The sequence below is a fragment of the Carya illinoinensis genome, chromosome 14 (genome assembly GCF_018687715.1).
Source record: "Carya illinoinensis cultivar Pawnee chromosome 14, C.illinoinensisPawnee_v1, whole genome shotgun sequence".
Classification (NCBI taxonomy): Eukaryota; Viridiplantae; Streptophyta; class Magnoliopsida; order Fagales; family Juglandaceae; genus Carya; species Carya illinoinensis.
In genome coordinates, this window is record NC_056765.1 from 4,264,965 (window position 1) to 4,337,053 (window position 72,089).

A 72,089-nucleotide genomic window follows, 5' to 3' on the forward strand; every position below is an offset into this window, starting at 1 on the left:
AAACATGATTGAATGATAATGAAAACTTTGTGATATGAAGAGGTAATTGAGAGAAATAGTCAATATAATCAAACCTGACGTCAGTTAAGAGTTCTAATATCATAATAAAAATGATTAATTAAAATAGAGAAAAGAGATGGAAATAATATCAAATTAAAGTGATTTGATTCGCAGCATTTAACATAAATTCAAATGAAAGGTTTTCTGATCTTTTAGAGATCAGAATTTTCAATCATGATTATGAGAACAATTTGAGTTTTTCCTGATTTTGACGTGCACTATATATGGAGCTTGTGAGATCTGGGATTTCGAACAAATAACAATGCAAGGACTGAAAAATCCAGAGTACGTTGCATCTAAAAAAAAAAAAAAGAACCCTCGTATATCATTTCATGCGTCAAAATTAAAGCTTTGGTGAAAAAAAAATATGTCATTTTGATTAATTACTTCAACACATCACTGAAAATAGAATATATATAATCTGTTTCGGAAACTAGATAAGTAATTACTTACTAATTTCTGCCTCTACCTGCCTACATGTTTGGAAAGTGATATGATATGAGAATTTTATGAATAATAATAAAATAGTTTGTGAATAGTAGTTACATAGTTTGAATTGAATATTTTTTAAGTTTTGAAAAATAAGAGTAAAAGTTGAATAAAAAGTATTATGATGCTAAAATATTATTACAATATAATTTTATAATATTATTTTTATTTAAAATTTTAAAAAAGTATATTTTTTATTTTTTGTTTGAAATATTAAAAAAAATTGTAATATTTAATTTTAAAATATTTATATTTCAATTATATTTAAAAAGAAGATTGGAATCATTGAATGAGATGGAATAAAATGAATATTTTAATATGAGATTAAAATGGGTTGAAATTCCCTCTCAATCCACACCCAGCACCTGATCTCCATATATATTATAAACATCATATGATTCACAAATTCATTGAAGTAAGTCAATATGGATAAGCTACTTGATGGTGTGGGCAACCACACGTTAGCTGTGCGGCCATCATTTCTTCAGGATAGGATTCATCTACAACCCACCCGGTGACTGACTACGACAGCGAGCTAGCGACTGTACTTACGAAAAATATTGATCCCGTTAAGAGCTTTCACATCTCATTTTCTATTGAAAAAAAATTTATAATTTAGTTAAAAAATATAATTTTTAAAATTTTACTCATCTTTAAAAAACTTCAGACATCTCATTGCCTATATTTTATCTATTCTATTAAAATAATATTTTTTTATTCTTTTTTTATTATTTTTTTCTCTCACTTCCATTTACAAACTTAACTACTCAATATATTTTCTTATGTTTTGAACTATTACAAAAAAATTCAAATTATTTTTTTGTGGATATGATAATATTTTTAAAATTAAATTTTTTATATTTTCGTAATTAATTAAATTATTTTTAAAATTATTATTTAAAATTATAATAAATATGAATATGAGAGAAAGTGTAGATGATTGGAAAAATATTTATTTTATATATTAGAATAAAATATTGATAAAAAATGATTTAGGAGATGAACAATTTGGAGACTCACTATAATAAACATTTTCCCTAAAATAAGGATTCGGATGTGGGGAGTATTTGGATCAAAACCTTATAATAAATCTCAAATTATGAAAAATCTGATATTTTGGGATACTGGATGTGAATGCTCTAACAATCTTCAATTTTACTATAGACTAGGTAGAATAAGAATAATTGGGAAATATCTATTTGTAAAGATACTCACATAACAGATTTTTATAATATATTTTATGACAATATTATAAAATGAGAGTATTTTTATAAAATAATATTATTTTTATAAGATATTTTACAAAAATATTTGTCATTTAACATGTTATTATAAAATATATTGTGAAAAATTATTGTGTGTAAATAATTTTCCAGTATCTATTACATATAAAACTCTTTTCTGATAAAGACATATCATCATCGTCTATATATCTCACTTTATTATTATTATTGAATAACAATTAATGTTATTAAGCCACATCGTCTACTCCTCATTTGTGTTATTGAAATTAACACATAGAATCAAGTTATGAAATACAAAATAATATATCCAATCAAATTACTAACTTTTTTTTAATACATAATCTAAATTCTTCAAATTATAGATGTAGTTTTAAAAAGTAAAGTTTTTATATCAAAATTGCATATATATTTGGCTAGGTTTCTACTTTATTTGAAGATAATAGTCTCAGCAAACTTTGCAAGGTTTCAAATTAAAATTGCAATGATCCATGGAAGGAGTTGATTCCACGTAGAAGTATGAATTTATGAGAATTCAACCAAGATTCTGCAAATCAAAATGTCAAATATTTTTTAAAGGGCCTAGCTATCTGTTGTATAATGCCTCAACACACGCCAATTTAGTTACGTGGAGTGTTTTTCGTTTAGTAAGTTGAGTTATGACTAATTGACTTAATATTTGAGAAATTATTAAGTACTCCTAAAGCAATAATAATGTGGTATTTCAATCCTATCACAAAATATTGTACTACCAACATTACTTACATAAGTACTAATTTTTAACTTGTTAAGACACGATTACTTAACTTGTTGATATCGGATCGATCCGTTATGATACATTAAGAAAGTTAAAGTTACAATTATACCCTTAAACTTAAAATAAAATTATTAAAATTTTAATTTCGATATTTTTATTATTTGAATTGTAATTTTGAACTAATAGTTAGTTTTATAATTTTTACAGATATTGTAATTTTAACATTTATATAAAATTATATTAAATTTAATTAGGTTAAAGGGATTAATTTCAGACTTATTCAATTCATTTACATAAATAGTTTGAAATAATTCATATTGTATCGTGTTAACCTATTTCATAATATTTTTAATAATATTTTGTGATACGATATAGTTTTTTAATAATGAGATCAGATGAGATAAATTTAGATAAAAATTACACTACAAGAAATTTAGCTTTTTCTCATGAAAGTTTTATCCCAAGCTTTGCATTCGTGGCAAATACTTAGTTTATGACACCAAAAGTGTCCGTGTGAAAAGAAGAAGTTATTTTCTACTAAATTACGTCCGACGAGCAAGAAGCCGTGGTAAAAAATATTTTTTGGGGCGAAAAAAATCTTTTTGCGGCGACTTCATGTTGCCGCAAATACTTTTAAATATTACATCCCACTTTCCCCTTATTTCTTTTTTCCCCAGCCCGATACCCGCTCGTTCTTCCTTCCCCCTTTTCTTTTCCCCCCGCTTGATACTCCCTCTCTGTTCTCTTTGAGTTTGCTGCCGCCCTTCCTAAGCCGTGCTTGCTGGTGTGCTATCGCCACCTCGCCGAGGAGGTGAGTCTCTAATCCTCCCATATTAATTTCTTTCTCTATCTTCGTTTCTTTGGGTTTGCGTCTCTCTCTCTCTCTCTTTCTCTCTCCGTTTCTCTCACTCTCTATTTCGCCCTAATTATGTCTCTCTCTCTCTCTCTCTCTCTCTCTCTCTCGGTTCCATCGTCGTATGTGGGGGATCTTGACCAGAGCGTGGACGACGGGCTGCTGCTCACCAGAATGGGTCTGTGTTTTTCAAATTTTCCCCCTCCCGATTTAGGTCTATGGATTGGAAGCATTTTATCAGAGCATAGTACTATTTTTTGAATTTTAATGGAGTTCTTGCGTGTTTGGGAAAGTTCACTTATTTTTTATATCCTCCATTATTGATTGTGAATCTGTTACGAATTGCAGTGCTTTTTTTTTTTTTTTTTTTATATCTACATTAGGGACTTTTTTTATGTTGAAGGATGGGTTTGGATCAGTTTTTTAGATATTGATTTAGAATTGATTTGGGGTTTTGGGAGCTTTGTCGAATGTTCTTTTGGGTGATATACATCCGAGAGTTCATGAAAGTGAGTTTTATCTGATTTTTGTTAATATGGGGTTGCTCAACCTCCTCGGGAGGTAGTGAAAGTATCATCATTTGTCATATTTGTGGTGCCCCATGATTTGGGTAGGAAAAGAGGGTGGGTAGTTTTGTTACAAACCTTTGTCTAAGCTATAAAAATTTTCTCAAAGGAAACCTTCTCTAAGTGCTGTGATCTTGGGATTTTGGTAGCTCTAGCTGCTGTGAAATATTTAATTCACATCTAATCAAATAAATGCACACTGAGGAGGGCAGTAATCTCTGCTAGTTTGGAGGAAGGGAAAAGAACTTAGAAATTAACCTGGTAGCATCATTGATGGTACTTATATTTTGCAAAATGGAACCAAATATGTGCATACCCATGTGTGAATAATATCTATCATATACGTTGACAGTTTAGATGGCCTTTATATGGGATTTTTGGCTATTCTGTTTTGCTTTGCAGCCTTAAGTTTTGGTATAATGGCTTTAATTGGAACCTTATTGTAGATGGTTCTTAACTTTGTTATCATTTACTGTTGCTTTCAGTCGTATATGGAGGTTTGATTTTGTTATAGTAGTATGTTCATATTTATGTTGGGTAGCAGATGTAGCTTTCTTTTTGTCAATTTAATAAGCAATAGAATAATATATATATATATATATAATTAATTCGACGGAGAGAAAGGAGAATAGGTAAATGCCATATAAAAAGGCAAACCATAAAACAAATTAAGCATGCAAGCATATTAGATATAGATGGCAGATACCAAGAGAACTCATGAGCAAACCAAGCTCAAGATGGAAGCAACTACCATTCATGTTTCTACCTCAATCTCTATGGATTTGTACCCAAAGTTGCCAAAAGAAGATGGAGTTCTTGTGGTCTGTAATGGTGAAAAATGGAGTCTCTGCTGCTCACCAGTTTTCTGATCATCATCATCAAGTGTTATCGGACAGCATAGATTCTGGTGATCATGATCATGATCTTAAACAACCACGGATTCCTGGTTGATTTGCAGAGCATTGTCCAATTTGGCCAGGTGATCAGTTTCACTTTCATTGGTCATGAAGTTCTGAGAATTTATTATATGCATATATGTGATGATCACACTCAAATTTCTCCCTATGCATTAGCTTTTATATATATATCTTTGTTTTTGGATACATTTAGTTGATCTCTTTCTGACTAATTTGATCAGCCGAATTCAGACAGCTTATTATAAGTTAAAACTTCTTCTTTTCTTAAACACACACACACACACACACACACACACACACACATTATATACAGTTAATCATCAGTTAGACCATTTTCATCGTTAATTTACCTTAACTAGTTCTTTATAGTAGTATCTTTTTTAATGATTTTTCTAATTAATTGCAGCACATTTCTGACTTTGGACATCTCAGGAAAAAGAAATCAATGGACAAACAAATTTAAGAAAACAAAGTATGTTATTATTATTATTTTGGTTGTTCTTTATTTTTGGATTCAGTAAGCATGCACTCATAATTTGGTGAAGATGATGATCTTGACATGTAAATGATCTTGCGCATGCGTGTTGATCTATCATGATCATCTACTCAGTTCAACGCAAAGGTTGCCAAGCTATTAATTCTGCTTTGAATCTTTTTTGTTCCACTACTTGCACTATAATGGACCATAATATATAATATATATATTGTAGGACAAGCACACTTTCTAAAAGTGGAGAAAATTCTGTTTCAAGGATCGTCCAAATACCAAAGTATGATGGTTTTCCAGGTATATATCTTGTATATATATATATATTTATTTTATTGTGAGACACATGTACTAATTTTTGAGTTGATCATTTGTGTAATAATGCAAAAGCAGCATGCATGCATGTGTGCTACTATATATCTTGTATTATAATATCCTCAATAATTATTATTGATCAATGCAGTCATCGGCCTATGGCAAGGTTTTTGTCCTCGATGGAGCACTACAACTTACAGAGAAGGATGAATGTTCTTACCAAGAAATGATGACCCACCTCCCACTTTGCTCTATTCCTAATCCAAACAAGGTACTTGATCAGATAATATTCCTTTTTACTATGAGAAATGCATTTCTTTATCTTAGGTATATTATTTCTAGTCATAAAGGTTTGTGCGATGATGCGGTACTATTTAAATATATATATAAATTTAAGCGATAAACATGTGAAACTAACTTAAATGTGTCGCACGATCAGTTAGTGTGACGGGGATAACAAGATCAAGAAGATCTAAGATAAAGAGTAGTATCGCTTTTCTCTTATATAATTAAGAAGTTCCTACTGATTCAGCATCTTATTTCAAAAGGTTTGGGCTAGTCTATTGCTGCAGTGATGGTCCTTAATAAATTCCAAGTGAGTTACTCTCTAGTCTCTGCTATTGCATTTATTTGTGCCTTATGAGTTGGTTAGTCTTGCATTTTCATTTATATATTTTTAAGTTTTGATTGGTGTGGTTTAATTTTTGTACCTTATTATCTGATTGCAGGAAAGGAAAGTAGAAGACACACGTATAACTTTTCAGCTAATGAAATTTTGTTGACCAAACACCATTCATTTTGCTTGTCATATTTGTGGTAAGATTTTTGCCATTTGCATAGTCGTCATGCACTTCTTTCATCTCTTTTTTTGCCTTTTGGTTGTCATATTAAATTATTTGCATTGAATAAATTTTGCCTTTAACTTTTTTGAGGACTTTCCACAGGTAGTTCAATTGATATGGTGATCCTCTATGATTTGGTTCTTGGTGAGCTAAAAGCTGACAAAGCTCATTCAAGTATTTGAATTTCAGTTAAGGCCAATGTCTTTATGTTGTATGTAATGAACACATTTCAAAAACTCAAGTGTTATTTGAATAAAATATCTACATTTGTGTTGGATTGGATTACATGGGCAGCAAGCATGTTGATATGTCTTGCAATACAAGATTTTGAGTTATATATATGGAAGTGTGAAGTGGAATGATGTGAATTGGTAGTAAATATTGAAGTGATATGTTGGTTGGGATTATTGTTGGTGTGTATGAAGCTTGAAAGAACATTTGTAGATTGATATTATCAGCTGGATAGACTATGTTCAAAGTGGTTTTATTGCATTTCATTGGTGTACATGTTGGTTGTTATGTATTGAATTTTAATGAATGGTGGTTTATTGCATTTCATGGTTACGTTGATTTGTATATAATTTTTTAGCTTATATTAAACAATTTTTTATGATCATTTTTGGCTTAGAATGGGTTTGTTTTTGGTTTTACGGTTTGTATTTTTTTTTTTCTAAATTCTTTTAGCATTTTCCACGAAGACAACTAGCGGCAAATACTATTTTTTTGCCGGTAGAAGTTTTTCCCCACAAATGTTGTAGTGGGTAATACTAATACCCACCAGTACCTCTCGTGGTATTTGCTCCTATTCTCACATAAACGAAAATGGATGCGCTTTTGCGACAAGCTTCATCGGCTCTTGCCACGAGATGTGTCGTGGGAAAACATAGGTATTGCCCATGACTTAAACCTTTCATGGGCAATAATACTTTTTGCGGCGAGTTTTACGCCACGAGCTCCCCACGGGCCAAATTGGTGGAAAAAATATTTTTCCCACAAAAACCTGACTTTTTGCCACGAATCGCCTCCTTGGGGAAAACCAATATATCTTGTAGTGTTAAAAGTTGAATAAAATATTATTAAAATATTATTTTTTTAATAATATTATTATTTTAAGATTTATTAAAATTAAATTATTTATTATATTTTGTATAAAAATTTAGAAATATTATAATAATAAAATGAGATAAATTCGTTTGATTATCCAAATTACGTCTTAATATGCGAATTAGAGGCCGACGTCCTCATTCATGATCAATACATTAGAATCAGGAAGACATGATCAGATAAGGTAGACTCTTTCAGTTTCAGCTGCATCCATGCATTCATTTGCCTATTCGGCCTCGTTCCAAAAGATTACGTACAATCAAAACAAGGGCAATCAATGAGATATATACCGTGTATATAAATATATATATATATATATATATATATATATATATATGATATTTACTGCGTACTCGATCTGATGCATATATACAAAAACATATTATAAATGAAAATCATAAAATGAAACAAAATATTATAAACACCACATGTTCATTGACATAAGTCAATATGGATATGGTACTGAATGTCATGGTAACCACACGTTAGCTGTGCGGCTATCGTTTCTTTGAAAGAACTATCAGTGCTTATAATGATCAATTTAAAAAAAAAAAAAGAAAAAAAGTACGTAGAATTTATATATTTTAAAATTGTATCTGTCATTGTCAAGTCTATATATATGTATATATACAGTGATCAGAGAGGATCCTGTTATGGTAAACATTGGTTAGCTGTGCAGCCATCATTTCTTCATGGAGTACTACCTGTGACTACAACAGCCAAGTGAAACTTAAAGATACCGGCGACAGTTTTGAAAAATATTCCGTCTTCCAGCTAGCTAGCTGCCTCGCAAGTAACTGATTCATGATCTCTTTATCCTTTAATTTGATCAATGATTGAAGTTAAGAAAATCATGCTATTTCTCATCAAGTCAATTTTATTAGTATTAGATTTCACTTTTAAGTTATAATTAATAAAATTAGGACTGTAATGAAAGTTGAAGATTACTATATATGAAATTTGCCTTTGATCTCTTGAACACTTCATCTTTCTCTTCAATTTAATATTTCTACTCACCATATAGATTATAATATATACTGATAGATCATTGGTACTTAAGATGGAAACAAAGATTACTACTGGCTTTTCTGCAGCTATTCCTGTTCCTGAATTGCTTGACAAACATAATTATCCGGAATGGGCGATTCGGGTGTGAACCTACTTGAAGGGTCAAGATCTTTGGAAGGTCATCACTGACAGAGACGAAAATGCGCCAGCTTATGAAAATGATGATGTTGATGATGATGGTGTCGACGATGATGCTGCTGTTGCTACTATTAACGTTCGTAGAAGGAGGAATTTCTTGGCTTTACACGTGATCCAGATTTCATGCGGTCCAGACGCATTTTCCGAGATTAGGACAGTTTTTTCGGCCAAGGCTGCTTGGCAAACTTTGGAAAAGAAGTATCTGATCGTGCTTGGTGAGTTAGTTTCTCTCTTTCTCTCTCTCTCTCTCAACATTGCCACGTCTGCTCAAAAATTGATTCAACTCTGCATAATAAATTACAATTCTTGGTAACCCTATCCAAAATAAATTCAATAGGCTTGGAAGTACTGTTCTAAATAAATACAATTTAAAAGATTTCAGTTTTGAGATGAGGTGGTTTTAGATAAGTTAAATAAAATATTATTATTATTATTTTGAGATTTGAAAAAGTTGAATTGAGATTTGAGATAGTTAAATTATTTATTATATTTTATATGAGAATTTGGGAAAGATTTAATGAAGAGATAAGATGGGTTGAGAAGGTTTTCCAATCCAAAAAATGTTTCCGATAAGAAATATAGTTTATAATTTAATAAATAAATTCTACTATTAAAAATTTATTGACTGTTTGGTAATCATATGTTTAAAACACTTTTAAACATGTTACGTTTGTTTGGAAACAAATTAAAGAAGTATTTTCTAAGTTAGAAATGACGATTATTTAAATTTTTAAAGATTATGATCTATCTTTAAAAATTTGAAAATTGTATGGATATTTTCATCAATTAATCGTATTTTTAAAATTTGAATTACATTTTGTATTATTCGAAAAATCACGTTTGAGGCAAATGTACATTTTAACTTATTTGGGATTAAAAGTACTTTAATATGTAACACGCAAATAACTTAATTTTTTTATTAAATAACTTTTAAGACTATTTTAAAACTTTTGACGACTCTTACTGCAATTCCAAATGAGCCCTTAAGAAAAATAAAATTTAAAAGCTGAAAAAAATAACTTAAGTGGTTTTAGAATTTTTAAAACATAAATCGATTTTTAAATTTTAAAAACCAAATTATTAAAAAATGATAGGATTACAAATATGAGATTTCTATTTAATTAATTTTACATATTCATATATATATATATACTAGTAGTTGGGCAACGTCCAAGGGACGTTCGTCCAGTGTATAGAAATATTATTTTTATTAAGGAAAAAATTTTGAATAATAATGTAATATTTTTAGAAAAAAAATATATAAATTTTAACATCAAATAGTAAGATAGACTTAAATCAGTTTTAAAGCATTTAGAATTTATAAAAAAAAAAAAAAGAATCTTGAAACAAACATGTGCAGCACAGGAGATAAACTGTTAACAGTAAAGGAACGTGCATAGCACGTTTTCTTAATTTAATAAAGCGATTATTTTTAAAAGGTAACATAATTTTTATAAAGAAATAAAATACTAAGGTTTTTATAAGATATTATTATTTGATTTTAATGTTTCATAATGAATTTAAATTGATAAATAAATAATATTTTATTAGGATAATTGTATTCATAAATGTAGTTGGTAAATATATTTAAACTTAATTATTTTACATTTCTCTTTATTTATATAAGGAATGAATAAAAATTTTAAATCACATAAATAAATTGATATATAAATTATAATTTATATAAAAGATCATATATATATATAATAGAATATAGAATATATATTTATATAATTTATATAGATATATATATATATATAGATATCTAATATACCTCATAAATAAATGATCATCAATGCATAGGTTACAGGATTATGCATGCTGCATGAATTTTAATAATTATGAATTTATTCATAAGTGATTGGGGAGAGAGAAATTAAAACATTAAGAACTTTTAATAAGAGAGAGCCACTTTAATTTATTCATGTAACTAACGGCGTTAATTTTAACGGTAAAACAACAAAAACCGTTAAACCAATAAAATTCCGTTAGATAGCCACTTTATATATATAAAGATATATAGTTTTCCCAATTAACTTAACTGACATAATTTTAACTTAATTAAGTCATTAATTGTTAATGAAATCTTTAAAAGATATATTATGGGATGGACTGCCAGTCTGCCACCACCTGCGGCGGCACCAAATTAAATTTACTAGATATGGTGCTGAATGTGGCAAATTCGGCCGAATCCCCCAAATCGGAGTATTTTCTGGCAGCTCCATCTGGCGCCACTCATGGTGGCGGCCGGATTAGTTACTTTTGAGATTAATCCAACCTTTTCTAAATGGCGATCGGAAAAAGGCCGGAGTTAATTGCATTTACGGAAAAAGACCATCTCATGAAAACAAGAAAAAAAATTGCAGATACGGGCAACATTGACAAGAGCTATCTTCAGTATGCCGACTTGTACAGGGCTGTGCATCGTGGTAATTTGACTGCTACAAAGGACTTCCTTGATTATCAACCGGAGGCAGTAAGCAAGGCAATCACAAATAAAGGCCAAACGGCTCTTCACATTGCTGTTGCTACTGGACATGCCCATATAGTCAGGGAGTTGGTGAGTCGAATGTCGACAGAAGACTTGGGAATTGAAGATGGTGATGGTTACACAGCTCTAATAACGGCTCTTGTGTATGAAAGATCCAAACTGGCGCTCTACTTGTATCCTCTCACTTCGTTGAATCATGATGATCTGGTGCTTGTAGAAAAACGCCGCCAAGGAGCTATGCTCCTTAACCGTGCAATATCTTCCAGAAATTTGGGTAGCAACGTACTCTTTGTTTTACTAATACCCAATATATATATTATTGTCCGTTATTTCCGATCGATCATTTGAAATCTTGGCATTATAATTAATTAATTCCTATTTTGCTCATGATTCTTTTGCTGCATGTACGCTTCGCACAACACAACAGATCTTGCTTTGCATTTAATTCGGCTTTACCCAAGTTTGACACATGCTCTTGACGACCGCGGCGAGTCCCCCCTCTTAGCATTGGCTTCTATGCGGAACGCATTTCCGAGTGGAAATCGACTCGTCTTCTGGAAACAATGGATCTATAACTGTTAGTGCTACTCTCTCTCTCTCTCTCTCTCTCCCTCTCTCTCATTACTAGAGTTTGCCACTACTTTCAATTACTATGTTAATAGTTGATGGAGAATCAAGACAAATGTACCAATCAATCGTGAAATATTACAGAGTTATTCTACTTTCAAGTTTTTGTATAGAACACATCATCCACGTTATTTAAATGGTAAGATTTGATTATAGTATCTTCTCACAAATATAATTTTTCAATGCTATATATGTTTCGTTTGAAGGTTTCAATATATCCGGATAGAGCCAATTAAAGAGAGATATATATAATATATATACATGCTATTATATTTTTTGTTGTATTTTTAAAAGATCAAAATTGTTCATCCAAGACCTGGATTGACAGTAGTACTTTTATCCGATATTTTTCACGGACTTAAGATTTGCTGGCCTTTTTTGCTGAAAGGTATATGCATTCATCCATCAGCTCTTGGCACCACCATTGAAACTCGTTTGAACACTCCCAACGTTGAATCAGGTATATCTTTCTGCCCTACTTTCCATGATTTTTGGCGTGTAACATTTGAGAAATATAATTTATTTTGGAAACCTAGGTTTTCATTATGTATACAGTTTATTCTACAGCCTAGCTTGTTATATTCGGTTCAGTTTTGAGGCGTTAATGAGCTGTTTCTTGTTGCTAATTTAAAAGAAAATTGTTCATCCAAGACCTGGATTGACAGTACTTGATCTTTCCGATATTTGCTGGGCATTTTTTGCTGAAAGGTAATCAATCGGCTCCAGCCACCTTTGAAACTCGTTTGAACATTCCCAACGTTGAAAATGGCCGCCAACGCAATCAAGTAATTACAAGGATCAAATCAGGTACTATCTCTCTGCCTTAACTAATTATAACTATTCCCTCATTCTTGGCTTGTAACATTTGAGAAATATCATTTATTCTAATTTGGAAACTTCAGTATATATTCACTACATATGTAGATCTGATCTCCATAAACTGCCATATGATTTTGATTAATATCTTTATCTTAATTACCCAAAAGAAGTTCATCAGTTTTGAGGAGTTAATGAGCTGTTTGGTCAGATTGTTAAGGGGGAATATTCTCCGAGTTAATTGTAAAATACGTCCCTTTATACAAATAGCGGTAAAAGTGTTGCAAGTTTCTAACATTTGATTTATGAATATATCTGCTTAATACAAGATCGATGCTAATTGCATCTGCTTTGAAATATTGCTATTTACAATTGAGACGACTGCCTTTTTTTTTTTATGGAAATGTGCTTCATAGCTTTCATTCATAAAACGAAGTTACAGCTGTGACATATAGTCAACTAACGCAACTGCTCAGGAGCTTCCCCGTCAACAAATTCCTTTGTGACGGACCTTGTCTAAACTTCTATACCCTCTCTCCTGACCGCAGTCAAGAGAGAAAGCGCTCTGTCAACACAGAGCTAAATCAACAACTCTTCCGGAGAAGAGGGGTACACCCACTCTCCACCCTCCCTAGGAGGAGGAGCACAACAACACTCTCTCCTCTTAAAGAGGAAGAGTACCAACACCTACCTCCCCAAAAGAGGAGTAGGACAAAACCCACCTTCCTCCAAAAGGAGGAGTGGGACTCTAACCATACTATATTATTAATAAAACTAAATACAGACTAAAAAACCAAATACAAGCTATAGACTACGAAAACTAAATACCGACTAAAAAAACTAATAAACTAAAAGCAGACTAAAACAGACTACAAAAGGGCTGCAAGCTAAAGGCCCAAGCCCAACGACCCGGCTTGTAGGCACAAGGGGCCCGACCCGTTAGGGTTTCACTCTGTTGCCGCCACCCCTCGTCCCCTGCATCGTCCCTGTCCGTTTCTCGCCCAGCATCACAGAGCTTCCATCAACAGACGGTTCTGAGGACAGCCCACGCCGCATCCACGCCACACCTGAAGAAAACTCCGAACGTCCCCGCACCTGAGGACAGCCAACGAAGCCTCCCCCACGTCCCCGCAGCTAAACAGCCTCCCCAGCGGCCCCCTGCACCACTAAACAGCTCGTATCGCCCCTGCTCAAGCCGAGAAAACAGAGCAAACCGCCGCAAGAGCCATCGTCGGCCACTCACCCCAGAAAGCACTGGGGTTAGCCGAGGACAAGCCTTCCACGGCGATACAGCGCCCTCCACCGGGAGCTTCCAAAAACCAACAACCCGATCCAAAAAAAAAGGAAACAGAAAGAAAACAGAAACAAACTAAAGGCACAGGCACAAACGACATGAAACGAAAAACGGAGAACGGAGAACGGAGGGGGGAAGAGGAGGAAGGAAGGAGCCGAGGACTCGGTTCCCCCTCTCCCCCCCGAACGGGTTCAGAAAGCTGGGTTTCTAGAGAGAAGGCGGACGTTCTCTCTCTAGAGCTCAGATCGATCTTTTAATGTCTATATGTAAACAATATCTTGTATTTTTTGGAGACAAAATTCTTTGATTTAAAAATGAATCGAGACGACTGCCTTAATTATTTGCACTGTCGTAGACTCATTGTAGTACACCAAATCTTAGGAGGCATTCATGTGCACGTAAAGAATCCTTCTCAAAGTAGACAATACTCTATGACTCGACTGACAATGAAAATATCAGTTTTGCCTCAACAAAAATTTAACTCAAAAATTCAGTTAGAAGAAAACTGATTGGCATAGTTACTGAAAATATTTTGTTGATTACTTTGCAGTGACAGCAGTACTGTTGCGCCACCTAATTTCAGTTGTCCTCTACTTGTGGGCCGGTATACCGTCTCCGCTCCATCAAAATCATATCTTGCTAATTTTTATTTGAGATTTTTGTAAGATATTGTGCATGATTAGTTTCAACAAGAAGTTATCTACTAGCTTTGTTTTGGTGGAACTTACGTGATCATGTCTATAAGTACTGAAAAGATCTTTTTGATCACGTTGCAGTGCCAGCAGTACTGTTGCGCCGCCTAATTTCAGTTGTCCTCTACTTGTGGGCCGGTATACCGTCTCCACTCCATCAAAATCATATCTTGATAATTTTTTATTTGATATTTTTGTAAGATATTGTACATGATTAGTTTCAATAAGAAGTTATCTACTTGCTTTGTTTTGGTGGAACTTATATGATCATGTCTATAATGTACTGAAAAGATTTTGTTCACATTGTAGCGCCAGTGTTACGGCGCGATCTATCTTCATCAATTTATGTCAACGACTTGGTAGGTATACCCTCTCCACTCCATCAAAATCATATCTTAGATATATAATAATTTTTGTTTGAATTCTTTCTTAAAATAGACAATACTCTGACTTGACTGCAATGAAAATATCAGTTTTTGCTCAACAAAAAGTCAACTCAAAAGTCAGTTAGAAAAAAACTGATTGGCATATATATCATCGTGGAAAACAACTTTTATAGGATTTATGTGTGGACGAAGTAATTCTTTTCTTTAATTTCTTTTTTCTTTTTAAATATAGACTAATACAGAAGAAATCTCCTTAGTACTTATTAAATAGATTTGATTCAACTAGCTTTCATGTTTTGGTGGAACTTTTATGATGTCTATAAGTACTACTGAGAAGATTTTGTTCATTTTGCAGAGGCATATCTTTTATTAACAGGAAAGATGACTATAGAAGATTTGGGTATACCTTCTCCACTCCATCCAAATCATATCTTGATAATTTTTATTTGAAAATTTTGAAAGATATTATACATTTGTTTGCAAAAGAAGTTATCTACTAGCTTTGTTTTGGTGGAACTTATATGATCATGTCTGTAAGTACTGAAAATATTTTTTTCATCATGTTGCAGTGGTAATAGTAGTAATGTCGCTCCACCTAACTCTAATTTTGTTGGCCGGTATACCGTCTCTACTCCACCAAAATCATATCTTAGATATATATTTTTTGTTTGACATTTTTGTACTCTTTTTACTTCTTCATTTTTGTTATAGTTTCATCCAATTAATTAAATTGGCATTGTTTCAGCAATTGGGAAAGCAATCATGCAATTGTATGAAATGAAGAAGCTCCATATCCAATCCCAGGAACTTCTTTCCTGCATGTGCGAGGAGATATCAACATCATTCATACAAACTGGACAGCTTGAAAACATTGGTGGAGTTTGTGATGCAATCACCCTTGCTGTAAAGAATGGGATTTCCGAGTTTGTTCTTAAGGTAGCGAGGACACATCCGAGCTTTTTGGAAAATAAATATAGAAATTCGAGGAACATACTCATGCTTGCTGTTCTGTATCGCCAATCTGAGATCTTTAGCAATATATATCATGGGTTTGATATGGAGAACACTTTGACATCTTATGGAGATTGCAACGATGACAACATATTACATATGGTAGGGATGATAGAAGATTCTACTATGCTCAATCAAATCTCTGGTGCAGCTTTACAGATGCAAAGAGAATTACAATGGTTTAAGGTCATATCCCTCTTTCTCTCTCTCTATATGTGTGTCTCTGGCATATTTTCTTTTCCCTCACTTTTGATAACTAAATTTTTCTTATTCTAGAAAGGAAACAAGAGACACAACAAACTCAAAACTACCAAACCATAAATGCTCATGACAACCCATTTTTCGAGAACACATCATACCTGAACATATTGATCGAGATGTTCTCCAACTCCCGTCTAACTTGTGAAAAGAAAGACTTATAATAAACGTGTGGAATTCGCATTGTACAATAGTCTCATTCCTGCAACACAGTACCCTATCTCTATCTATATTTATACCCATAGCCGATCCGCTCCTTCAAAGGAGCGACAATCCATTAAAGAGCGAAAAATTATATTTATAAGCTTCTTATTTACGCACCTAATACATCTTTTCCTTATCAACTAGTGCAAAAGGTATTGGTCTTTTAATTTTTTCTCTAATTGTAATGGACCCATAATAAGAAGTACTTTTATACACTCTCTTATGACCCAAGAGACTAAACAAGCAGCCACCTTAGGCAAATGTACGGCTTTCTTCGTATCACTCACCTTGCACAACTTTTTAGAGACAAAATACAACATAGACATGCTAAAAGTAAGATCTGATAATTGATCTGATTTAAATCAAAGTAGTTCGAAAAAGAAAGAACCGAAAATAACCTTAGGCACCAACGCTCTATAAGGGCTATAGCCTTGTATCTTAAACAAACTTTTAGAGGATTTAAAAGGAAAACAGAGATTGAGGGTGTAGATCTTCGACGGTAGAGATATGATCCCGATGTCCATGAACTCCTAACTTGTGATACCCAAATAATAAGGATGAGGGTAAGTGGTGAATGAGATCTCATATTATTTAGGAATGAGAAATTATTGCTCTTTATAAGGTTTCAATGTGGCTCAAATTGTATCATTGACTAATCATTTTGGAGTATAGATCATGTGATTTGGATCTTCCATTAGGGCGTTAAAAATAGTATCAAAGCCTATTCCAATGGTAAAAAATGTGGGACTTGAACCGTACCACCTACGACGGACAGACCCGACCAGGATATCGGGAATTTAAGGGTGATATCCCATATGATAAGGATAAGAGTATGTGGTGAATAAGACCCCACATTGCTTGGAAAGAAGAAGTTCTTACTCTAATCTATAAGGTTTCAATAGAGCTCTAATTGTATTATTGACTAATTCTTTGAGAGTATAAATTATGTGATTTAGGCCTTCCATGATTGGGGCGTTACACAACCTCTCATAGTTAATCCTCATCACAACATCTCTCTTCCCCTTCCTTGTTAGGATTGGTCTTTTAATCATTCCCAGTCTTCTTATTCTTTTCAATTTACACATTTAAAATATAATATATCCGCATACACACAAAAATAATTTAAAGAGAGCTGGCTATTTTACCATAGGTTAGGTAGAATAAAAATAATTGGAAAATATCTGTTACTTATAAAATTTCAAAGAATAAACTCCATTTTCATAAAGCCATATCACCAACTATAACTATCTCAATCTATTATTATTGAATAACAATTTATGTTATTAAGCCACATCGCCTAGTACTCTTTATTTGTGCTATTGATATATAACATATAGCATCAAGTTATGAAATAAAATATATAAAGTATGTAGTTTAAAAAGTATGTTTTTATATCAAAACGGCATGTATATTTGGCTAGGTTTCTACTTTATTTGAAGTTAATAGTCATTTAATTTTCCTAAAACGTGCTTTTTTATTCGTCTTTTTTCCTTGGGCATAATTTGCTCGTCTTTTTTGTTCTCTTTTTTGATTCACTTAAGCAAAGTTTGCAAGGTTTGAGAATTAAGCATGTTTGGACACTTGGAGTATTTTAAAATTTTATAAATAATAATGAAATAGTTCGAGTGAATTTGTTTTATTGAATTTTTTAAAATGAGAGAAAAAATTTGAATAAAAATATTATAAAGTGAAAAAATTGTTTGACTATCATCTTTTAATATGCTTTTTGTTTTGAAGTTTGTAAAAGTTGTATTAATTTTTATATTTGAATAATGATCATTATGTAATGATTACATAAAAATGTTAAAAATTTTCTAACATTACCCCTAGTTATGCAGTTGATTTTGATAGCATTCTTTTAACAAATGCAGCTTGTGGAGAGAATTGTCAATCCCAAGATTAAAGAAAGTACTAACAAAAATGGTTTAACTCCCCGACAACTATTTACAAAGAACCACGGGAACATGAAGGAGAAGGGAGAGAAATGGAAATGGATGAAGGGTACAGCATCGTCAAGTATAGTGGTGGCTACTTTGGTTGTTACCATTACATTCGCTAGTGCTTTTACCGTTCCAGGTGGTTACGACCAAACAAAAGGCTTTCCAATACTCCATAAGAAAATAGAGTTTAAGATCTTTATAGTACTCGATGCAATGTCCCTTTTTTTGTCCTCAACCTCGGTCTTGAAATTTTTGGAAGTCCTCACAACACGTTATACAGAAGAAGATTTTCTTGAGGTTTTATTGAAAAAGATGATTGTAGGTTTTTCTACCCTAATGCTATCTTTTTTAACCATGATGATGGCCTTTTTTGTTGCTCTTGTAGTCATGCTAGGTGACGAATCACCGTTTGCAAGTCTAGGTCGCACAATATCTAAGTTTGCAATGTCAGGTGACGAATTAATACTGATGTCAATTTTTTTGACTATTTACTTTAGTGTTCCAGTCATCTACTTCATATGGACTCAGTTCTGCATTCTTAGAAATATGATCAAGTCGACCTATTCCCGAGACATCTTCAATAGGAAGATGAAGCTTGGTTTTAGCTAATCCATTGTGCGATATGGTGTTTTGCAATATAAACTTAAGATCTCTTCGGTGGCAACGCAAGAGATTGCATGCTTGAAGGCTTCATGTTTGTGCCACTCAAAAGAACAGAGAGGTTCATAACTTTCTTCATTATCTCACAAGTTTAAGGGCTTGAGATCATCAAAAAATTGACAAATTTCTTGTTTGATTGAAATTTGTGTTTAGTGTGTTTGTAATTGACAGATTTCTCGTTTGGTTGAAATTTGTGTTTAGTGTATTTGTAAGGCTTGGATGAATTAAGATTTTAGGTTTTAGTGTTTTTTGTTATCACTACTACTCTTTTTAACTCCATTTTTTTAGTCAGTATATTTCTTCCTATTCGTCTTCACTAGTGGGGTGGAGCTAATTTTCAAGCCTAACCATATTGATCTTAGTTTTCATATTATTACTTATTAACTCTTTGCAACATCAACACCAATCCATTCCTTCGTATTCAACGCCATAAATGAAAAAAAGATCCAAATGAAAAATAGGAGAGAATGGGAGCGGGGAAGATGCGTGAGAAATACCTGATCATTCATCCCTTTGAGTGCCTCCTCTGTAGTGGACTCATGATCATCTACGAATGCATAAGCTTTGGACCTTTCAGAAATACTTTCCATTATAAATTTAAAAAATACACAAATTTACTAATAATCATTTTCTTAATAATTAAGTAAACAAAAAAATTAAAAAATAAAAGGAGTGGTAAAAGGGTCGTAGGAGGATAGTTATTCCTATGATTATTCTAGCATATTTCTCTCTTTTTTTCCTCGATCCTTTCAGATTCTCCCGACAATGTTAGGGTGCACAAGGATTGTTTGGAGACATGTTTCTTTTTATCTCATCTCATTTCATTACATCTCATCTTATTTACTTTCCAAATAATGTTTAAAGATAAACACATTCAAATTAATTATTACAACTTTATCAAATTTCTAAATAAAAATAAAAAATAACTTAATTTTTTCAAATCTCAAAACAAAAATATAATATTATAATAATATTTTAACTTTATAATATTTTTATTCATTTTTCTCTCATTTTCTAAAATCCAATAAATATTTAACTCAAACTATTCACTACTATTCACAAATCATCCTATTACTATTCACAAAATTATCATCTCATCTAATTCCCATGTACTCCAAATATGAACACACCAATACAAATGGATTTTGTCCTTTTTTTTTTTTTGTCTTTTTTTAAACGTCCATTTTCTTAATCATTAAGAAAAAAAAAATATTAGTGGCCACATTTGATGAACATACTTGGAAGTCATACTATCATATTACTTTTTCCCAACACTTCTAGATTTGGCATTCGTGACATTTCATTTTATCGATACTGATTTGATGAGACATTTTTTCTGGACGGTTTCACTCATTTATTATTGTTCAATAACTTAATGTAATGTTCATACATAGTATCAAGAATCCAATCATTTTAAAATATTTGACGTACAAGTTAACGTTTAAATATATACTGATATTGTTGAGAAATTAAGCAATCCACCGTTATATACCAATGCTAAGGAATGAAAATGATTTAGTTTATGAGCATTAAGCCACAAACTACCTTCAACAAGCTAGCCAAAGGCTTCAAATAGGGATGTAATAACACCCATATACTCATATACTTATAAGCTACATCTAACTCATCTGCGTACATAAAAATAAATACATAGTTTACACATGAGCACAATAAATTATCTATGTTTACTCTATTCATTTACAAAAAATTACTAATGAATTCAAACTTCTAATCATAATAGTGTGCATGAAGGTTCAATAAATAGAGGACTCACATTCTCAATTAGTGAGAAGGGTTTAACCGGTCATCAAGTTTTGGAACAGATATTCAATATGTGCATATATTTGACAATAAAAATTCAATATATGCATCCACATATTTAATTGGAATCTATATAAATATTCATGTAACTCAAATAAATTAGATTGACATTAGCACACATACCACACTTGAACAAAGAAGGACATTGGAATCCCTCACATGCACCACCACACGCCTTCTATGAGTGTGGGTGTCGTTTTGGCTTAAGAGGCTGTCTTGCCTCTGTGTTACGCACTCTCTAAAGTCTAGAGTGGAACTGGTCAAGAATATAACCTGCAACGTTTTCTTCCTCAACCCATTTTTGTTTCAATTTCGACCACTTGATTTCAGTTGTCCATACCTTACACATTTTGGAACTGTTTACCGAAACGGCTTCTTGGCTGTTGTAATAACGGGTACGATCGAACTAGGAGAAATGATCAATCCCCCCTTGCACGGCTAATGCCTAAGAAATCTTGTATTTGTAACGCCTGTCTTTATGGTGGTCCTTTTCATAACGATTTTGATAAAAATCGACGGGAATTACGATTCATTGAAATTTCTTTTCCATTCATGCCAGAATAGAAAAGACTCCATGTCATAAATAAAATTCATTTTCTTAATTAAAAGATTACAATGGAAAACATTAAACTTTCATAATTAAAGTTTCTTGTATAAAAGATCTTGCCTAGGCCTTCGTGCTCCTTCCCTTGGGCTGTACCTATCCTAACCTGTCATGCTTATCTTGTGCTTGGGAGGGCACACATAAAAACTAAAATGAGTCGATGACTCGTAAGCATTACTTCATACAGTTAAAATATAATAACTTAGATTTTCAGTCATGCATTTATCATTCCATACATACATATCGTACTTAGCATGCATACGTCTCTCTTTTCATTTTAAAAACATTGCGAGGTGAAGTTTTTTTCTTTAAAACATGCTTCTTTGAAACAGTTCCCCACGCATCGCTGCCTTCATTTTTTAAAGAATCTTTTCATGCATTCATTCTTTTACATACGTTCATGCATACATACATACATACATACATGCATTCCTCTTTTCTTACTTACGTACATTCATGCATTCCGTTCATCCATACATCCATACATTCATTCTTAACATGCATCCATTATTTCTTTTCACTTTCATTGGCCATGTAGCACACTGTTACGCCATGTGTGCTGGGGTTAACGATCTTTTGGACCTGATTACGCCCGTGGCCAGGGGTTGGGAATCCATTCCGTCAGGGTACTGTACTGGGTGCACTACCAGTACTACTTACTCGGCATTGCAATCTGCCCCATCCAGTCCATTTATTTGGTACCATTTCCATTTCAATCCATGTGGCCCTTACATATTTTCATACATCATACATTCATTTCAGTCCATTCATTCCTTTACAATCATTTCCTTTCCTTTACAGTCCATTCTTTCATTTCAGTCCTTACAGTTCTTACGTTTCTTACAGTTCTTACAATTCTTCATTTCTTTCTGTTCATAAAAGTTTTAATTAAGAAAAATGGTTTTCTCTCCTTTATTTTGTAAAAGTCGTTTTAAAAGAAGTTTTCTCTTCTTTTAAAAGAGAGAAAATAGCTTTCTTTCTTTTATTTTAAGAAAAATTGTTTAGAAAGAGTCATTTCACTACAACAAATACCCCCATTTGCTGCATTTTTATTTTCGGCGATGATTAAACAGCCAGTATGGCCATCGATCAGTTGCATATGTGATTGTTTTCTTTGTGTCGGCATATTCAATCGCAGTCAAAATTTATTATTATTGCGGCGACAATTGTTCGTGGCTATAGAATACACAGTAAATTGCAGGGACTTAAACAGAGATGCCGGAAATCGCAGTTATCATATTTATTTGCTACGACGCATGTTCGCGGCCCTATTCCTCATCAATCAATCGTGTGAATGATTCGGTGAAAACTGTAGCTAAATGTTTGTTGCGGCGACCATTTTTCCAGGACATATATATACCGTCGCAACAAGTCACATAAATGCATCGACTCAAATCTCTCATGCGGGGTCACTTTGTTGCAGTAGTTGTGAGTCACCGCATTAGGTTGGAAAATACCTGATAGTGCAAAAATTCTTGTAGCATCGAGATGTTACTTGCCGTTATAACTCTTTCTATATAACGGGTCCCATTTTGATGCACCCTTGCCTTTACGCGCGTTTTAGTTGTTTTGCTCTGCCCCGATCTCTGTCCCTTCCTTGAACCTATGGTTGCCGCCGCCGCTGTCATCGTAATCTTGCTGCCGTGCCATCGGGTCGTTGCCGGTTAACTCCTCCACATTTTATCGTACATTCTTCCACCATCGATAATGGCTTCTCTCTCGCCCAATCTCTTTCATTAATTAGTCCTGCCCTAGCTAGCCTCTCTCTGCGATGAAGCTCCCTCCGTGAACGTTTTCCACCTGGTTGCCGTACGAGCCCAGCTATCCAAAGTGCCGGCCGGCCACCTCCTGCGGTAAGCTCTCTCCTTCAAATGGTGCTCTATCTCTGAATTATTAAGTTGTCCTTAGGCAGCTGCATCCGAAATCTGGACTGTGAAATTATACTACATTCTTAATTGAAAGGTATTTAATTCTCTACAAAATTAGAGTATAGGTATAGACCGAGTTTAGACTTCTCAGTTGCAATTGAAATTAGACTACAATACTAATTTCAATCTTTGTATATCGCTTGTATTGACTGCATTCAGTACTCTACCTCTATTGAAACACTGTCAATTTAAATTTAAGTTGAGTAGAAAACCGTGAATATCATAGATAGTATTGGAAAATCATGTCATGGATGAGTGGACTGTAGCTGGCCATTTGAAGTTTTGGCCATCGGTGGAACTTCCACTAATCTATATATCCATATATATATAATTATTTGGGTGTTGTCCATTTATACTCTAACCCTGTATAGATTAGTGGAAGAAATAAATTATCTACAAAATACATATTAATGTCTTACTTTAAAAATATCGGGTTTAAAGGAACGAGCCTTACTCTATGAGGATATGTGTTTGAAAATCTTGACGTAACTTACAAAGTGGGATATTGCAAAGTACAAATTCAATTATCACCAACAACGTACACGTGTAGTTATCTTCACAGCTAGGAAAACATTGTACCGAGGTGATGATAATGAATTCTCCCATGAGTTGGAGTGAACGACTGAGAATAAGTTTATGTTTTGAGTCCTTTTCCTTTTCTTTTCATGAAAATTGGCTGATTCACTGCATGTATGTTTGATTCCCTGCATCTTAATAATGAATTATTAAATAATTATGCATTTTATAATTTGATAAAATGATTCTGCAGAATATTATGAATATGTATGTTACTCAAAGGTGAGATAGTGATGAAAAGAGAGATGATTGTTTAGTATTGATTATAAAGCTTTTGATATATATCCTGGACATACAGCTTTGGTTGTCTTATTATTGCTCTCTTGATGTCACGTTTTGTTCATTAAATTTTGCATGCATGAGTGATGACTTAAGTTTTATACAGCTTTCCATCAAAAGTATGTAATGCAAGTTATGGTATCTCTGTTTTATACAGCTTTCCATGAAATGTTAGTCAACAGTGTGTAAATGTGAACCGTGTACTGTAAATCCCTATGAAATGCATTGCATGGGAGTACTGCTTGCCTTGATTGGCTATATATATAGGCATGCTATGAGCATTCTTTGAGTATATAGATTTGTAAGACTTTTGACCTTATGAACACTTACAAAAAATATAGCAACTTGAGTGTTATGAACATTCACTACACTTTCTGCCCAGTAAAATGGTAATGGCAGTAAAAACATTCAATGTCTTCGTGATCTGAATACTGGGGCTAGCATAGAACAAGAAGCTTGTGATTAACTCGCCGTTATGTTTCAACTACTGTGCTGGAAAGCTATACAAACTTTCCCTGGTCTACTGTTATATAAAACCCATGGTAATCACTATGGTGGTAATGCTATCTTTGAGTTATTATGAATTTAAGAAGACCTCACACTTCATTTATGTATTTAAAGGCTTTCCATCTTCTGTTATTCAAACAATATACTAACTCACGTTGGTTTTACTAACATTGTAGACCTATTGACACATAAGGTTCAAATGGACATGAGCTGGATGCACGTGCCAAACAGGTTTACATCACCTGAATATAGTGAAGGAATTAATAAACTCCTCGCTATGGCAAAAGCCCATGCACCTAGAAGTAGTACCTTCAGGTGTCCATGTCGGAGATGCCGTAATAACATTTTCCTACCAATTAATGAGGTCGAAGATCATCTCTTCATGATAGGTATCGATCCAAGTGATACACGTTGGATATTTCATGGGGAGGGTGAAACATTGAGTGTGAACTCGTCAGACAGTGATGACCAATCAGTTAATGAAAGTCATGATTATTTTGTTGATGATATGGATGAGATGATAGAGGACACATGGGCTGCAACATTCATGGATCATGCATTTGGGGAACAAGAATACGATACTAGTGCCCCGCCAAACGTGAGTCACGGGCAATCGAAAACATTTAATCAATTGTGGGAGCATGCTAGACGTCCACTTTATCCAAATTGCGAGAAGTTCTCGAAGCTCTCATTTATAGTCAAGCTCCTGCATATAAAATCTATTGGTGAGTGGACTATCAAGTCATTTAATATGGTTTTACAATTGTTAAGGGCAGTGTTTCCAGATATTGAAATACCTAACTCATACCACGAGGCCCGACGGATAGAGCGTAGTTTGGGGTTTAGTTATGTGAAGATACATGCCTACCCAAATGACTGCATGCTATTTTGGAAGGACGATTCTGACAAAGAAGCTTGTTCTAAATGCAATGAGTCAAGGTGGGTGTCAACTGATGGGAAAAAGGGGAAGATTCCCCAAAAGGTTTTGCGCTACTTTCCTTTGATCCCGAGGTTACAAAGGCTATTTATGTCAAAGAATATAGCAAAGTCTATGAAATGGCATAGAGAACAAAGAGTTGATGACCAGCGAACTTTAAGACATCCTGCTGATTCTAAGATGTGGAGACAATTTGACAAAGACCACAATTGGTTTGCAAAAGATGCTCGCAATGTCAGACTGGGGCTAGCCAGTGATGGGTTCAACTCGTACAATAATTTGGCTAAACCTTATAGCATTTGGCCAGTGCTACTCTTGCCATACAACTTGCCCCCTTGGTTATGCATGAAAGATCCATACTTATTGCTATCCTTGCTCATTCCTGGACCAAAAGCACCAGGAAACGACATCGATGTTTATTTACAGCCTTTACTCAATGATCTAAAAAGTTATGGGATGACGGTGTCGATACCTACGATGCATCAACTAAAGGGCAGTTTCAGTTACATGCTGTACTATTGTGGACTATGAACGATTTTCCTGCATATGCCAATCTTTCAGGGTGGAGCACAAAGGGAAAGTTGGTTTGCCCATTATGCAACGAGTATACTGATTCGATGTGGTTGAAATATGGGAAGAAACACTGTTACATGGGCCATCGTCACTTCTTGCCATCCAGTCATACTTGGAGAAAGAAAAAGGGTGCATTCAATGGAAGTGAGGATCATCGGTTGCCTCCTCCAGAACTCTTGGGACATGAATTACTCCACCAACTAGAGCAAGTTGGTAATGTCGAGTTTGGAAAAGGTTCGAGAAAGAGAAAACGAAGACCAGATGAGTTGAATTGGACTAAACAAAGTATTTTCTTCCAATTACCTTACTGGTCGACGTTGCCTTTACGACATAATCTCGATGTCATGCACATTGAAAAAAACATATGTGAGAATGTCTTAAGGACGTTGTTGGATATTGAAGGAAAAACTAAAGACACTGTTAATGCACGTAAGGACTTGATGGAGCTTGGTTTAAGGAAGGAATTACATCTAAAATCTTCACCTAGTGGGTACTCCATGTTGCTTGGGTCGTACACGCTGGACAAACATCAAAGGAGACGTTTTTGTGAATGGCTTGCAGCTGTTAAATTTCTAGATGTGTTTCAGTTGATGATGGAAAGCTAACAGGAATGAAAAGTCATGACTATCACTTGTTCATGCAAAGATTACTTCCAGTTGCAATTGGTGGGTTTTTCCGACCTGATATACGGCTTGCATTGACCGAGTTTAGTTCCTTCTTCAAGGCTTTGTGCTCACGGACATTGACTTTGGATGTATTGAATCAACTACATTCCGACATTCCAATAATCCTTTGCAAGCTTGAGATGATTTTTCCACATGCCTTCTTTGATATAATGGTACACCTTGCCATTCATTTACCCCGTGAGGCTTTCCTTGCTAGCCCAGTTTAATATAGGTGGATGTATCCTTTTGAACGATATTTAAGAAAATTCAAACGCTATGTCAGAAACAAGGCTCGTTCGGAAGGCTCAATAGCTGCAGCCTATGTTCATGTTGAATGCTTGACCTTCTGTTCCTTGTATATCCATGATATTGAGACCATATATAATCGGGAGGAATGAAACAAGGATATAGATAAGGACACAGAATCTAGTCTAATATCTGTTTTTTCACAAAAGATACGTGTGTGCGGCTCCCCTACCTCCAAAAGATTGGATCAAAGTCTACATGCCAAAGCAAGGTGGTACGTGCTAAATAATTGTGCGGAGATTAGTCACTACCGAGAGTAAGTATTTCCAGCTGGTTCCATTATATTATGAATTATAGATATCATTGAACCTAAACAGTTATTGAGAACTATCTAACGTTTACTATCTATGGATTTCTAGTGAGCACTATAACAAGCTTAAAGAAATTTGTCTAGAAACAGTAGACCGTTGTCATCAAAGTGAATTTCCATCTTGGTTTCGCACACGAGTACGTTCCGTTTGCTGTTTTATATGTGCACTAGTTCTATGAACTGTTACATTAGTTTACCTGCGTAGTTCTAAACTTTTCAAGTTCCATTATTAACAGATTCAAGAGTTGCGTTTAGAAAATCCTAATGACGTATCTGATGACATATATGCACTAGCTTGTGGACCAGACCCATGGGTCCAATCATTTTCTGCTTGCATCATGAATGGCACCAGATTTCACACAGTGTCCCGTGGTCAACATCGCCGAACTCAAAATAGTGGGGTGGTTGTAAAAGGGGAACACCAATCAAAAGCTGTCGATTTTTATGGAGTATTACATGATATTTTGCAATTACAATACATGGGTTGGCATCATGTATATTGGTTTAAATATGAGTGGTTTGATGTCGGTGATGCAAAGAGAGGAATACATGTTGGTGACCACGTAACTAGTGTCAACACTTCTCGAAAATGGTATAAGGGTAAGCCATTAGCCCTTGTCTGTCAGGCAACCCAAGTGTTTTACCTTCAAGACAATAGTAAACATGGCAATTGGGCTGTTGTGCAAAGGGTGACAAGTAGAAACATGTACAATGTTCCAACGACACCCTTGGAAACTAAAGATGATGATTATGAGCAGAATCTGAATTTTGAGGCTTTTCAAGAAAATGAACCATCGTACATGGTCGCAGAACCTGAAAACGGAAGTGATGGCATTAGTTCTCCCTTGCATAGGACTGATGGAGAACTAATCGACGTTGTTGCTGATACAATTTTCCAACAGGGCATATCCCTTCCCGATGATGAAGACTTCATTGATGACGAGACAGATAGTGGGAATTCATCTGAAAATGGTACAGCTTGTTTACTATTTATTACATTAAGCAAAACATTCACTTACATGCCATATACTCTTCTATTGTTGAATAATACTGATGACCAACATTTTTCCATGCATATTCTAGGTGACGTGAGGCTACCCGTCATGTAGAAGGACTACTGAGGCTACCTGTGAGGTTCGAATAGCTACTGAATGGTACAGGTATGTGTCGTAGCATCGCCATTTGAGATTTTTTTTACTTGACCATCTCAAAGTGTAAACATTATAGTATTTGCAATTATCTAAAAAGTTGAGAATAATTTACCTTCTTATTTGCTGGCTTGAATTCTCTAACGTGGAAGGACACAGTTGATGGCTCATTTACATCCAAAGTCATAATTATTTTGTGAATCTGAATTTTTCTGCCATGTTGTTGGATTTCTCAGATTGCACTTACTTGTTGCACTTTTTATTGCATATCATTGGTGGGTTTTACTATGGCCATCCTATTGATCAAAGTATACAACAAGGTTATTGCAATCTGAAGTGTATTAGCCATGAAAATTTATTGCATCAATTTTACACGATTTTGCAAGATGCTCTATACTCTTCTAATGATGTGTCTTGGCGTATCATCTGTTGCAGCAGAGATGATGGATATTAAATCGAGCAAAGACCAACAATGCAGAGTACTCAAACCTCATTATTATGGGAGTGCAACCCGATGGGTGACTTAAATCTGGAATGATGTGGATGCTGTTAGAAAAGGACCACATTCATGAATTTGTTGTAAACTAAATGCACTAGGTTTTGTAGACATGCAGGCTGGTCCAAAAAATACCTTTTGGATCTTCTTGTTTTGTGGAAATGTTTTAGTAGTTGTTGGACAGATATTGGACATATTATGTACAATGTTATGTGAAATTATTGGCAGGATTGTAATTTTATGGCCAATGGTTTTTCAATATAAATGATTATTATGCCTACTTGTAAAATGAAAACAAGTTTGCGGTAGGGAGGTTGTATTTTGTGCGTCCACTACAAGAAAAGATTTTATAGTTGCATGCAATAAACGCATGCATTTTGGAGGATTACATTTTGGACTTAAAACATTGCAATCATATATATATTTTCTGGATATGAAGAATTTAATCATATTAATGCCTTTGATGGAATGTGATTACCAAAGTGGCAGTTGACTAGTAAAAACTGCCCAGCAAATACGAAAAGGATTATATATACAACCCTAATTTGGGATGTAGGGAAATATTAATGACATGAATAAAAGCACCTCTTTAAAAGGAAATGGTATACGTCCGTTTTGTATATAGACACACTTAATGGGATAAAATTCCACTAAAAAAACTGACGCACAAGTATTATATATATAGAAAGTTATTGGAAAAGTGGGGGGTGAATGTTGTCTACATATCCTACAAATCTGGTTAACTTCCTGTCCACAATTTCAAAGCTAACTTAACACGTGTATTACAACAAGCATTCAAGTGGTTGCCAGCCATGCACTAAGATGGCCTTCTTAGACTAGTAATTATACAATTTGTACAAGTGACCATGCTGCTGTCAAGTATTGGAGTCAGCTACGATACACCATGCTGCTGTCATTGACCATGCTTTCTGACATAGAACCAACAACTCATTCCTGCGCGGGAGACAATTCAAGCTAGGCGGGAACTTTGTAATTCTCATAAGCAAGTTCCTTCATTAGGTGACTACCGAGGTTCCTTGGTTATTGGTGAACGTAAGGTGGTCTCTTTCTGCTGCACAGTGCACACATCTTGCTTTTCCAAAGGAAACTACCTGTGAGGCTGGTTTAAATCTCAAGCTCCACCATTCTCTGGACACAGCATCAACTTGGTATGCCTATTTATGGTTTTATGGTAATCAAGCTCCTTCAGTAAATTCATTTCCAACTTCATTCTTTGAGTACTCACTTGTTAAAGTGACTGTTAAAGTGAGATTTCATCTTGCTGTATAGGTAAGAGTTTCCAGGCTTCATTTCTTTAATCTAACATTCTAACTTTATTATCAGCCTTAGTAAATGTCCACCAATGAAACACATACGTAAAGGTAAAAGTTTTAATGAAAGAAAATTTATAGGAAACTTACCCATAGGTCCTGTCCCTTTTTCTCCGCTATAATCAATACCCATAGGTGGAGAGAGAGATCTTCAATTAAATGAGAACTCACTTGAAACTTCATTTTCACTGTAATAAATCTCATTTCTGTTGTACATCAAGTTTTTCTCCCATTCATCCCTAAAAAATTTAGTAAGCTTAAAAAAAGAAGTATAGGAGAGTAACACAACATATGGGAGTATAGGAGAGAAACATGCAATATGGGAGTATCTTTTAATTCCAAATATTTGAAATACAATCAAATATAAAAGTGATGCTATTGTAAGTGAAATAACTAAAAGTGTTTATTACTTTTAACAGCATAGATGAGTAAAAAGATAATAACACTCATAAATCAACCTCAAAACAACATTTCATCCAGATGTGTTAGTATTGTTATACTGACTTTATAACAAGCTTAGTATATTCAAACATATTATGTGCATGCAGCAGAGATGAATCACATTGTGAGAGAGAGGGGCAGAGGAATAGCTACTGGCCTCAGAGGACGGGTTTTACCTGCAACATAACAACGACACCCACAATTTGAACACCAAGCATGGACTTTGAGAGATGAAGCTGCCATGGACAGTGATGACTCCACTCAAGGTCCAGATAATATACCTTCATCACTATTGCCTCCTTGTACTCCTGCAAAGGCGAATACAATAGTTGAGGGTAAGTATAAACTTTTCCACAGTTTTATTTCTCTATTCATTAACACCTTAGGATATGATTTATACATGGTGGTCTCACTGTTTGTGTTGCTATGTTAGTACCAAACACTAGTAAACGTGGTAGGGGTGTAGCGAAGGGGACAAATTTTGAGAGAATGCGAAAATATGGCAAGATACCACTTGAGATAAAAGATGGCAAGATAGGGCCATCATGCAACAAAAGAACAGTATACACTATGAGGGTGACCTGGATCATCAAGCACTATGCAGAAATGAGGCACGTTAGCTGGAGTGTCGTGGATGAAAAGGAAAAAGAGGAACTTATTGAACGTGTTCGAGTATGGCTTTCCATCTATTTCTTGATATAATATGATGGGATTTTGAATATGAGTATATAAATCTACATATATAATAAGAGTACGAAATTAGTTTATTGCATGCTGTATGTGTGGAAAAATTAATGGGGACATGGGCGTAAACAGTTAACTCACATTCAAACGCTGTGCTGTAATGGTACAGGGCAGGGTATTATAATTGATTAAAAAAACTCAACTGAATGTGAGTATGAGATGTGAAATAAATCGATGATTTTTGCTTCAATGAGTTTTTTAAACATATTTAGCAATCGAAAACACTTTGAATTAAAGGCTGAGTGTTTTGTACATGCTTTGTTGCATCAACAGCATATATAGTCTGACATTTTCTGTGAATGTGACACAAAAGTTGGTAGACATCTACATCATGTTTTTTTGCATGAGTTATTTCAATTAATCTTAGCAATGGAACATAGCTACCCAACTGCAGAAAATGACAGTACTAATGTGTTGCATTAGTACTGTTTTAGTTCAAAACAGTTGGGTTTCTATTACCAAAGACTTGGTAAATAGTGAGATGTTTTAAGATGGCCATAAATGGGTTTTTAACAATTTATGGCATTGATAGGCTGACTTTGTCTTGGATTGGACGAAGAAAAATCATCGTCGGACAGTCACAAGTCAGCTATCTCGTGCATATAACGCGTTTCATTACAAGCTACACCTCAAATACAAGACTTATGCATCACACGAGGAGGCACTAGCTCATGGAGGTGGGTTGGTAGAGAAGCCAATTTGGGAGTGGTTATGCAATCGGTGGGCGAGTGATGACTTCAAGGTAAGCATATGTGATTGTTTGTGGGAAATAGATTCACATTTTCTGCAATAAAAGGAGTGGCTGTTTATCATACGAAAATCTGGGTGCGACTAAAATCTATTTCCCACATCCACTTGGCTGTAGTATCTTAAAGTTTCACTTAAGGTGTTGGCAACTGATTCAATTATTGAAATATCCTCATGATGATTTTCTGTTTTGTTGCAAAAAATGTCTAGCCAAAATAAGGAAAATAGGCATAAACAAACGGTCAACCACACAAGCGGAAGGACTTCGTTTGTTGTACTAATGGAAAAGAAGGTATTGACACTTTAAGACATCCTAGATGTTGTGGTTGAATATATTAAACATAATTTGGAAACCCCAGCTAATGTGATTGGCATGCCTATATGTTCATGTAGAAGGACAAGAATCTTATTGATTTCTACAAAGATGTGCATTGGTCGAATAAAAAGGGAAGGTTTATCACACCAACTATAGAAGAAAATTATGTGAGCTCCAAATTATTTATCCATAAGGACATGCCATTCTTATTAATGTATTTTTAGGAGTTTGGTATATGGTTGATAAACACATAGTGTGTGCCTATGTGTTTAGTATTAGCACAAGATTAATGGGTACTCCATGTGACTATGCTGTTGGTTATGGTTGATGGTAATGGTTTCACCTGTTTTGGCCACAGAATCAGATGGTTCAATTGATGAATGCCAAAGAGCCCGAGGCTCGCATAGATGAAGCTTCAGCAATATATTTAGGGAGGTATTGGGACATAGGTCAGGGTATTCTAGAGGGATGGGCCACTCTGTTATGCCCGAATAAACTAAAGTGGCTGGAGTATCCAATGAGGAGTATGAAAGGCTTGCCGAAGAAAATGAAGCAAATAGGAAAAGTGCAGAGTATTACCAAAATCGACTTCAAGATATTGAAGGTGGTTTCGCTGCTATGAAGGAGCATATGCGGGATTATGAGCAACGTGTAAACATGCGAATGTCAGAAGTGGAGACAAATCAGTTTGAGTCTCGAATAGAGACTCAAGCTGCAGACCCATAGTCATTTTTGTGCATGCCAGCAGTTAATTTTTATTTTTTTGAACTTTTGACCTACACCTTAGTACTAACTTTTGATGAAGGTGTGTTGGGGTGGCTGATTATGCAATAATACTTTTGAAAAGTACTGACTATACTTTGAATATGTTGCTAGAAAGGGTCAAGGATCATGGGAGGTAAGGTGGTTTCAAATTACTGTCAATTATTATGCATGTTATACTTAAAGATGTTGTTGGGCAGAGGCAATCCATGAGAGATTCGCTGACCCTTACATTTTCATAATTAAAGTGACATTTCCAGGACATTACTTTCCAAGGTTGTTTGATTTCATGCAAATCTTGTAATACAAAATCTGTTTGCAATATTAACAATGCCATAGAGTTACTTGTGGTTGTTGTTGGGAGGTTTAAGAACAATTAAGTGAAAATCCTGCTGCATGTTTATATAATTGAGTCATATAAATTAAACAAGTTGGTATTTAAAAACATGGAGGGTAGGCATATGGGCAGATTTGGGTTAAAGTTATACCCAACTGCCCTGTGAAGACGTTTTTAGCCAAGTTAATGCTTTCAATTACATACTAGTGTTATTGCAAAACATAGTTGTTATAGTGCTCTAGAGATATGGTGAAATATAGCTACTAATAATTAAGTTTAATCACTTATTTACTAACCATATAGCTATTGTTAACTCAAATGATGACAGGGCTATTTTCATGGAAAAATACATGGATCAGATTCTTGCTTCCCTATGAAGGTGGTAGTGCTTGAGAGGTTGATCAGAGCAAAAGTGAAAAGTAAGGTTCCAAAATTTAAATCCATCAAATCCCATAAAAGAAGTAGCATCAAAATATATTTAAGGTCAACAAGTCCCTTCTAGGAGACACATGCATGCAGAATATGTATGACCGGGTAATGAAGGAAACAAGCTCCATTTTTTCCTGGTGATGGAGCAATCATTTTGTACACAATTTTAGGCTGCCAAGCACATTCAGTAAAAGAGCTTATTTGTACATCATGTCATGGCAGTTGGATGACAATGGCTAGTTATTTAAGAAGTTATTTTATTAACATTCTTGCTTATGCATGATCATATTAAAAGTGACACTCATTTTTCTGCCTTCAGTAGTGTATTTGGATGGACAGTAATTTCTCTTATTTGTTGTGCATTGAAACAGGTCAATATTTTGCCAAAATCAGGAAGATTGTTTGGATGTGCTACCGAAGACCCATAAAGAACTTTAAGTTTAAATTTTCCTCAAAATGGTGGGGGTATGTACATGTATATTGTATATAGTAGGACTGCTGGCATGTTGAAATAGCAAGTATGGATGAGAATGTTAATATCACTGCTAAACTAAGTTATGGACAAATCTGAATGAAATGTTAAATTCTAGCTGAGATGTTTGACATACTGCTTATGGTATCTCTGTTAATGATATATATCATGACTGTTCCATCTACACATTTCTACAATTGTATGGTATATAATTTAGCTATATAGTCCTATACACAATCTCCTGTGTGTGTCTGATAACTCTGGAATAAGCCTATATGTGCTGATATATATCATGTTTACACCAGATTCGAGTAAAAAATATATATATATATATATATACACATGCAAAACCAGCCCAACAATAAATTTGATCAGGATATGTATATGATTGTGTATGAAAATTAAGTTATATTGTGCAAGCCCAATGTGATAAAACAGAGAAGTATAGTTCCAGACAGGTCAAAGCTTCAATGTAGATGTTTATACATGCAACTCATTTTACGTCTCTTAATTTGAAATAATCCATCCAAATTTAACTCTGGGTGTCGATTTGGGAGAACCATGATCTCATCCAATCCCAGAAATTTAACAATTGACACTGGAAGTATTTAAAATGATGGACCTAAATATTCATGAGCTTGTAAATTTGCACCCAAATTTCATCAGGATATGCGAGATTAACCAGAAATTTTGGGGAAAAAATCATCGCTAGAAATTTTATACCTAGCATCCGAATAATCTGGAATGGCAAGAAATTGACAATTTTTGCTGCGGTGACCAGTCAAATGCCGTAAGTTGTCAAGAATTGGGCTGCTGAAAACTAACGTCAATACCCCGGCGAGCATATTGCTGCAGAACATGCCTGTCTCTAAAAGCGCGGCAATAAATACAGCGCCAAAAGTTTTAGGGTGCTTGAATCTCGAGAGGAAGCAGAACGCCGGTGAGATTTCAGTTGCCGATGAATTCTTCAGCGGGTCTGAAATCGCCGAAGAGACCCCCACTTGAGCGACGAGCAGATTTCTCGCAGGGAGTCCAGCAGACCTTATTGGCGAGATTTCGACCGGGGCAGACAACATTTTCGGCAGTACTATTGGCAGCTTTATCGGCAGGTAGATCGACAGGAAGAGAAGGAATTCTTCGGCGGCTCCGTTGCAACGAAGAACAGGGCAGATGTCACGCTTGGATTCTGGCGTTTCGTCTGCGAGCTGAAAACCGTGGCTTAATGACTTTAGCCACGGTTTTGCATCTTGTTAAGGTGATTTTCGAGCGCCGTAAAAACTGTACTCTATTTTAGTGTTTTTAGGGGAGAGAGAGAGAGAGAGAGTTATTAAAAAAAATTGTTTTCTTTCTTTTCATTTCAGTTTCAGTCCTCACATTCCTTAACAGTTCTTACGTCTTTTAAAGCTTCGTTTCGTTTCCTTTTCGTGAACGTACATACAATACGTACTACTTATAGCATTCATTCACATGCATACATGTACATACTTTGGGTGCGTAAAAAGGGGCTGCCAAGGAAGGCTGCTACGTATTTATACTTGAAAATTTACGTTTTGTTTCTTCTTTTGTAAAATGTGTATTCGTGGAGAAAAGTTCCGTTTTCCTTTTTGAGCAAAGCTTTCGTCTTCTTCTTCGTTTGTATATCGAAAAAACTCTAGAAGAGTATGAACGTAATACTTACCTGGACTTCATGCCATACTCAATCCATGCAGTCCATTCTTGTGCGTGTCAGATGGCAACCTACATGCATATACATAACCTTACGTCATTATCCATCTAATGCATAAGTAACTATTTTAAAAATAGAACTATGCCTCACTTGGAGCACTCTTTGTCCATCCATGAGCTCTTACGTGCCATTTACTATGCTAAAACCTTCGAAGTCTTATTCCTTAAAGTGAACCTTCGTGATTCACCTTAGGGTTAAGACACTAAGACCTCCGTCTCGTACTTCTATTTCCACAATCCGACACATGATTCCGACCGACAGAGTCATGCGTCCCAACCTTAGGCTACTTACCCATTACTACCTTCATGTATCCTAACCCATACTAAATCCTCATTCCCATCCAGTCAGGCTACATGAATTAAGCCAACTCTAGGGCTAAGACACCATGTAACCATGATTAGGACAGATTACCCATTACATATGGTAAACCTGTCTGGTACACGTGTCTCGCCAGAGACACCTGTATCTCATCCCCTTTTATCACCTATGAGTAACTTATAATTACAATGAACGCCCGCTTGCATAAATGATTGGGCTGAAATATTGTATATTTTAGCTATTTAAAATCAATGTATTTTAAATTCTTCATAACACTATTATTGGTTTTAGATGGAAAAAGGGTTAATAAGCATAAATACGAGTTGTGATTTTTAATTGATTGATATCACGTTTATGCTTAATTTTATAACTATGATTTAATTAGACAATATTTCCTCACAAATATAATATATTTTTGATAATCTATTTTTCTTTTAATTTATTTTTGAGTGTTATTTTTCTCTCCTTATTTTCAGCTTAAATAAAATTCACATGGGATCCGGTTGAAACATTTGACCAAAAGCACATACTAATTGAGAGGAAATACAAAGAAACATGCAGAAGATAAGACAAAGAGAATGAAGGAAGCAGTGTACTTGGGTAGCTGAAAAAATAAACACAAAGATGACTTTGAACGTAAAACAATTTTCGGCGAGAATGAATCACGAAGGCACGTATGTTGAAAAAGAAAAAAAAGACGGAAGAAAAAGAAGCACGCCTGGATTTTTAGAATTTACGGAAAGCGAAGGAGCATGCTAGTCTAGGCGTATACAAGAGGCTGATTAGTTCGGTGAATTGTTTATGTAGAAAAGTGGATTTTGACGTTGAAGACCTTTCGTTAGGTGGTGCGAAATTGATTATTTTTATTAACTGGAAAGTCACGTCTGGCTTGAGGCATCAATTTAATCTTATCTTCCTTGTTCTATTCAGATGGAAAGGAATGGAGTTTGATTGGCGGGGATTTATTTTTCTTGAAGAAAGTCGGACGGTGGGGAGTGTGAATGTGAAGTCGGTTGGTGCAGAATTGATTGGATATTATTTTTTTTTGGAGGAAAGAACTTCACGTTTGGCGCCGACTTGAGGCAGCTATATATATATTGCTGGACGAAAGGAAGGGAGGAGGGAGTAGTGAACGTGAGCTTGAATGAGAAGGTGTGTGTCGGTCGGTTGAGAGAGAGTCGGTCATTGGGAAATATTTTGGCTGAGTAGGTGACTCGGTTTCGAATGTGCTTCCAAGTGTAGAAGTGTCAAGTTGTATCAAGGATGAGTCCAGGATCGTATTCCACAGGGACAAAGAGTTATCAAAGCGTTCGTGAAATTTCCTTTGTGTAAAAAAATGTATCGATTATGAAAGTTGAAAATTAATGTGAATCTATGTTTCTAAAATTACCAAAACTAATAAGTTTAGAAAAACAAAGTGTAGCAAATGAATTAAACTTGTAAGAAACAATAAAACAAACACTTGGGATACAATTTTCACCCACTGATTTGGAGATGGATTTACTTCTCTTTTCACATTCTCTCAACCATGATCCTATTCCTAGAAGTCATGGTCGGATAATATAGCAATGAACAACAATTCTGGTCTAACAAAACTACTTGACAGATTATATAACAATTGTAAAAAAATGAAAGAAAACCATCAAAGTCTTGTTACTTGTTCAAGTATTAATTGTGCCTTTACGTCTACAACTAATCTAAACCAAGAACAAAGAACTTCAATCCTTTCTAGATGTAAACTGAAATATCATCTACCAATTTAATCATTGAAATCACATAATATTGAAGAAAAACTACCCCAAATCAGTCATAGGTTACTTATTGAATCTCAAGTCCAAAAATCTAGCCTATCATTTCTAAATGGATAATCTCTCTAAGCATTTGTGAGTCTATTAAAAACTGAAGTAAAATAAATAAGAGAGAAATAAACTGCCGAAATAATGAATATGCATAAAAGTAAAGAAACCAGCCGACAGCAACTAAGAACTAACAAGTAAAATTGGATAACAAAAAAAATAAAACTGAAATGAAAAAAACAAGCCCAGCGTCCAAGCCTCCCGCCGGCTCCTTAAGGTCTGGAAAGAGATTAAACTAACAAGAAAGTAAAATGCAAACCAGCCGAATAGCCTGGAACTAAAGCAAAAAAAAAACTAAGAACTAAGAGCAATGAAAAGATAAAACCCATCTCCAAGCCTCCGCTGCCCGAACGAAATGAAAAGGATAAGAAAAGAACTCGCATCCAGCCGCCCTCTCCTGCCTAAACGAAAAGTAAGGAAAAAACTAAATTCCACCCTCAACTACTCTACCCTAGGCCTGGACAAAAGCTTCCAGCCGTGAAGTCCAAAAAGCAAAATGAAAAAAAAAAGTCTCCAAAACATATCCTGCTGCCTCCTATCTAAAAGAAAAAGTAAAGTGCAAGAGAAAAAAAACAAAAACAGCCGCCCCAAAAGTCTAAATGAAAAGTAAAGAAAAATAAAACTCAAAACTACTCTCCTCCTAGGCCTGGAAATGAAGCCTCCAGCCGTCCAAAAAAAAATGAAAGTAAAGTAAAAATAAAATAAAATAGAAGCAGCCCCTCTGTCTATGCGTGATGTTCTCTATGAAAATTCTGAAATGCCCCTTCATCTTGTGTTAATTTCATATGCTGTCCTACTCCTCATCCAGCTGGATTTTATTCTCTTTTAATATTTTCATAAATGCCCTGCAGTACATTAAAAATGTAATTCTATAAAAGGCAAATATAGAACTTTATGTGTATAAAATATTGGCATCAATTAATTTGACATTCAATATTAGAATTTGATGCATAATTAAGTGTTCAATCCTTATTTGATAAAATAAATCACTCATTTAAACAACTTAATTATGCAATTTGAACCCTTTATCACACCCCCCAACTAGCTTATTGCTAGACTCTAGCAAACAAAGCGAATGAATTCATGCAAAGGTGAGATTACCAACTACAATTTCAGAAAATCCAAAAATCACATGCTATGAAATAGACTTGTTGAGTTTAAGAACACTGGAGATAGATTAATCTGAATTTTGTATCAACTGAGAGATTTATACACAATTTAGTTAATCAACCAAGGGAATTACATGTAACAAAACTTGCTTTCTCAAGTGCATGGAAATGGGGTTAGAATTCCAAGATCGACTACCAAAAGACATTAACAGTTTCAATCACAACAACTAATGTGAGAAAACCACATGGTCTTACTCTAATTCAAAACCATTGTAGTGACGGCTTTCACTCCATTACACTTTGAAAAGCGCTTACTTTTTTTTTTGTAAGGACCTCGGTAATAGGCAGCCTTTTCCACTACACAAATGTAATTTTTATTTTTTTATGTTTTTAGATTTCTTAGTGGGGAATCGGACCTATGAATGTGCGCCTATCCACACTTTCACAAGTCAGCCCTTACCACTAGTCTACCTAAAGGATTTTTTTATTTTTTTATTTTTTATTTTATTTTATTTTTTTTTTGGATCCCTGGCTTGTCCCTTTTCTCATTTAATTCATTTCAGATCTTTTCCTAAGCCATTAGGATATGGTTCATTAGAGTCTCAAACAATTGAAGTGTAAATCAACCAACAATGACTTAATGTAGTCTTTCTAGGCCTTCCAGGTATGTGTTGTGTGTGTTTTAGCAAAACTTTTAACATTTTTCCCTTGATTTAATAACTAAATAAAGTGGATAAGTCCCTCTTTTGACATATACTCATATTTGCACTACATTCCACATGTTTCATGACCTCAACAAATCTTCTTCTTTTTTTTTTTAACACATTTTTTAACAGAATTTTAACACATTTTTAACAGAAAACCCTCCCCCCAACTAAATGTGACATTGTCCTCAATGTTCAGCAATTGAATATTCGATGATGTATGTTATACAGACATGAATTGGAGCAAGATAAACACTGTAGAACATATATTGAGACGAAAATGATTAAACAGAGAAGGAAAAAAATTCACCTGAGATATTCAAGCGTACACAAGGAGTAGATTTCTGTCAAAGTTAAAAACACAAAAAGCAAAAGAAAGAAAAACAAAACAAACAAATACGGTATATATAATGAAAAATCAGAAATTAATTCTAATAAGCAGGATCCTCCAGAGTAGTGGACTCAAAACAAAATAAACAAAATGCAAAACAAGCAAGAAAGAAAAAGAATTTTTTTTTTTTTTTTACTTTTACATAAACTTGAGATTCTTAGCCTCATGTTTGAGACGCTTATTCTCTTCATACAATATCATGTCATTCCTATCCATGGGAACTGGCAAGCGGAATGAAGAATCTAATAGAGATTTCAATTGTTTATTCTTCTGCCGAATGATTCCTTCCCTTATGTGAGACTCTTGAACAATTCATTGAAGTACAACAATTTGTTCTTTAAGCCTTTCAACCTCATGGTTTTTGGCTTGTACCCGCTGGAAAAAAGCAACAATAGAGGATGAGTAGCGAGTCCCAAGACTCACCAAGTCGTAGATAGTATCGGAGTCTGACTTATTAGCCATACTATTATTCTCTTGTTGCAACATGGCACCAATGGTAGCTGCAGAAAGGACAGGAGGTTGAGATGCAGAATGTCTCATGGATGGATCTAGAGAAATATTAGAAGAATGAGCCATTGACAAAGGAATAGAAGGCTTAAAACGAGAATGTTGACAGAATGCAGATGAGTTATAGAGATGAGAAGAAAACTTGATGCGGATTGGATGAACTTCATGACTGATTTTATAGAGATAGCATAAAGAACCAGACGAGCTATCATCCAAGTCAAAGAGTAATGTGATTTTTTTTTTCGGTGAAAATGACATTTCTTAGAACTCGGAGCCTTCAATCTCGTTTGTCAACAACATCAGGCGATTTTTTTCAAATCTCCAGCCACACTTGTCAGGTCACGGACGGATCCAATTATTTTTTTCAACTATCTACAGTGTCTACTAACGCACCGTTTTCTTCAGTCCACAAAGCAAACGAACAAATAAAAAAACAAAGCAAGTAAAGAAAACTGTAAAGAAGGAAAAACAACTTAAAACACTTCCCTGGGGTCTTGCACAAGCAAGATCTCATCATGTGGATCAAAGACCTTCAGAAATGACTTTAGACGTTGTCCGTTGACAGTGAAGCTATTACCGTTCTTCGGATTGACAATGTCTACTGCGCCATGAGGATGAACGGTCTTTACAATGTACGGCCCACTCTATCGAGACCTTAACTTACCAGGATCAAAAATCTTACTTTGGATGTGTTTGTTGGCTAAACATCTTCAAAACATTTGGTCAGAGCAATATTTAAACAAGTGAAGGTCATCATAAAAAAAATTATTCAACCTCAGATTTGAATTTTCGAGTGTCTTGAGTGCTCCAATCAGATGGTGTCTGTCATCTGAAGATGGTTTTATGGGTGCTGCCCAAGGTGGTGACTTTGCAAACATTGGTTGCCAAGGCACCCCATGCCCGGTTCCTGCGAAAGAAACATTAGAAGTATCATCAAGTATATTTACATCACTTAGCACACTTTCTAATGACAAATGTAAATCAGTAGAAGGAAGATTCAAGCAAAAGTCCTCATCAAGGATATTTTCCAGCAAATTAACTTCCTTAACTTCTTCTAAATCCTGAGGTTGCCTGCAAGTATTAAAGATATTCAGCTCCAATGTCATGTTTCCAAAACTCAATTTCAAAATTCCACTTCTACAATTAATTAATGCATCAGATGTAGCAAGAAATGGTCTACCAAGAATTACAGGAGCTTGGAAAGTAGATGGAGTTGACAAGTTCATATCAAGCACCACAAAATCCACAGGATAGTAAAATTTATCAACTTGAACCAAAACATCCTCAACTATACCCCTAGGCATTTTTATAGATCTATCAGCAAGTTGCAAAATGATAGGTGTGGATTTCAGTTCACCTAAACCAAGTTGTTCATACACCGTGTAAGGCAATAAATTGACACTTGAACCAAGATCCAACAAAGCGTGACCAATTTTTGAATTTCCTATCACGCAAGCAATCGTAGGCGCTCCAGGCTCCTTGTATTTAGGTGGTGTATTACTCTGAATGATAGCACTAACCTGCTCAGTAAGAAAAGCTTTCTTATGCACATTTAATTTTCTTTTCACAGTGCATAGATCCTTTAAAAATTTTGCATAGGCAGGAATTTACTGAATAGAATCTAACAAAGGGATGTTAATCCTAACTTGCCTAAAAACCTCAAGAATTTCAGCAAGATGCTTATCTTTATGCAACGGAACTAATCGTTGAGGAAAAGGAGCAGGTATAGGACAATGAATTTTCTCATGCTCATCAGACACATGCTCTCTATCTTTATTAGAAGGGTTAGAAACCTTACCAGAATTGTATGGCTCATGTGCTGGAATATCTACCACCTTACCGCTTCTTAAAGTAGTCATCGCTTTGACCGACTTTAAGTTAGGATTCTCACTTATTGCTTGCAATTGATGAGGTTGCCCTTGTGGATTTGGTTGTGACTGTGCAGGAAATTTACCTTTCTCTTGGGTACTTAAAGATGTAGTCAGCCTTGTGAGGGAACTCCTTATGTCATTAATTGCCAATGAATTCTGGTTGTTGAGTGTTGCTTGACCTTGCATGAATTGTTGAAGTGTCACACTCAGCTGCTGAACTGTATCTTCAAGTCCCTTCTTTTGCATTGGAGGTGCTTAAATTGCGAGTTGAGAGGGCCCCGGAGCCAAGGTTGCTGGAGCTACATGCTGGTCACCCCTCCAACTGAAATTTGGGTGACTCCTCCATCCTGGATTATAAGAATTAGAATTAGGACCAGAATATGGTTTATGTATCATGTTTACAGCATTAGATTGGTCCAACAATACTTCTTTGAAAGCAGGGATCATGGGACATTCATTAGTTGAATGCCCATGATCCTCACATATGCCACACTTCTCAGAAAATTTAGGGACAGCATGCACTTCCTTCACTTTCTTCAATTCCATGGCTTCCACTTTTCTAGACAGCAAGGTTAATTTAGCACGCAAATCATCATCTTCATTTACAGTATATTTCCCATGAGTAGACTCAACTTGCCTAGACCTATCATGCACATCAGTTGTGTCCCAAGATTGGGCATTTTCAGCAAGATAATCAAAATATTCAAATACCTCATCAGGCTCTTTGTCAAAAAATTCTCCATTACACATGGTTTGTACAAATTGGAGCATTTTAGGTGCCAAACTTTCATAAAAAAAACTAATCACACGCCAATGTTCATAACCATGGTGTGGGCATGAATCTAATAGATCTTTAAACCTTTCCCAACATTGATAAAAAGTTTCAGAATCCTTTTGAGAATAATTCATGATCTGTCTTTTCAAAGCATTTATCCTATGTATTGGGAAGAATTTTTTCAAAAATCCTGCTTGCATCTCTTGCCATGTACCTATGGTACTAGGTCTCAATGAATTCAACCATGTTTTAGCTTTATCTTTTAAAGAAAATGGGAACAACTTAAGCCTTATAACCTCCTCAGTGCAAGTCCGGTCCATGAATATAGAACAAACCTCTTCAAATTCTTTGATATACAAATAAGGGTTCTCAGAATCCATGCCATGAAAATGTGGAATTAATGGAATAATTCCAGGTTTGAAATTAAAATTGTTTGCATTCAAAGGTTGAATTATGCATGAGGGTGTGCCAGTTCTGACAGGTTGCAAATAATCTCTAAGTGTCCTGTTTTGATTCACCATTTCCCTATCATGATTCTCATTTTCAGCCATGGTGCTATGAGTGTCAGAAGATAATTCAAGAGAAAGAGATGCAGAGTTAAAAGATGATAGTGATTCTGTCCTAAATAATCGAGAGGTTTGGTCCCTAGTCCAACCAGTCATACAAACAAAAACAAAAAAAATAAAGCAAAAAGTAAAATAAGCAAAAAAAGGAAAAAAAAAATTAGATGTCACCCAAGCTGTGAAGAGGTTCACAGCTCCACAAATGTCCTCTCAGCAGTAGATGAATGCTCTGATAAACGCCAGTTGTCCCCGGCAACGGCGCCAAAAACTTGACTCGGTTTCGAATGTGCTTCCAAGTGTAGAAGTGTCAAGTAGTATCAAGGATGAGTCCAGGATCGTATTCCACAGGGACAAAGAGTTATCAAAGCGTTCGTGAAATTTCCTTTGTGTAAAAAAATGTATCGATTATGAAAGTTGAAAATTAATGTGAATCTATGTTTCTAAAATTACCAAAACTAATAAGTTTAGAAAAAAAAAAGTGTAGCAAATGAATTAAACTTGTAAGAAACAATAAAACAAACACTTGAGATACAATTTTCACCCACTGATTTGGAGATAGATTTACTTCTCTTTTCACATTCTCTCAACCATGATCCTATTCCTAGAAGTCATGGTCGGATAATATAGCAATGAACAACAATTCTTGGTCTAACAAAACTACTTGACAGATTATATAACAATTGTAAAAAAATGAAAGAAAACCATCAAAGTCTTGTTACTTGTTCAAGTATTAATTGTGTCTTTACGTCTACAACTAATCTAAACCAAGAACAAAGAACTTCGATCCTTTCTAGATGTAAACTGAAATATCATCTACCAATTTAATCATTGAAATCACATAATATTGAAGAAAAACTACCCCAAATCAGTCATAGGTTACTTATTGAATCCCAAGTCCAAAAATCTAGCCTATCATTTCTAAATGGATAATCTCTCTAAGCATTTGTGAGTCTATTAAAGACTGATGTAAAATAAATAAGAGAGAAATAAACTGCCGAAATAATGAATATGCATAAAAGTAAAGAAACCAGCCGACAGCAACTAAGAACTAACAAGTAAAATTGGATAACAAAAAAAATAAAACTGAAATGAAAAAAACAAGCCCAGCGTCCAAGCCTCCCACCGGCTCCTTAAGGTCTGGAAAGAGATTAAACTAACAAGAAAGTAAAATGCAAACCAGCCGAATAGCCTGGAACTAAAGCAAAAAAAAACTAAGAACTAAGAGCAATGAAAAGATGAAACCCATCTCCAAGCCTCCGCTGCCCGAACGAAATGAAAAGGATAAGAAAAGAACTCGCATCCAGCCGCCCTCTCCTGCCTAAACGTAAAGTAAGGAAAAAAATAAATTCCACCCTCAACTACTCTACCCTAGGCCTGGACAAAAGCTTCCAGCCGTGAAGTCCAAAAAGCAAAATGAAAAAAAAAGTCTCCAAAACATATCCTGCTGCCTCCTATCTAAAAGAAAAAGTAAAGTGCAAGAGAAAAAATACAAAAACAGCCGCCCCAAAAGTCTAAATGAAAAGTAAAGAAAAATAAAACTCAAAACTACTCTCCACCTAGGCCGGGAAATGAAGCCTCCAGCCGTCCAAAAAAAAATGAAAGTAAAGTAAAAATAAAATAAAATAGAAGCAGCCCCTCTGTCTATGCATGATGTTCTCTGTGAAAATTCTGAAATGCCCCTTCATCTTGTGTTAATTTCATATGTTGTCCTACTCCTCATCCAGCTGGATTTTATTCTCTTTTAATATTTTCATAAATGCCCTCCTGTACATTAAAAATGTAATTCTTTAAAAGGCAAATATAGAACTTTATGTGTATAAAATATTGGCATCAATTAATTTGACATTCAATATTAGAATTTGATGCATAATTAAGTGTTCAATCCTTATTTGATAAAATAAATCACTCATTTAAACAACTTAATTATGCAATTTGAACCCTTTATCAGTAGGTGAGGGACGTGGGAGGTTTTTGGAGGTCTGGAGTTTTCATTGAAAGAAGTCGGTGGGGATTTGAGTGTGTCGGTAGAGAAGGGAAGTGAGGGGAACGTTTTGAGTTGGGATTGGTTAATTTTCTTAGAGTCGGTTGGAGTTTTATTTTGCTGAGAGTGGAGGGACGTGAACGAACGGGAGAAAAGAGGAGTTTTAATTTGCTGAGAAAGGTATTGACGTGGGGGTTTAGAGTTGGGACATGAGAAACGTGTAGAGTCGATGGGAGCTGGGAAAGAAAGTTTCGTTTCTAACGTGAGGGACGTGGAGGGAGTTTTCATCCAGACCAGCTGGGTTTATCTTTGTTTTCTGCAGTTCAACGACGGCATGGGTTTTATTCTCTCGGCATCAGCTGGGTTTCAGATTTTATTACTTTTAAGTTGTTTTCTAGTATTTCTTTTATTTTATTTTAATTTTCTAATGAAGAATATTTATGTGATTTCTATAGCACTTGTGATGAATATGATTGGCTAAATTTTCATACTAAGGTTAGAGGTGAAGTTTAATGATTTAAATATTGTTTTCAGATCAACATAAAATTTATTTTGTGAGCTTGATTGATTGAAGGATTTTATTATTAGATATTTTGATTATCTATATATTTATCTTGATTCATTGTGATTTCTGAATACAGTGAATGCTTGAAGAATCCCTATGATATTCAAATAAATTTGTAAATGTTTTAATTATCAATCGTTCATGCTCAATCATTAATGACTATTTTTCTTGATCTTAAATGCTAAATCTTCCAACTAAATGGAATTATTATTTTAGTTTAATTGAAGTAAATCGATCAAAAACAATATTATAAATTATTAGACGGATCCTCGAAACCTTAGTCTTTCTCCATATTAATTCATTTTATCATTTTAGTTTTATTCAGTTATTTCAAAAATCATCATCTCAGTAATTTTATTTTATATTCAATCGTACATTTTTTTTTTTTAGTAATTTCTTTTCATTGTTTGAGTTTATTTTATTTATCACATAAGTCAATCCCTGTGAATTCGACCCTATTAGGTACTACAACACCTGTAGACTTGCAGGTAAAATTGCACTAAATTTTTAGTTCACTAGTTTGAGTCAAAGTTTAGGCGCAACAATAAACAAGCTCCATACTCCAATACCAACTTGCTCAGATCCGGTTGATAGGACTCTTTCTACTTCCTGGCTCTATACAAGTTCATCCCAACACTTGATAGGAGAGAATTGCATCCACAAATGCACCTCTGTCATGTCACGTAGTTCGAGACTAATCACAAGTCACGTCACGATACCCATCATGCTTCCGCTGCACGCTCTAATACTTTTCCACCACTTCCTTATACTCTTAGCCATAGTCAACCACAAGGTGAAACCCATCACCCCGGACTACAGGCCACATCACTAATGTTTCGGGACACTGTTACACAGTTCCCGCCACTTAACAAGAGGACTGCATCCAGAAATACACATCTGTCACACTATGCAGCTCGAGAAATATTCCCGAATAACAGCACGATGTCCATCGTGCTTCTGCTGCACCCTCTAATACTTTTCCACCACTTCCTTATACTATTAGCCATAGTCAACCACAAGGTGACACCCGTCATTCCGGACTACAGGCCAAATCACCAATGCTTCGGGACACTGTTACACAGTTTCTCGACGCTACACCATACACTCCATGTTTCTCTGCTACGCCATCCAACCCTTCGTGACACGCCATCCGATGTATCACGACCTAATACAGAGTACACGCACGTGAACTCTACCATCCACACTACGACAAACATCACTACGATACACGTCTCATGGTGCATCGCTACGCGACATGGAGTACGTGTCACGTGTACTCCTTCCGCTACAACACTTGTTATCACGATGCACACCACACGGTGCATTGCCATACAGCACGAAGTACGCTCCATGCACACCCCTTACATTTTACACCACACATCACTACAGCGCACGTCACATGGCGCGTCGCTGCACTACACAGAGTACGCTCCACGTGTACTCTCTTCACATTTCACGCCGTTTCACAAACAACTATGGCGTCCATCTCACGCCCACTTCACAGCACAGTCCACAATACTACACAATCAAGCCCAACACTTCACAACCACACTTCACTTCACAACTACGCAGCAAACTCTACAAATACTAATTACACAGTCTACAGTCCAACCCATCAACTACTTTAAACGTAAATAACTAGAGATAGAGGGTTATACCATCAACGAAATAACCCGTACGTCACTCGCTGCTCGTCACAATCAAGCATCGGAGGAGCGTACGTGACGGTAACACCTTGTACAGTGGCTGTCCACCACATAAAGTGGTGGTTTGGGCTTGAGAATAGCTAGGCGTGGCCTTGGAAAGGCTCATGATGGCCTCGTGGTGGTCAAAGGTGGTGGAGCACGGCGACATCACGCCGTAAACAGTGAATCCAAAATGCTAGGAGTTTGCCTGAGGTGGATGAAGGCCATAGAACTTCATGGGAAGCTAGGGAAAGGTAGAGGAAGATGTGGTGGAGCTGTGGTGGCGAGGTGGTGGCTCACAACGGTGGATAGGCCATTAGAAGTGAAATACAGCCTTGGAGAGTGAGGGAGAGTGAGAGTTGTGTACACCTCCGTTGGCCATGAAATTTGTTGGGAAAGGTCGTGGTGATGGCGAAACACCATGGGTAGCCATGTACGGCGGCGTACGGTGGTGCAACCGAAACTAAAGCCATGGAGACCCATCAGAGAAAGAGAGAGAGTTAGGAAGAAAGGAGGACATGGGGAGGAAGCCCATGACGTGGTGAATCCATTGGTGGTGCTTGGTGGTCGTTTTGGCCGTGTATGGTGGCTCAAGGAGGAGAAAATGGGGGTAAAACCCATTTGCTTGGGAGGAGAAAGAGGAAGAAGTGGGCACCGACAAAGCTCACCACCAGTGAGGTACTGGTCGCCGGTGAGGGAGGATCATGCCGGTGTGGGAGGTGGGGCATGGCGGCTAGAGGTAGCGCCGGCTGGGAGGCTTGGAGCTCATGCACGGTGGAGGAAACACAGCACGGACTAGACGTGCATGGGAGAAAGAGAGAGGAAAGAGAAGAGAGAAAAGGAAAAGAGAAAAAGTGAGGGGGAAAAGAGAGGGGCCTAGGTATTTAATCCCAGTTCTATGTTTTGGGATCCTCAAAACGATCTAACGATGAGTTTAAACACTTATTTAAAAATGTGTAAATGTTTTATTTAAAATAAAACACTTAAATAAAATACTGGGAGGAATTAAGATAGAATATGATAAAGTATCGTTAATTACTCGAAGAGAATAAAATCATTTAAATTAATATTAGAGTTTTCAAAGTAAAGTTAATCCATTTAATATTTTTAAAACAACTAAAATATATAATTTAAGTAATTATCCACAATTATAATATTTTTAGAGCTCATTAAAATATTATAATTGTGCTACATTAAAAACAAGCTTATCTACTAATACTGAAAATATCTTTTATAGATATTTCCATAATATTTAAAATATCAGTAAGCATTAAAATATCTATCTTACTTTGAAATCCGCTGGATAACTTTCGGAATACGCCATCGAGGTACAACGCTTAGGATAAGGCTCAGCATGTAGATCGAGGCTCAACACGTAGACTGAAGCCCGACACATAAATTGAAGCTCATAAAGAAAAAGAAGAAAGAATGAGCAGATATTACAGTATTACTACGTAAGTACTTAATTACTTAATATAAAGACTTGAGCCTAATGAAAAAGTAGAAACTGTACGTACGTACGTATAAGTGAATTATTAAGAGACTTTTTATTTTTTGGCCTAAAAGAAAAAGGACTCAGGAGTCACTTTTTTAAGATGAAACGTACATCGTCTTTGAACTTAATAGAAGTCAAGATGCCATGAGTGCATACTAAAAAATTCTCATAGCTGAAGATGAAGACATGATCCAATGTATAAGATCAGCTTCAGCTGCATGCATTCATGCATATGCCCATTTGGCCTCCTCCCAAAAATTTTTTATTTCTTTGTTTTGGCCTCCTCCCAAAACAAAGAACATCATATATATGTATATGTATGTATTATTAGGACCTTGCTGGAAAATATTGTAATAAAGGAATTCACATTACTAGAAATGTTACGATCAAAGATGGATAGAAAGATCTTCAAGAAAAAGATAAACTTTCATTCATATGTAGAAAATCATAAGGAAGATTCGAGGCATTCCATCCTCCAGGTTTGTTTATAACAATCTTCAGATTCTGCTCAAGTCTTCCTTACAAATTCCCTGACCCTATATACTGTAGTGACATACTAATTATAGAATTACTCTTAGAAATTAAAGGAAAATGAAGTCTAATAGTGATAGACAACCCAAGGCTCACAACCCTTAAACACTGCGTTTCATGTAAGTGAAATGCAGTGTTTAAACCTCACGATCTCTATTGCTTCTCCAACTCCAAATGCAGCGTTCTACCAACACAGGAACGATCTCTACTACGTTTCACATCTACTGCTTCTTGAGGCATGATATATGGAAGGTGGGGTGGATCTTGACTGTGGTGGGCAGTTGAAGGCAATAAGCCACAGATTTGATCCTTTGCTTGACCTGGAAGGGGCCATAGAAGTGAGGTGAGAGCTTCAAACTTCGTTGGATTGCCATTGAGGACTGCTTATACGACTGCAGGCATAGGTACACCCAGTCTCCAACATTGAACTGCCTTTCAGTTCTTTTCCTATCAGCATAGTATTTCATGCAATTTTGTGAAGCCTTTAAATTCTCCTTTAATAAATTGAATGTTTGTTCCCTCATGCGTAGTAGCTTGTCCACTGATTCATTGGTAGATATACCTAGAACGTAAGAAAACAAGGGAGAGAGAGGGGGGGTACCCGTATACAGCTTCAAAAGGAGCTAATTTTGTAGATGCATGATAAGATGTATTGTAACACCACTCGGCTAGGGCTAGCCAATGGGCCCATTTAGAAGGTTTTGCACCTACATAGCATTTGAGGCAGCCCTCGAGGCACTTATTTAAGGCTTTAGTTTGGCCATCACTTTGAGGGTGATAGGCCTAACTATAGTTAAGCGTGGAACCCTGCAGTATGAAAAGTGACCTCCAGAAATTACTGACAAACACCGGGTCCCTATCAGACACAATTGATTTTGGTAAACCATGCAATTTAAAAACATGTGCCATAAATAAATCAACCACAATAGAGGCAGTATAGGGATGTGATAGAGGTATGAAGTGGCCACGTTTTGTGAGACGATCCACGACCACCAATATAACATCATAACCTTGGAATTTTGGCAAACCTTCTATGAAGTCCATAGAAAGGTCTGCCCAAGGCTATTGTGGAATAGGAAGGGCCGGTTGTAGCAACCCAGCTAGATGAGTGGTCTTGTTATTGCCAGTTTAACAGATTTGGCACTCTCTCACCATTTGTTTGATATCAGCCTTCAAACCGGTCAACATAAAATCTCTTTTTGCCTTGTGGTAGGTTTTCAAGTATGCCGAGTAACCTACTAAGGGATCAACATTAAGGTAATGGAGAACATTAGTCTTGATTGGGGAATCTGGTATAATAACAATTCTACCCTTCTTTAAAATCAAAGCTTGTTGTAGTTGATAGCCATTGGGGGGATTTGAACCACTGGACAAATTAGTAATCAAATCTCTCATTTCTGCTGAGTTACCATAGCTTGCCTTGAGTTCCTCAACCCATTCAAGATTAGGAAAAGAAATCATAGCCAATACCCCTTGTGGGCTACCCTCTTCCTCCACTCTCCTGGACAAGGCATCAGCCAACTAACCTTGTTCTCCCTGCACTTCTTGTAAAGAATAGTGAAATCATAGCCTAGCAATTTACTGAGCCACCTAGCAATTTACTGAGCCATTTTGGCTGAGTAGCCATGTCCAGCCTTTGTTCCAAAAGATACTTCAGGGCCTGTTGGTCCATCTTAACGACAAAGGATTGGCCTAATAAATAAGTAAGGGTGTCAAATCATGTTAACGGGTCGTGTTTGTGTCATGTCAACCCGTTTTGACCCATTAGTAAATAGGGGTGTAACCGGTCCGGTTCAGTCTAGTTTTGGACAAAATCTAGGATCAAACCGAAAGACACCGGTTTTGCATTTTTCAAAACCAATTACACATCGATTTTCCATCTAAAAAGGTATTTCGGATTTACCGGTTTCCGGTCCGGTTTGGTCTGATTTTAATAAAATACAAATTTGTCATAAAAACTCTGTTTAAAAAAAAAAAAAACTGATTTATTAAAAATCTATTACCATTTACAAAAATCTGCTTTACAAAAAAAATCTATATGTAAAAAAATTCTGCTATCAAAAATCTGCTTTATAAAAAAAAATCTGCTATGTAAAAAAATTATGATATAAAAAATCTGCTTTATAAAAAAAATCTGTTATATAAATAAAAATCTGCTATATAAAAAACTGCTATAAAACAAAAACTAAAATAAGAAATCTAGTGTAAAAAAAAATCTGCTATAATCCTATATTAGACGAATAGTATTAGTATATATATATTAGTATTAGTTAAAGCTATATATTAGTATTAGTTTTGTTGATTTAGTATAACTATATTAGTATGATTATAACTATAGTTTATATTAGAATATTAGTATTAGTATATATGTGATTATTTTTTATGTGATTAAAAATTATATATAATATAAAAAATATTATATATAATATTAATATATAAATAGTACCGGTCCGGTCCAAAACTAACCGGACCGGTTCCGACCGGTTTTTCATTTATGGAAACTGGTTCAAGACTGAACCGGTCCAAAACCGGCACAACCGGTCTGATTCGGTATGATCCGGTTTTCCGGTTTGCTGGATTTTTTTACACCCCTATTAGTGAATATTATAAAATAGGTTAACATGATACAATACGATTCATTTCAAACTATTTATGTAAATGGGTTAAATAGGCCCAAAATTAATCAGTTTGACCTGATTAAATTTAGTATAATTTTATATAAATTTTAAAATAACAATATTTATAAAAATGATAAAGCTAACTACAAGTCCAAAATTACAATCCAAACAATAAAAATATCGAAATTGAAATTCTAACAATTTTATTTTTAGGTATAAGGGTTTAATTGTAATTTTAACTTTCTTAACGTGTCATAACGGGTTATAACATGTTATAACAGATTGACTCGTTATCAACTCGTTAAGCAATCGTGTCTTAACGGGTCAACCCGTTTTGACCCGAACCCATTAAGATTAAACCCTAACCTGTTATTATCGAGTCATGTTCGTGTTGGATTAACGGGTCGTGTAACATATTGTCACCCCTATAAATAAGTCTGCCACTTATTAACTGTTGTCACCAAGGCCAAGAGTTCTTTTTCGTCTATAGATAGCCTTAGGGCCTTACCCTTTAAAGCCTTACTATAAAAGGAAACGGATTAATTGAATTGCATTAACATTACCCCGATGCCCTTGCCACTTGCATCACATTCAATTGTGAAGGGGTGGGAAAAATTAGGAAGTCTCAAGACTGGGGGATTGGTCATGGCATGTTTTAGCTCCACAAATGCCTTATCAGCCTCTTTAGTTCACAGAAATGCATTCTTTTTAAGTAGCTAAGTGAGAGGTGCCGCAATTAGACTATAATGTTTGATAAACTTACAGTAGTAGCCTGTTAAGCATAAAAGGCCCCAAAGGGATTTAACATTAGTTGGAGTTAGCCAGTCGAGTATAACAACTATTTTCGAAGGGTTAGCCTTAACCCCTTCAAAATTGATTAGGTGTCCCAAATAGTCAATTTTTGGGACTTTAAATTTGCACTTCCAAAGTTTAGCTTACAATTTGTGGCTGGGACAATTTTCAAAGCCACCACTGCAGCGGAAGGTTGAGCTATTGGAGCATATGCAGTCTGAACGACAACTTTCGATGGTGGTGACGCAGAATAAGAGGGCCCAATGGAGGCTAGGGTTTTTGCTTCATCAAAAAGTACATGACGAGAAATGTAGACCCTATTGGTTGTGGGCTTAAGACCACAGTAAGCATTTTGGGTTGAAGAATAACCAATGAAGACACATAGAATGGACTTGGGTTGGATTTTGTGTATGTTATATGGCCTAGTGAAGGGATAAAAAATACACCCAGAAGTTTTTACCCTAAGATAGTTGGGTTTTTGTCCAAAAAGGGTGATTTATTTTGAAGGAGGGGATTAGGTTCACGATTGATGAGGTAAGTGGCATTATGGAAATCATGTGGCCAATATGAGAGAGGAAGATTGGCTTAGTGAAGTAAGGTGAGACGAGTCTCAACTAAGTGATGGTGACGACGTTCGAAGACACCATTTTGTTGAGGTGTGTGAGGGGCAGTAGTGTAGTGACTAATCCCATGAAGAGAGAGAAACGGTTTGAGACTAATATATTTGCCACCATTGTCGGAATAGAGACTTTTAAATTTTGCTTGAAACCATTTCTCAACAAGAATTTTGAATTGGGGAAAAATGCTCCTAACACAGGATTTTGCATTTATGGGATAAAACCACATATATTTTGTGTAATGGTCAATGAAAATTAAATAATAACGAGAACCATCTAGACCTACACAATGAGCAGGTCCCCACACATCAGTGTAAATAATATCATGATGAGCATAACTTTGAAAACTCATGAGCCGAAAATGTTGTTGATGAGCTTTATTAATAGAACAAGATGAACACAAAGAATTCATTTTATTGTTCATAACAGGAAGAGAAAAATGATTGACAAGACTTTGAACAACTTTGAAGGACAGATTTCCAAGACGCTTGTGCCACCATCAAACGAGGTTCGTTCATGCACATTTGTAACCATTTTAGAAGAGGAACCTACTAGTGAGTTCAAAAAATGATAAACGCCGTTTTCACATGCACCTCTTAGTAAGGTCACCCCCGTAATCCGATCCTTCACAAGAAAATAAGAGGGGCGAAACTCAAGGAAAACATTATTTTGTGATGTAAAATGATGAATGAAAATTAAATTTTTGCAAATATTGGGGACACAACAAGTATCACGTAGTATAAAAGTCTGTGTTGGTGAGTTTAAAGTCAAAGAACCAATATGTGAGACGGCCAAACTTGACCCATCACCGATAACAACTTCATCAGTGGCATCATACTCAGAACGAATAGATAAGGTCGCCAAGTCACCAGTGATATTATGAGAAGCAGTAGAGTCAAGAAGCCATTTCTGATCTTGTTGACTGGATGCAGTTGCACAGTTAGCCGTGACCCCAGAGGAATGGAGCTGTGGGCAAGACTTGGCTGTGTGGCCTATTTGATCACAAAATTGGCACTTCGGCTGGTAATGCTGCTGATTGGACTGATTAGCTGTGTGGACTGACTATTGAATCAAATATATACAAGCATAGAACATAATTTAGGTAACTAACACATATGTACATTTGCTGTAAATTTGCAAGAATACAATTTACAATAAATGGAAAGATTTGTAACAACTAGAATTCTAAACTTAGACAGTGATCAGTTAACTAGGCAGGATTGATGCAATCTTCCTTAATATATAGATAGCAATAATCCTTATTTTTTTCTTATTTATAAGTAATGAAAGAAAATATAAAATATAAAAGAAAATGAAATGAAGAAGAGAAAAGGAGGGAGAGAGATTTTGAAGGGTACATTTACTCTATTCTAAATTAATGTTGAATACAAAGGATTGGTCCCTATTTATAGAGAAATTAGATAGAAATAAGATAAGGTAAATATTATGATAATTATGAAAATTAAATTTCATGATTTAATAATTATGAAAATCTAATTAAGATAATAATCGAATCAAAATCTTGATTTAATATTACCTCTAACAAGAAGACTTATGGAGAAGAAGTTAATTTTAATTTGTTCACGGAGGGACGAATACCATGACAATTTAGCAAAAGAAAAATCAAATAACAACGGCAAAGGGAGTGCTACCAATCGAAAGGTTAGACTAGTAATTGTAATTGATATCTGTATGTAATTCATTTAAAATTTATATTTGCAACAGAAGTTAATTAATTTGATTTCCAATCTAAAAGAAAGTGCATATATTCTAGCATCTTGTGCAAGGATGAAGTACATGCTAGAATATATGCACTAAGAACTGTTTCCGAATCATACTTAATTGAAATTAATCCATGGTTTTACTTGCAAATGAGTAGAGATTACTAAGCATTCATGAGTAGAGAAATTAATTCATGGTTTTACTTGAATTCGAAGTAATTAATATTATAAAACTACGTACGCTGATCTCTTATGTTCGATATATATATATATATATAAATTGTTTATATCCATCTATTTTAATTATTTGCTTAAAACGAGGGCCAAGATTCAAAGCTGGTTAAAGCCGGACCAGTATAGCCTTCCCCCACTGCTCGGTCCAGCCTGTTCTCCCTCTTCGGGGGATTGCACTTGGATCAACGACCTTGGACTAATGCCAAAGGCCTAAGGCCTGATGTCATGAACCCCCACCTCCAAAAGATCTGGGTTCGATCGCTTCCTAAAATTCCCAATATATATATATATATATATATAAAAAAGACCTTGGACTAATACATAAATATTCCACGCCCCATTTAAAATGCCCTCGTTATTGGATTCGCCAGCTAGCTGTAACTAATTGGCTTCTTGACTTCTAAGTACTACTAAACCCAAATATAAAATAAAATTCTTTGAGACCAACAAGTCTCTTAATTAGATGCTGCATATTACTTAATTCGGTTTAAATAGTCTTTATCATACCAAGTAGTAATCAAAACATTAAGTACGTTGTTTATTCTCCCGTGAGGGAGCTAGCCATCATTTCTTCAGGGTTCATGGTCTCCAGACTGTAACGGCAAAAACATGAAAACAGAAAAAGAAAAAACAAGAGAGATGTAGGCGTAGGGATGAGTGAGGGAAGAGGGAGGGAGGGAGGAGCCGAAGCTCCACCCCCCTCTGGGCTGGTTTTTGTTGAGGGGGCGGCTTTGGAGAGAAAAGGGAGAGAGCGTTTCAGAGAGCCCATCATTTCTATGTGCCTACCAATCTATTTTTATTTTTGTGTAAAAAACAATATCAGTTCAATTATATTAATTGTATTTATGTATTCAAGTTCTTAATAATTTTTAAATTTACAATTTATCGTCTAATATTATGTTATTTGAGTATTTAAATTTTAAATTTTAATATACAAACGTTTGAATCTTACGCACATATGTTCAAAAATTATTGTATATGTTTTGCACGAGAAGACATTACGTTCAAACTATATAGCAGTAATGTTCGCATGTATATAATAACGTTCAAATGTAATCATTCAGAAACTATAATAACGTTCGCATGTATCCAGTACATTTGCATGTAAATTTTGTAACATTGCATTAAATTACAAATTGTTCGTACAAATGACTATATATCCAAATGTACTATATACGTTCGCACGTCTAATGAATTACATTCAAATGTACTAATCTAGAAAACACTACAAGAGAAACGAGCTTTTGTGACCAAAATCTAGTGATCAAAAAGATTATTTCCGACGGTTTATTGACATCGTATTGTTAATGTTCGGAAGTAGAATCTTTACGTTCAAACATTGTTCAATTTATCGGTTAACTTCAAAGTGTCCACTGAAAGTTTATTGACCGTCACAAATGCAACTGTCATTCAAAATCGAATCTGTTGTAGTATTGGCAGCTTATTTTATTTTTGCAATGGACTTGCCGGTGGCTTATTTTGATGAGTCCATCTTCTAACTGGACGTGGTGCAAATACCATGTTTACACCAACTAATGAGATGATGACATAACAGCTTACATTTTATTTTCAAATAGACATTGCCGCACAGGATTTCTTCCCATTTCTAACAACATTTTACACCACTGTTGCTGCCCAGTGAACTCTACCACTAGTGATTTGGCGTTGCCGAATGTCGACTACCTTATTTACCACATTGGTAGAGCTCACTGGCGTTGTGGTAAATAAGGTAGTCGACATTTAATGTTTGTTTATCTTACAAAAATCGCACTGCATTTTATAAATACAAAAATCATAACTCTTTCACATGACTAACGTTTATAAGAAATTTGGGAAAGATTTTTGAAATCGATAATTGTAGCTCCGTCCAAAACTTTTTGGTAGACTAATGTAAATTTACATTGGGAAGAAACAACCAGTGTACTTTTGATTACAAGAGATTTCATGCAGAGCAACCAATGCTCGGTGGTGCATTGTGGGCTGAAAAAACTAACATTTCGAAGTTCCTAAGTGGAGAGAGAGAGAGAGAGAGAGAGAGTGAGCAAATTTGTTGTTATTCACTTATTTTTTTCAATACTAAAACAAAACCCAATGGATCTCGGCCATTTTGTCTTCGATTTGTCTCGAAAGAAAATAAAAAAAAAAATTAGAAGAAAAGCCAACAAAGAAGGAAGGAGAGAGAGAGCTTGCCGATGTTGTAGCCAGAATGAATTGAAGCAACAACGACAGATCAAAGAGGAGGGAAGAGTTGCTCACTCTACTCAGGCTTATGAAGATGAAATGGAAGAAGACATGAGCTTTTCAACACAAGAAAAGCTCGTCCCACAGAAGATTGCCTATCGAAAGGAATACTTAATTGGGTGGCAATGCCACATGGTACATTGTTTTCTTTTAAAAAAATAATAATAAGAATAAAAAACAGAAGAAAACATTGGGTACAGGGTGTCTCACCCGCAGTCCCTTTCGGCTCCCTAGGGATCATGGGAGAAATCAAGGTCGATCTTTGAAGAAATCTAGGGTATAAGAGGACTTCTGGAGTACCAGCACTTGTGAAATGGACATCAATGCAATCCAGTTTTAGAGAAGCATCTCATCAATCAGCACGCCAAACCAATGCCTTGATACTAAGGGTGGGCAACTGGGCTTGCACCCCGTTGCACCGTCCTGTTTGCCCCGTTTTGCCTATATGGGGCAAGAGTTTCATTTTGCTTATGCGAGGGGGCGGGGGGCCCCCGCTCACACCAGAGGCCTCCAGCAGAGGTGGGGGGACAAAAGGAGCTAAGCCCTGCTTTGTATTTCTCTCGCCATGCATGCTATCCCCCCCCCCCCCCGGTGTTCCCCTTTGGCCCTTTCAGCCTTCTCAAACTCTCTCTCAGACTCTCTTGCGCTCTTTATATTTCTGTCTCTTGCTCTCTCTCTCTTGAATCATTGATCTCTTCTCTCTCTTGAATCCTTGATCTCTTCTCTTCTCTTCTCTTCTCTTCTCTCTCTCTCTCTCTCTCTCTCTCTCTCTCTCTCTCTCTCTCTCTCTCTCTCTCTCTCTCTCTCTCTCACGACATCTGAAGAATCTCTGAGACTCGTCGTCGCTCCATAGTTTGCTGCGCCAAAGGTAAGACTCCAGATCTCGAGTTCTCCATTTATTTATTTTGAATTTTGGATTGAAGATTGGAGGAATGATGAGTTCAATCGGATATGGAGGCTTGGAATGATTGTGAATTTGTGTGTTGTGGATTGTGATTTGTACATGTGTTTGAACAAATCATTGTTCATTGATTGTGATTGTGTGCACTGTGTTTGAATTTTTTTTTTATATGTATAGTTTGTAGGTTTTTGGATTTAGAACACAGTTTAGGGTCCAAAGTCGAAACCCTAAATAAATTGATTTAGGGTTTCAATGAATCAATTTAGGGTTTCAAATTGAAACCCTAAAAGCACGCAAAACCAATGCCTTAATACCCAGGGTTGTGGTGGCAGCGTGAGCAACCCAATGTTTCGCTCCCTCGCCAGTCCCTCTCCACTCCCTTTCGACTCCCTCTTGCAATGTAAAAATGTAAAAATTTATTTTCCTCGAAATGTAAAAAAGAATATGAAAAAAATTGAAAAAAAATAATCGGAAGAAATAATAGAGGTAGCTAGTTACCATTGTTGGAGAGTGAGGAAATCTTGAGGTGAGCCAAAAATAAAGCTAGGTGAATTTGCTTTGCTTAAAAAATAAATCTTATACACTGAAAATGGTGCAAGAATGGGGAGGGAGGGAAAGGGAGGGAGATTTAGGTTAGGGGGAATGGTGCATTAATGTTTTCTTTTTTATTTTTACTTTTTATTTTTAGGCTGCCAAGTGGCTTTGCCACATAATCCGGTGGTGGTTTTGGTATAAATTTTCTATGGCTATAGCATAAGTCTTCGTACGCGGGCTTGAATATCATGTAGTAAAAATTATCTTAAAAAAATAATGTATGCTGATGTGTCTCTATCTTATTGGAGCATGTGAAAAGGTAAATTACAACCCATCCGTTTGGAATGTTTTCTCTATTTTGATTGTATTTGAGAATGAAGTTAATTTATGATTATTTGAAAGATTTTATGTACTTTGATGTGTAGATTATTGTAAATTATATAAGCTAAAATTTAAAAAAAAATATAAAAGATATACATTAAAGAGTAGACAAAAAAAAACAATATTTTATTAGTATAGAAACTGAAATGCCTAATATTTTAAATACAAGACACGGACACACCCTTAGCATTGTCTAATGTCTTATTTATAAGAGTCCAGCTACCTGTACACATAAAAAATGTAGTCTGAACTAGGCGCTAATATGGCAGTAATGAATAGCTGTTAAGTTTGGCTAATGAAATGCTTTTATAATGAACTAATGTAAAGTTATAATTTCCTTTTCGTTTATCTTTTCTTTCTTTCTCTTTCCCTTTCTCCCCATTCCTCTTCTCTCTCTTTGCCTTTCTTTCTCTCCCATTTCTTTCCCTTTTTCTGCCACTCCCAACGCCCTCTTCTCTTTCTATGGGCAATATAGAACCTTAAGAAAAACCCTTGTATCTCACGGGTTCCTTGTATCTCTAAGATTGCAGCATACTTGGCACAAAATCAGCAACAAACTTCAATAACATTCCTTTTTGCAGATAAGCCATGACAAAGCCAACCATCATTAGCAAGCGCAATGTTCGAGAGCAATGGAATCTTAGGTGGAGCAACACCGAACTGAGTCCCCACCAGATGGAGTAATGAAGACTTGCAATCCACAAGCACGTTGTTGAGCACTCTCATATTTCTAAAACTTATTTTTACAATGAAGAAATTTACAAATAAATAGATATGGTAACAAATAAAATATGGTGGTATTACAAATCATGTTTTAGCAATAAAGTTGTAATTTTTTCTCTCCTCTTTGTTGCACTAGGTGAAAAAGTAACGAAGAACTCTTCTATGATCAAAGAGAAAAAACAAGAGATCAAGATATTGAGAGATGAATGAAGGCACAAAGAAGAACAATCTGTTAATTTCATTTTTACTCTTTAGTGGCTTTAATCTTATTTTTATTTTATTTATTTTTAAATAAAAATAAAAACTGACGACATTATTACATTAGGATGTAAAGTAGTCCACATTTTTCATCCATATGTTTAGCATTTTCCTATTTATAATAGAATCATATCTTTAAGAGCGGTATCTCATTGTTATGGCTAGTATGTTTTAAACTTTCTTTTTTTGTCATTATTCTTTTTACATTTTTTTAATATATTTAAATATTTTTGAAAAGTAAAAAAATATATCAATATATTGAAAATCATTTTTTTAATCATTAAAAATAATTAAAATGACGAGCGGTATATTTGAGCAGTACAAAATAATATTTCTATATCTGTAAACACTATTTTAAAAAGATATTTGGATATTAATAAAAAAATATTTATTTTTCACTAAATTAAAAAAAATAAAAAATAACAATCGAGATAAATGATCGGATCCATTATCAATGGATCCCAAACATTTCCCAGTCTCTTATAACATTTGTCACTACAATTGCACAGGCTGCTATCACCATCAATGTAATCTTCGAAGAGACCGACGTCATTAGAATGACATCATCTTTAAAACCTCATTCATGAGAATCATGATCAATACATTCGAATTTGTTTTCCAAAAGACAGATACATTGAATGAGGAAGACAAGTCAAGATGCCAGACTATTGCCAGTGCATTTGCATGTTGTGCATATTACAGCTGGCGAGGAAGAAATGATCAGGAATAAATGTCACTACAATTTTACTCATGAGAAAAATTGGACCAACAGGATGCGCGACACTCAACGAAAAGAATCAAAATCATAAAGAGCTTGGAAAATCATACAAACGATTGGTCGCCGCACCGTTTAAAGTGACCGATATTTACATTTTTTTAAAATATTTTTTAATAAATTTAAATATTTTTAAAAAATAAAAAATATATCAATATACTTAAAATTACTTATTTAATTATTAAATAATTTTTTTTTTTTAACCAGCGTTCACTTTAAACAGCCAAGGGCGGCATACAAGATTTATTGAAAAAGAATAAAAGCAATATAAAGCCATGGCATGGTAATAGATCGGTAGCAGAGAAAGAGTACGGTTATCATTTTCTCCTTTAGAAAAAAGCTACTTTTTCCATTAATATAAAAGCTAATATAAAAGAGTACGGTTATCATTTTCATTTTAATTTTTTACTACAAACATAAAATTTTCATTTTATCATTATAATTTTTTTAAATTTTCATATAAAATATAATTAAAAATTAAATTTTTTTTTTTTACTTTTTTAAATTTTAAAATAATAATAATATTAAAATATAATATTTTAATATTTAATATTAAAATTCAAAATTCAAAATTCTCATCTAAAAATTTTAAGTGGCCAACAGAACGTATCTGCTCTAGTTGACCTCTTTTCTTTATCCCACACGGCATTATAAATTTATAAGGGAGCGGTACTATATCGAATTCTCATTTAATTCAACTTTTTTTTTAAATCTTTTATATTTTTTCATCCCTTTTTTTATATTTTTAAAAAATAAAAATTCACAATATCACTTAAAAAAAATTTACTCAATCACTAAATTAAAAAAAAAAAAAAATACCTTTCGGCCAACAGTTTGCCAGTTTGGTTGCCGAATTTCTCTTTACAACGGGAACCAAAGCATTTCTCGCGGTAATGATTTTGTACGGATTATCGACTACTTTTTCAATGTTACCACTTTTTCAAGAGTTGCAGCACGGTGGAATGATGATTTGAATACTTTCCAAAGTTAAAGTAAAAGTAATGATGGATTCGGTGGCTTTTTCTGTAACGTAGTGATAGGGTTATTATTTTTTATTAATTATTTATTAGTTACCGTATATTTAAAGTAATTTATTTTTTATTATTATTTTTAAATTTTTTAATATTCATAATTATTAAAAAAAATTAAAAAATTATATAATTTTATTAATAATAATTTTTAAAATATTAAATAAATAAAAAATTAATAAAAAGGAAAATATAATAAAAAGGAAAATGCTATTTGACCGCTTCAATATTACCGCTGTTCCTTACCGCTGGATGTGGATATGCCACGTGTTAAATAATTTAAAAACTAAAACAAAATTTCCTAAAACTATCCCTGAGCTCTGTAGGAAACAAAAAGGCAAAATGCCCAATCCCTTTTGTAGGAAGCCCTCGTCCCCCATCCAGAATTGTGATTTTCCTTCTCCAAATCGACCTCAAGTGGAATCCTAGAGTCTTTCCATCTATTTTGTTCTTTCCGCCGACCATTTCCTTATTTCTATTTTGTTTATAATTACAGAGCTTGGTGTATGAGCAATTTCGTATCAGAGTATTTTGTTCTTGTGGAATCCATGGTAGAAGCTACAAGGAAGATCTTATAAAGATTTGCAAAAATGGATGATCTTTGTGAAAGCCATGGCATAAGTCAAAGGAATATCGCAAAAATGGGTACGTATCAAAGTATTTTGGTCGATCACCATAGCAGCCCTCTTCTCTCAATTATATCTCCAATGTTTAAAACGAAAAAAATATGAACCTAGATCTCAAAACTACTAGTACGTGTGTCTGATGATATTTTGATGGAATGTTTCACTTTGGACATGAGAATGGCCAAGGTTTTTCCTGTACCATTTGATTAATTTTTTCCAAACATTAAAAGAAAATAGAAATAAGAGGAAATGGTAAAACACAAATCTAAGAGCTCTCTTGAATCCTTGATAAGCAGACGACGGTAGCTTGGACGGAAAAAATTATTCTTCATTTCACTCGAGGTCAATTTAGGGAAGAAAAATGGATATGCAGACACTGCAGAGGGCAGTAGCTTGGACGATAATTGAGACTGATTTACTTCTTCATTTTCGTTTACTTTAGATGAAGTGAGAGGAATATATGAAAATCGGTTTTTTAATATAAATATATGGCTACCGCTTGGTGAAGCCACGTCATGCGGTATAAGGGAGCGGTAACAAGTAGGCGGCCGAGTAGCTTGACCCTTTGGGATAACACTCCAGCGGGCCCAATCAGGACCTTTTCGTCAAGTGAATGGCTGATTGATAGCCCGATGGGTCCCGCTACTATGCCGCCCCAAATGTACCGCTGGGCGGTTAAATTTTTTTTTTTTTTTTTTTTTTTCATTTTTCATTTCACATTTTTTTAATCACTTTCTTAATCATTAAGTAAAAAAAAAAAATACATCAACACATTTAAAATCACTTTCTTAATCATTAAGTAAAAAACAAAAAAAAAAAAAAAAAATTTTTTGCCCAGCGGTCAACCCGAGCGGTCAACCGCAGGCGGCATACAAGCTTTATCCTAGCCTGATATAATATGCTCGGACAAGTCAGTACAAACCAAAGTTTACAAAATAAAAGTCTTTCATTTTATTTTATTTTATTATTATTATTTTTTTAAATTTTTATATAAAATATAATAAGTCATTTAATTTTTTAAAATTTTAAAATAATAATAATATTAAAAAATAATATTTTATTTTAATTTTAATTTTAATCTCAATTTATTTCTTATCGAATAGGGGTAGCAATATATTACACGATCCGTTAATTCAATAAGAACAATATATTACACGATCCGTTAATTCAATAATAACACGACACGATAATAGCGAGTTTGAATCAAAACGGATTGATCTGTTAAGACACGATTATTTAACTTGTTGATAACGGGTCGACCCGTTATGATATTTTAAGAAAGTCAAAAATTACAATTATACCCTTAAACCTAAAATAAAATTGTTAAAATTTTAATTTCGATATTTTTATTATTTGAATTGTAATTTTAGACTTGTAGTTAGTTTTATAATTTTTATAGATATTGTAAGTTTAACATTTATATAAAATTATGATAAATTTAATCAGGTTAAATGGGTTAATTTCAGATTTATTCAATCTATTTATATAAATAGTTTGAAACACGATATGACCTATTATGTTAATAGATCGTGTTAAGATTTAAATTTTTGACACAATAATTTTAATAAGTTCAATTATAATTTATCTATATAATATAATAATTTTAATAAATTCGATTATAATTAATCTATATAATATAATATATAACTTGACATAATACGAATTCAATCCATTATCACAATTTGACACCTCTATTAAATATCGAGTCACCCTACAACACCTATAAGCGAAATTGATGCTATCTCCGCCACGCTTGTGTTGACAATTTGTAAAAAGACAAGTCGGCTAGACGAGAAATATGACAACAACCCCTCCTTTTTTAAAAAGTTCTTGGTTCTACACTTTGTAGTCAAAGGTTGGGGCCTGTGCGAGAGAAATTTTGCCCCAACTTTTTCTTTTCTTCAACATTTTTTTCTTCAAACCTTCCATACCATTCAAGCTTTTCTTTCAAATCACGTCACCACGAACGTTGTAGAAAACCAAAAAGCTGAATCTGACCGCCCCCTCCCCACTCCTTAAAACAGACAAACGCCTAATATAACATGTCTGCCAGCTGGTATTTTTCTACCATTTATAAAGCTAACTTGATCTCAAAATAAATGTTTGATTGCTTATGTTTCTACATCTTTAACATTTAATTTATCATCTTTAAGCATTAAAGTAGAATAGTAAAATTGATAAATCACATATTAATTATATGAAAATGTCTTATGTAAAACTTTCGTGTTAAATATATCTTTAGATATTATTCATGGTGATTGAATTAAATTATAGGCCTTGTTTTATATGCTCACGAGCAATATGATCATATTTATAATAGGAAAATGTCGTGTTCATCAAGAGTGATTATTAAGAGTGTTCACCGATTTGTGTTATTTTTTTTAGCTTTATTATTCATCATTTCTATACATCATACATCACATATTTTTAATTTTTTTAATTTTTTTTAGATTTATTCTTTTTAAATTAATTGAATTCTTCTACTTATTATCCATATACTAAATATTAGGTAAAATAAAAAAAATAAAAAAAATATGATATATGATATGTGGAAATTATGAATAGAATTTTTAATTTTTTTTACTTTACAATTAAGAAAGTGTTTTTTAATTTGTTTACATTTTTATTTTTTAAAAAATATATTAAAATCTATTTTTAAAATATTTATAAAAAATTAAAATATACATACTTGATGGATGTACCATTATAATATTTGCGCTAATTGAATAGTCTAAGTTCGGTTTGGCTATTAAGATTTTTTATCTTAAATATAAAATTCTTATCTCATCATCATAATATTTTTAAATCTCTATATAAAATCTAATACATAATTAATTTTTTTTTAATTTTTTTAAATCTTAATACAATAATAATATTAAAATATAATATTTTAATTTTTATCTAAAATTTAAAATTCTTGTATCAAAATTTTTAAGTGGCCAAACCAAACACTGTTTTCACCATCAATGGACAACTAGTCAATAAGGTCGTACGGTACAGTCTCATTTAATTGAGCGGTGCTGTATCCACCCTTCGTGTAGTCTGAATTCCTATTGAATGGAACTTTTGTTTTTTAATTTTTTTTATATTCTTAAAATTTTTAAAAAAATATATATATCATCACTTAAAAAAATTACTTAATCACTAACTTTAAAAAAAAATTGAAAAAAAAAAGGTATTCGGTAGAATTCTTTGGTCCGAATTCGGTAATTTTAGCATTTCTGCATTTAATTTGTTGAGAGGACGTCGTGATCCAATAAGAGCATTCACATTGGTTTAGGCATATGCATATGTAAAATCACATCTTTTAAAGATCCAATTTGCCATACAAACAAAACTTCCACATTGGTTTATGCAAATTTGAGACAAAATAATAATAAAATATTATTATTTTATTTTTTTTTTTACTTTTTTTTTAATAGGGTTTGATCTTCAAATATGTAAAATATTTAAGTAAAATATTTTTTGAAGAGTGAATGAGTAAAATATGTAGTAAAATATTTAAAGGTAAAATATGTAGAAAGAGAGTGAGAGGAGAGAAAAAGAATGAATAAAATATGTTTTGGAGAGTGAATAGTAGATCTTTAAACATGTAAAAGTACTGTTCATAGCTATGCAAATATTTGAAGATGCATAATCCAATGTAGATGAATTTAAGCTCATATTATGTAAATATGATTTTACATATGCATATGCATAGATCAATATGAATGCTCTAAGATGGCAGACAGTTGCTTCACCATTAATGGACAACTGGTGAAAGAGGGTAGGCGAGACTAGGCAAATCGTGTTTTAATTCCTATTCGTGTTTAAATTATAAATATTTAATTATATAAATCAATTGAAATATAATCTGTTAAGTTAAATGTATCACATTTTTAAATCTTAATTCAATTTAATTAGATAATGGGTCGTACGATAGCATTCTTTTTTATTAAGTTAATAATTAATTAAAAATATATTAACACTCATTTAAATTTATTTGTTTTATATAAATAAATTAAATTCAAACATATAACTAATTTGATTTAATTAATATAATTTTAAATAAAAGTAAAAATTTATATTTATTAATAACTACAATATATTAATATTTATCAAATTTTAACATATAATAAAATAAATATTACAAATTCTATAATAATAACTTTAAGTATAGGTCTAAAATTATAATTTTAACAATAAAAAAAATGAAAATATAAACATACTGATAAATATTCATATTATAACTTAATTATAATAAAATTTTAATTTTAAAATAAATTATAAACGGGTAAAAAATGATTGATTTTGTGTTAAATAGATTGATTTGTTTATAAATCTTATATTAACGAGTAAATCTATTTTAATCTCAATCCGTTAATATTAAATATAAATTTATTAAGTTTATATCATGTTCTGTTTAATTTACTGATAGTATCTTATATTGTAACTGTATTGATAATCTTATACAAACTTTGCTATTTATAAGTCTTATAAATTATATATTATATAATTTTTTATTTTTTAAGTTTTATTTTTTTTAAATAATTAAATTATTCTGTTTATTATCTATATACTATATATTTAATAAGAAAAAAATTAAAAAAATATTAAAAAGAATAGTATATGGTATTTGATATTTATAAATATATATATTTTTTTCTTTTATGTTTTTTGGTCGGATCAGGTGGGAAGGAAATAATTGAATAGCGAGAACAGTCGACATTCATCTGTTTTACCGAACGTCTGAAAAGTGAAAACGAGTTATCTTTAGGTTAAAGCAGGACCAGTCTAGCCAGACTAGCCTGCCCCCATTGTTCGGCCCGTGTTTGGGGATTTCATTGCCAGTACTCGGAAGTCAAGTCCATGCCAGTACTGCATATTACAGCTGGCGAGGAAGACATGATTTAATAAGATTTTTTCAGTGCCAGCTGCATGCATGTCCATTTGGCCTCGTTCCAAAAGATTACGCACGATCAAAACAAGGCTAATCGATGAGATACCTCGTGTGTGTAGATATATATATATATATATATATATATGAATAATAATAATTTTATCATTATTTTATTATTATTTTATCAATTTTTTTAATTTTTTAATTTTTTAAAAAATTTTTCTTTTACTTAATGATTAAACAAGTGACTTTTATTAAAATTATATATTTTAAAAAGTTTTTTTAATGATTAAAAATGTTAACAAAATATTTAAAAATAATAATAAAATAATAAATATATTATAAATAATAAAATAATAATAAAAAAGTAATAAATATATCATTACCTTTTATATATATATATATATATATTATCTCTCGTGGTAAAAGTCTTGTTGCCAGTGCATATTACAGCTAGCCTATACATTAGAATGAGGAAGACGTGATCAAGATGCCAGCCTATATTTGCCAGTGCATATTACAGCTAGCGAGGAAGACATGATCAGATAAGGTAGACTCTTTCGGTTTCAGCTGCATCCATATGCCAATTTGGCCACAAAAGATTACGTACAATCAAAAGAAGGGCAATCAATCAGATACCGTATAAGAAAATTAGGTAATTATACTCGATCTGATACATACAAAAACATTATAAGAAAATTAGGTAATTATTGTCACCAATTTTTTGTGAAAATAATTATTTTTTATTAAAACATTTTTATAAAAAATAAATAATAATAACTGACTAATTTTCTTATATTAATATTATAAAATGATAATTTTGAATAGAAACAAATATTATAAACATCATGGTGATTGACATAAGGCGGTATGGATATGGTACTGGATTTCATGGTAACCACACGTTAGTTGTGCGGCAATCTTTGAAAGTATTATCAGTGATTACAACGATCACTGTTTTTTTTTTTTTTAGAAAAAAGTATATTTATGTTAAAATTGTATATATTATTACTCAAGCCTCTTATATATAGAGCGAGAGAGGATCATGTTATGATAACCACTGGTTAGCTGTGCATCCATCATTTCTTCATGGAGTACCAGTGACCACAACAGCCAAGTGAAACTTAAAGCCACGAGCGAAAGTTTTGGAAAATATCCCGTCTTCCAGCTTGCTAGTTGCCTCGCGAGTAATTACTTCATCTCTTTATCCTTCAATTTGATCAATCATATAAGTTAAGAAAAATGATGCAATTTCTCATCAAGTCAATGATATTAGTACTATTAGATTTCACTTTCAAGTTATTAATTATAAAAATTAGGACTGCAATTAATTAATGTACTAAGAGAATCCATGTTGAAGATTATATATTCTATATGAAATTTGCGGTCTCTCTATACTCTTGAACACATGATCACTTTCCTCTTCTAATATTTCTGCTTACCAGATAAGATTATAATATATGTTGATAGATTAAGATGGAAACAAAGAGTACTGCCTTTTCTGCGGCTGTTCCTATTCCTGAATTGCTTGACAAATATAATTATGCGAAATGGGCGATTCTGGTACGAACCTACTTGGAGGGTCAAGATCTTTGGGAGGACATCATTAACGATAACGAAAATGCAACAGCAGCACCTTCTCAGAAAGAAAATGATGATGAAGATGCTATTAAGGTTCGGAGAAGGAGGAACTTCATGGCTTTACATGTGATCCAGACTTCATGCGGGCCAGACGCATTTTCTCAGATTAGCACAGTTCGTTCAGCCGACACTGCTTGGCAAACTTTGAAAATGAAGTATCTACCAGCTGGTGAGTCAGTTTCTCTCTCTCAACATTGTCGCGTACGCTAAAAAATTGCTTAAAGATTGCGTTACAATGGTAACTCTATTCAAAACTAAATTCAAAAGGTTTTGAAATTGTCGTAGTTAATTATTCCCAACGATCCCAAGAATATTAAAATATGAGAAATGGTATGTACTGTCATAAATTATAATATCACAACCTTTTTTAAAAGGATGAATAAATGAGACTTACATAAAAGAAAATTAAAGTTTTAATGATATACTTTACTCTTGATTAAAAAGAGTGTACAATAATTGTATAATTCTTAATTGTATTTAACATTTCTCTTACATTTGATTGGTTTAAACGATAAAAAAAATAAAATAAAATTGAAAAGCTGAATAAAAAAACTTGGTGGTTTTAAAATTTTTAAAACATAAAACAATTTTTAAATTTTAAAAACCAAATTATTAAAAAATGATGGATTACAAATATGAAATTTCTATTTAACTAATTTTACGTATTCAGACATATATATATATATATATATAGTTTTCGCAATTATCTTAACTGACATAATGCTAACTTAATCAAGTCATTAATTGTTAATAAAATTTTTAAAAGATATATTATCCCATTGACTTCCACCACCTCCGGCGGCACCAAATTTATAAGATATGGTGCCGAATGTGGCAGATAGGGGTGTAAAAAAAATTCAGTAAACCGGTAAACCAAACCGGTGGAATCGGTCCAGTCTCAAGATTGGTTCAGTTCGATACCGGTTTTATTTTTCTTAAAACCGGTCAAAATCAATCCAGTTTCGATTTTTCTTTTTTTAAAACTGGACCGGACCGGTTTATATGTATATATTCTATTGGATATAATTTTTATATATAATATATAATTAGATATAAAATAGTACTTTTGCATTACATGATAAATTACTAATTAATATA

The 72,089-nt window shown here is 34.1% G+C and overlaps 3 protein-coding genes and 2 long non-coding RNA genes across 24 annotated transcripts in view; 4 read left to right on the forward strand and 1 right to left on the reverse strand.

Moving 5' to 3' along the window:
* The first annotated feature begins 3,223 nt into the window (after positions 1-3,223).
* LOC122294926 lies at positions 3,224-6,934 on the forward strand. 4 transcript variants are annotated; one of them, XR_006237800.1, is made up of 9 exons: positions 3,224-3,358; positions 3,545-4,945; positions 5,290-5,355; positions 5,494-5,505; positions 5,594-5,670; positions 5,834-5,956; positions 6,234-6,280; positions 6,414-6,501; positions 6,630-6,934. It is a non-coding gene; the product is annotated as an uncharacterized LOC122294926 (long non-coding RNA). The 4 variants fall into 4 exon arrangements; XR_006237802.1 differs by having other exon boundaries at positions 3,545-3,578; XR_006237801.1 differs by lacking the exon at positions 5,494-5,505.
* Positions 6,935-8,263: 1,329 nt separating this feature from the next.
* Positions 8,264-29,698, forward strand: LOC122294369. 15 transcript variants are annotated; one of them, XM_043103044.1, is made up of 15 exons: positions 8,264-8,424; positions 8,676-9,052; positions 11,204-11,602; positions 11,756-11,905; positions 12,344-12,415; positions 12,664-12,762; positions 14,616-14,669; positions 14,842-14,895; positions 15,067-15,120; positions 15,499-15,543; positions 15,713-15,760; positions 15,889-16,340; positions 27,959-28,694; positions 28,806-28,882; positions 29,306-29,698. In XM_043103044.1, exons 3-14 carry the CDS (start codon positions 11,407-11,409, stop codon positions 28,829-28,831), a joined length of 1,986 nt encoding a protein of 661 aa, XP_042958978.1. In that variant the 5' UTR covers positions 8,264-8,424; positions 8,676-9,052; positions 11,204-11,406; the 3' UTR covers positions 28,832-28,882; positions 29,306-29,698. The 15 variants fall into 15 exon arrangements, with proteins under 15 accessions (XP_042958978.1, XP_042958979.1, XP_042958982.1 ...); XM_043103045.1 differs by having other exon boundaries at positions 8,265-8,424; positions 8,692-9,052; XM_043103046.1 differs by having other exon boundaries at positions 8,267-8,424; positions 8,726-9,052.
* Positions 29,699-34,370: 4,672 nt separating this feature from the next.
* On the forward strand, positions 34,371-35,078 carry LOC122293257. The gene is made up of 2 exons (XR_006237225.1): positions 34,371-34,463; positions 34,845-35,078. It is a non-coding gene; the product is annotated as an uncharacterized LOC122293257 (long non-coding RNA).
* Positions 35,079-43,682: 8,604 nt separating this feature from the next.
* LOC122293473 lies at positions 43,683-44,753 on the reverse strand. Its single transcript, XM_043102052.1, has 2 exons — positions 44,410-44,753; positions 43,683-44,070 (listed from the first exon to the last, which is right to left on the reverse strand). Exons 1-2 carry the CDS (start codon positions 44,751-44,753, stop codon positions 43,683-43,685), a joined length of 732 nt encoding a protein of 243 aa, XP_042957986.1.
* A 25,625-nt stretch (positions 44,754-70,378) lies between these two features.
* LOC122293326 overlaps positions 70,379-72,089 on the forward strand; it is an 8,652-nt gene continuing 6,941 nt past the window's right edge. For 2 of the 3 annotated variants that reach the window (XM_043101869.1, XM_043101868.1), the window contains exons 1-2: positions 70,379-70,537; positions 70,821-71,160. The gene's annotated coding sequence lies outside the window, so the exon portion shown is untranslated. Of the gene's footprint in view, positions 70,538-70,795; positions 71,161-72,089 lie in introns of all 3 variants that reach the window. The other variant, XM_043101870.1, reaches the window with a different exon arrangement.

Coding starts and splice junctions, on each gene's coding strand:
- LOC122294369 (XM_043103044.1), top strand. CDS start 11,407: ATGTCGACAGAAGACTTGGGAATTGAAGATGGTGATGGTTACACAGCT. Junction 12,416..12,663: donor CACTCCCAACGTTGAATCAG/GTATATCTTTCT, acceptor TTTTGCTGAAAG/GTAATCAATCGGCTCCAGCC. Junction 15,121..15,498: donor TTATGTCAACGACTTGGTAG/GTATACCCTCTC, acceptor TTCATTTTGCAG/AGGCATATCTTTTATTAACA.
- LOC122293473 (XM_043102052.1), bottom strand. CDS start 44,753: ATGGCTGAAAATGAGAATCATGATAGGGAAATGGTGAATCAAAACAGG. Junction 44,071..44,409: donor CCTAGTACCATAGGTACATG/GCAAGAGATGCA, acceptor TGTGCATGATAG/GTCTAGGCAAGTTGAGTCTA.